The sequence below is a fragment of the Haliotis rufescens genome, unplaced genomic scaffold, assembly GCF_023055435.1.
Source record: "Haliotis rufescens isolate VD_foot unplaced genomic scaffold, xgHalRufe1.0.p SCAF_1, whole genome shotgun sequence".
NCBI classification, from domain to species: Eukaryota; Metazoa; Mollusca; class Gastropoda; order Lepetellida; family Haliotidae; genus Haliotis; species Haliotis rufescens.
The window spans coordinates 76,624,976-76,690,216 of record NW_025963779.1 but is presented as its reverse complement, the minus strand read 5'-3'; the positions used below and the strand labels follow the sequence as shown (position 1 = coordinate 76,690,216).

The 65,241-nt window shown below is 41.5% G+C and overlaps 3 protein-coding genes across 5 annotated transcripts; 2 read left to right on the top strand and 1 right to left on the bottom strand.

Moving 5' to 3' along the window:
* Nucleotides 1-5,373: 5,373 nt before the first annotated feature.
* Nucleotides 5,374-33,420, top strand: LOC124118453 (pseudouridine-metabolizing bifunctional protein C1861.05-like). Of its 2 annotated transcripts, XM_048401134.1 has the most exons (19): nt 5,374-5,433; nt 6,052-6,209; nt 8,072-8,183; nt 10,188-10,273; nt 10,974-11,065; nt 12,523-12,634; nt 13,034-13,140; nt 13,704-13,830; nt 14,361-14,481; nt 17,034-17,119; nt 17,850-17,998; nt 18,774-18,833; nt 20,799-20,960; nt 22,389-22,517; nt 22,971-23,085; nt 24,696-24,839; nt 25,752-25,924; nt 29,152-29,246; nt 30,670-33,420. In XM_048401134.1, exons 2-19 carry the CDS (start codon nt 6,074-6,076, stop codon nt 30,884-30,886), a joined length of 2,223 nt encoding a protein of 740 aa, XP_048257091.1. In that variant the 5' UTR covers nt 5,374-5,433; nt 6,052-6,073; the 3' UTR covers nt 30,887-33,420. The 2 variants fall into 2 exon arrangements, with proteins under 2 accessions (XP_048257091.1, XP_048257096.1); XM_048401139.1 differs by lacking the exons at nt 25,752-25,924; nt 29,152-29,246; nt 30,670-33,420 and adding an exon at nt 25,592-25,727.
* A 1,628-nt stretch (nt 33,421-35,048) lies between these two features.
* Nucleotides 35,049-47,901, bottom strand: LOC124118445. Its single transcript, XM_048401121.1, has 6 exons — nt 47,604-47,901; nt 45,852-46,016; nt 43,937-44,184; nt 38,069-38,342; nt 36,793-36,965; nt 35,049-36,575 (listed from the first exon to the last, which is right to left on the bottom strand). Exons 1-5 carry the CDS (start codon nt 47,857-47,859, stop codon nt 36,820-36,822), a joined length of 1,089 nt encoding a protein of 362 aa, XP_048257078.1. The 5' UTR covers nt 47,860-47,901; the 3' UTR covers nt 35,049-36,575; nt 36,793-36,819.
* A 2,200-nt stretch (nt 47,902-50,101) lies between these two features.
* On the top strand, nt 50,102-61,847 carry LOC124118486. 2 transcript variants are annotated; one of them, XM_046480604.2, is made up of 3 exons: nt 50,102-50,442; nt 58,809-58,961; nt 59,800-61,847. In XM_046480604.2, exons 1-3 carry the CDS (start codon nt 50,145-50,147, stop codon nt 60,042-60,044), a joined length of 696 nt encoding a protein of 231 aa, XP_046336560.1. In that variant the 5' UTR covers nt 50,102-50,144; the 3' UTR covers nt 60,045-61,847. The 2 variants fall into 2 exon arrangements, with proteins under 2 accessions (XP_046336560.1, XP_046336561.1); XM_046480605.2 differs by lacking the exon at nt 50,102-50,442 and adding an exon at nt 55,866-56,167.
* The last annotated feature ends 3,394 nt before the right edge of the window (nt 61,848-65,241 follow it).

Genomic DNA, 65,241 nt, shown 5'->3' with positions numbered 1-65,241 from the left:
TATAATTACTGTACACTTCCAAGCGTCTGCTTAGGAAATATTTCTCTTACTTGTGCTTATACCAAAACCGCTGTTCGCTGGAGCGTTATTTTTGTCTCGGTGTAATTGCGTTGTTTGTAAGTAAACTAGTGAAAGTTATGTGATTTCACGATAATTCATATCATATCTCATTGGTCTGGTACATCAGCTTAATGTGGAAGGAAATTTCACATAGGTCTTTATAGGTGTTTACAACTTGGTTAAACCCACGACCATGCGCATGGTGCCTACAAACCAAGAATTTGGGGATTCGAACCAACGATCAGAGTATCCTGGTATACCTAAGGGACGTTAAAGTGCCCAGCGAATTGCGACGCATTAAAAGACTGTGTCATCCCGTGCCCCAAGAATGCATGTCTGCTTAGCTACTCACCTGCACCTACTTTATGTGACGATTTATTGAATTCCACTTTGAACATAACATTAAGAAATAACTCACGTAGTAACTTGAAACATCAAGGGACATGCTGGGATAAACAAATAAGCTTCAGTCAAATAGACCTCACGCTGTGTAAACTTTGAAGGATTAATGTATGCCATGAATGTTTTTTTCAATGGATCAAAGACTAGGTACACAACTACTCGAATTTCATTCAACCGGCGTAGCAAACTCAATTAATCCCTGAAAAATTCGGCATCTTAAAAGCTTGGGTGCATGGGTTAAGTTAAAGTGGGTATATAGTTAGACATGATTAGTGCCACTTTCGGCAATATTCCAGCAACATTACGGTGGGGAACAGCAGAAATCGGCTTCACACAAAGGACCCATTTGTGGAATTGAGCCTGACGAGCCATCGATGTAACCACCAGGCTGCCCAACCTGTACTTTCAATGCAAAATATTTTACAACACACGAAAACAAAACCAAACTTTAATCACTCTTTTCTTTTGTAGACAGACTTTACAGTCCTTGAACAGGTTCAAATGCGATGTATTTATTGCGGTTTGATATTACATAGCAGTAAATGTATTATCCACGATCTTTCCTCAGTTCATTGTTTCCAGTCTGAACCTTACGGACGTATTTTTTTCATCAGTGTAATACTGCACACATCCCAACGAAAAAACAAAACAAACAAAAAATCTTATGAGTTTTTTCCTTTTAAAACAATGGCGCCAAATTAAAAAATAAATCAGATTGTATACTTTCCAGGATCTACTGAAGACTTCGTGACAAGACACTGGCACTATGGGGACATTTAGGTCTCTCTCCTTTTAGTCACTTTGTTTTGGGATGTATTAATTCTAAACCGGCAGGTCGGTGTAGAAATCGGAAATTGTATTTCAATAAATGTTTTTTAAATGATGTGTGAAATGAATGGTCGATCAGGTGAGATGAATAAAAAGGATTCCTTGGACTGACAAGACAAATGGTTAGTGGTTGCGTATATACGATTAGTTTATTTCGGTTAAAAGGTCCTCATGGATAATGTATAACAAATATTATTTGAACTTTGGGTACTACAATGTATCAAAGTAGTTAGAGCTAGGCATGGAGATCGGAGGTTGTGGTCTTGGATGTATTTAACGTGAGAAGATTGGAACATCCTCGCCAGTCTATCTCTGTGATCAGCACTGTCGTCTAAATATGGGAAGTATTTTAAACGTATGCCAGTACAGATAGGCACGATCTCTCTCTAGTGTTTCCTTGTTTGTTTGTTGTTTAACGCCGCACTCAGCAATATTCCAGCTATATGACGGCGGTCTGTAAATAATCGAGTCTGGACCAGACAATCAAGTGATTGATATCACGAGCATCGATCCACGCAATAGGGATCGATGACATGCATCAACAACGTCAGCGAGCCTGACCATCGGATCCCGTTAGTCGCCTCTTACCACAAGCATAGTCGCCTTTTACGGAAAGCATGGGTTGCTGAAGATCTTCACGGGTCCTCTGGTCTAGTGGATAAAGCGTCTGCCGGGAGAGCGGCAATGTGAACGAGTTATTGACAAAACATCCCACAAATGTATGATGTAATAGGACTATGCGAAACAGGGACAAACAGCTGTGACATATATCAACAGTGTTTCCTGGATATGTGTATTTCAGTGTTGGTGCATGTGGAACTGCTTCCTGGGGAAGACTGTCGGGTGGAATATCCTTGTTGGAAACCAGGACAGTGCCTTATGTTTGTATCATCGATACTACATTTAAGAAATCACCGTTATGTACTGCTAGAGATGTACTAGTAGGCGGTGTGTACATCAACCCAGAAAATTCTCCCTGGTATAATAATAAGTACAGTAACTTACGGTTATAACGAAGTCAAAGGGACCACTAATTTTAAATCGTTATAACCGCAGTTCGTTATAAGCATATATACAGCACATATACAGCAAATAGCCGGGACCAAAAAATAAGTTATATCCGTCAGTTCGTTATAAGCGTGTTCGTTATAAACGTAGTGTACTGTATAGCCATTGGGGTATGTCATTATTCCGAGACGACTTAAATGCACGAACAGGAACCGAGATAGATTTTGTAGATGATATACCATGAAAAATTTAGAACTTGAAGATTGTGACTTTCAAAATGCTACTTAAATATATGCAGTGCTTTTAAATTAACTATTCTTAATGGCCGCTGTGGCTCTGATGCGTCCGTGCCAGACCACACATTCATTTCACCAACAGGAGCCAGTGTTACTGATTATGTAATCACTTCGAGTGATTTGTTTCCATCTTGTTCCGTACCCGTGAAGATCCGGGGTAGAATAGGTCTTCAACAACCCATGCTTGCCGTAAAAGGCGACTATGCTTGTCGTAAGAAGCGACTAACAGGATATGGTGGTCAGACTCGCTTGATCAACGTTTGATAAAATCTGTGTTAACTTTACACTATTAGAGTATTTATTAAAATTAGTAACTTTAAGACTACAGCGATTCAGAAGATCAGCCCTCACGTCGTCGTATAAAGGGCAGATAAGTAAAACATGGATCTCGTCTTCCACCTTGTCTGTACAATTAAAGCAATATCTCTCTTCTGGTGGTATGTTTGTGTAACGTCCAGTCTCTATCTTTAAAGGCGCCACTCCGCATCTGAATTTAGCTGGAGAGCTCCTATGAGCACGGTTGAGACGATATTCCACGTATTTTTCTGTGCTATTGACTTTTTTTAACAACCTGTAGCTTCTTTGTTTGTTTCTTCCACGGTGTCCTTTCTCCAACAATAAGTTGTCCCTCCATTTAGACTTATATTCAAACATAAGGCGTTCTTGCACCGTTGCAACAAATAACTTTGTTTCAATTTGGGTTTTTATGCTTGTCAAATGTCCCAGGTCGATTCTCTTTAGACATGCCGTCACTTTTCCATTCCAGCTCCTCTTGCAGTTGCTTGACCACACAAATATCTTCTTAGTTATTCTTCTGTTTGGAGTGTTGACAAGTCTGACCCAGTGTCTTGAGACTGTTGTCCATGATCTGATATATGGCGGGGTCCAACCTACTTCTCCATTTATTGCAATGTTTGGTGCAAGGAAAATCGAATAGCTCGATGATGGATAGCATTGACAGCAGAATGCTCTGTCGTTCCCCATATTGCCGACCCATAGTTTAAAACCGACCATACCATAGTGTCGTATAGTTTGGTAAAAACGTTAAAAGGCATAACACCAAGTCCTTAAAATTTAGAAATTTAAAGTCCCAGGAATCTATTTGCGGATTTCGCCGCACATTTAGCCATTGCGTTATAGTCCATGTGTTCGTTTAATAGCACACCGAGGTAATGATACGAATTTTCAATCTCTAAAACGATATCACCACAATAGAATGCTGTTCTTGGAATGCTAGGACCTCTAAAGTGGACAATCTTGGATTTTTCTGATTAGTATTATCTTATTACCTTCACACTTAGTGTTCAGGGCTGATAAGAGACTTTGCAAGTCTGCTGCATTTTCTGCCAATAGAACGATATCGTCTGCTTAAGCTAAAGCAGCAATATTTTCCTCTCCGATTTGAATTCCCTTTCCAAGCTCGTTGATGGTCTTTAGAAAGTCATTAATATACACATTAAACAACAAAGGTGATAGAAGACATCCCTGTTTCAGTCCTCTGCTCACAGGAAACCATGAAGTATAAACGTGATTAATGCGCACAGAGCATTTCACATTGTCATGTAACGACTTGATGGCTTGAAACATTTCCCCTCCTATTCCCGCTTCATTTAACTTTCTCCACTACCGATACCGACCTTTCCTATCCTCCTCCAGAACTCGTCTCTGTTCTCGTTACATATATTTTCCAGTTCTTTATGTACCCGACTTCTATATTGTCTTTTCTCTCGTTGAACACTCTTGTCAAACGCTTTCCTCAAACAGATATATCGGTGTTTTCGTTGTTTAGACATACCACTTGCTTCACACCATTGATTACCTTTCTGCTGAACACATGTCATTCCCTTTCACCGTCAGTCTCTCATTTCACCACGTCTGTCGGTGTCGGTGTCTTCTATTTCTCTTTCCCTCGGTTGACTGGAAGCTTATCTGACATTTCCTGGATGATGATATCAACCACAGGGCCACGGATAGCCATACTATATTGACTGTACTGATCTTTTTTTAATGTAATCAGTACAGTCAGTTTGGTATGGCCCTGTGATATCAACACAGCAGTTATAAGCGTTATCAATACACGCTTGGTCCTTAACTGAATTTTCAAGTCTGTTTACTACACCTATCAACATTTCTTTTACATCCTCTGACTGTAGGAAATCACCTGGTATTTCATCTGTTATTAGTTTATCATGAAATTCCGACGAATCCGTTTCACTTCAATTGCCATAAGCAGAAAAAAATAATGAACAGATTTTAGAAAATGACACTTGTTCAACCTGATTTGTGTCTCTGGTTGTAAAATCACCTAGATATACGTCAGTGACCCTCACGTTATATCAGAGACCATATAATATCTATTATATGGTCTCTGGTTATATTTATTATTTAATAAGTACGGCTCCAGTGACAACGACAACTTTAACACATTGTATGAATTCCAGTTTGAATAACTTAAATTGACACTTCAAAATACCATGTCTGTGTACAACAATATATCTGACTCTTTTTGAGAAAAAAAGGTTTTCGCTGAAGCGATAGAAATAATGTTTCCCTATTTTCTATGACGAGTGTGTACAAGCGCATCACAACAGTAACAATTTCAACAAAGGAAAATCTCAATTTTATTAAATCACTGGGTAAAATGTTTTTAGGACACATGTATATCGTATCTCTCAACCACAAAAATCTAACTTACAATTGTTTCCGGAAGGAAGGGCAAGAATGAACCCTTTTAAAATCTTGCGGGGAGGAACGTGACAGCCAATCAGAGTCAGTTTCCCTTTAACCCTCGGTCTCATTGCCCCGGAAGTTGATTCATCGAACCCTGGAGCCGGTTACTGTACGTATTCTGGACATCATGACACTAGTGTGGCTGTTGAGCCTGAAATACTTATGACAGTTCAATGTACAAAACAATAATGCTATTTTCGTGATGTTGTTATTATAAATCGATTCTCTAGTTCATTTGCAAATAAAATATTTCGCCACGTTGAATGTTCGGTAAATCGCAATAAGCAGGGGCACGTAACTCTTATCTTCTTAGCACTTCTACTTGAGTTACGAATTTGTTGAAATTCAACTAAAGGATTCAAGTTCCAATGCATCTTCAACATTTTTCTTTTTCAAATAGCGATTTTTTTTATCAAATTGACACTTTATTGACCCTATATTGACACTATACTATTGTTACGAAAATTAATATTTGGCATGTTTTAAACACATTTTAGCCTTACTTATAGCTATATCTATAGAGATATGACCGATAATTCAGTTTTTTTATTGGCCCATATTGAAAATGCAAGTGTAGAAAAACGGAAAATATTCTTCATAACGTGCATTCAGAACGTTTAACTAAGCATGTTGTCCGATTTTTACTTGGATCATTGATAGAACTCTATAAAGTAATGATATGTCTTTTATATTACATCTAAACTGTAACATGGCCGTTTTTCCATAGACCCGATGGGAAGATATAAGTGATGTCCCTCATCACCTGCACCCGAGGGCAGTACTTGTCACAACTGATTGCCAGGAAAATATCAGGTTGCCATAGAAACAAATTTCTGACACAACATAAACACACACTACGTCATGGATCAGCTGATAGTGAAAATGGTATGTATAATGTGACTTTACATCTTAACATGGTCATAGTTAGGAAATAAATAAGCAGTTAAACAGATAGATTCCATGCTACACACACTGTTATCATACTGGCTGTTATCGTTTTATAATTTCCATCGGGGGCTAGGGTGACCCAATCAGCTAAGGAGCTGCAATTTGCTGTTGAGTTGTGTCCCTTGGACACGCAAGAAACCTATGATTGTGGGTTCGAATCCGATTATGTTTCTAGGTTTGTCAGCACCATACCCATGCTCGTGGGTTTCACCAAAGTGGTAAACATCTGAGACCTGCATCACTTCGGGATTTCCTCCCACTCTAAGCTGACACACCGTTCTATAACTGAAATACTGTTAAATACTGCATTAGACCTAACTCACTCACTCACTCACTATAACCTTCATACTGCTCGGGGGATGAGTGGTCTTGGTCTGAGGCAAGGCATTGTTTAAAAGGGGAATCCTTGGGTCCTTGAAGTTTGAACCTATCATATTTGAATGTAGGGAACCGAGTATCTTGCCATTAGAGTTACGACAAGGACCCTATGGCTTTCAAACACTGAAGTGCAATTGTCTGTGCAGAGTTGCATCCCTTGGCCATGCCAAGATCTGCTGGTTGAGAGTATTAATCCCTGATTGTTTCTTGGTTTGTGTAATATCTGTAATTGAAACACAGTAGTTTTAAACTAGCTAGTGTATAATATTATGATAGGCCAGCACATGTCCGCTCCTGTAATGTGATTAGTTGCAGGTAAGCGCAGTCATGTGCTGTTATGTAACATGCGACAGTCTTGAATAAACGGCCAGTCAAGTGGCAGGCTAGTCTCCCGACTCCCGCGTTTATCATTCCTCCCTGAGAGCCCAACAGTTTGTCAGCTTTATATCCATGTTAGTGGTTCTATTTCTAACGGGGGCACGGGTGGCCCAGTCGTCTAAGGCGCCGCGATTCGCTGTGCAGAGTTGCGTTCCTTGGGCACACCAGAAACCTATGATTGTGGGTTCGAATCCCAGTTTGCCCCGATTATGTTTCTAGGTTTGTCAGCACCATACCCGTGCTCGTGGGTTTCAACGAAGTGGTAAACGTCTGGGACCTGCATCACTTCGGCTTTCCTCCCACATTAAGCTGACACGTCGTGATATAACTGGAATACTGTTAAAAGCGGCGTTAAACCCAACTCACTCACTCTATTTCGAACACTAAAGCGGTGTCACTCCCTCATGTTTAGAGGGTTCCACCAAAGTGGGCAACATCTACGACCTGATTCACTTCTGGATTTCCTACCGCAATAAACAGCCATGCTGTGAAGAATCCGAAATACTGTGGAGGGGGATGTGAAGGTGGCTTCACACGACAAACTAAAGTTTGCCGATTTATGTTTATAAACATAAATTTGTGTATATGGACATTGTGAAAACAGTGTGTGAAGTGTCTATTCTCTGCAATATTTTAGACAACATTCTTGTGATATCAAACTTGAACTTGATGTTTGCATGGTTGTCAAACATGTTGGTGGCTTACAACCATTCAGATAGTGCATAGATATCAAATGATTTTTAATTACTGGCAGCAGTATTTGAGGGAAATGAAGAGATATTAGGTAACAAGAACATATAATTATTGTGTGAAAACACAAGTTGGTAAACTTTGTGGTGTTTGCCATCTTATGTTGCCCTTATGAAGTTGCCTTTGAAATAAACCCTGCTTTCTCGATTGCTTCAAGAGAGGGACAGTCATGACAATGGCCAGCGTAGTCTGAATGCTGCATTAGGCGACCATGTCTAATATTTGGATAGATATTCTAAATAGTGGATAGTACAGCTGAATCTGAGTTGAAGACCTCACCATGTTCCTTTCAGGTCTGCTGCAGGTGTCGAAAGAAGTTGATGATGCAATGCATTCTGGGAAACCTGTGGTTGCCCTGGAGAGCACTATCATAACCCATGGCATGCCTTACCCAGACAATGTGTCGTAAGTAGCAGACTATTTGGTAGAGGTGAAACGATACAGCAAGGTCACTATACGATACACATTACGATACAAAGGTCCCGATACGATACATATCGTGTTATGCGTATTTATGTCAAATCACAGGGAAATGTCTTGACTATAAATATTTCTGAGCAGGATGAAAAGGGAAAGCTAGCTGTAGACATATGTTCATAGCAGCTGTTTTTAGTAGTGAACTTAATTACAACACAGTTTGCAATTTTTGACTGACAAAAACGCTGGGGTCCTTAAACGAGCTGTAATGTGTTTTAGCAGGTGTATCCTCTTGTATCGATACAGAAAGAAATGTATCGTGTATCACATATGTATTGTAGGGGGTGTCATTATGACCGCTGTCTGTTCTAAAGGGGTCAGGGGCAGTGGGGTAGCCTGGTGGTTAAAGTGTTTGCTCTGCCAACGCTGAAGACCCAGGTTCGTGTCCTGACATGGGTACAATGTGTGAAGCCCATTTCTGGTGTACCCCGCTGTGATATTGCTGGAATATTGCTAAAAGCGGCGTAAAACAATACTCATTCACTCACTCTAATGGGTTCACATATGTATTGTAGGGGGGAGGGGGAATTATGACCACTGCCTGTTCTAAAGGGGGTCACATATGTAATGAAGGGGGTCATCATTGTCGGAGAATCAATTTTTTTTACCCATGATACTGATTTTTACATTCTGCACACATTTGAGATTTTAGGTTACAATGAACTGCATACAACACGTATGTGTTGCATATATACCACTCAACATTTGCTAAGGACCACACATTTGACAAAGGATGATTTTCTTTGTCCTTAGCAAATGGTACGTAGTATAGTTAAACAATAATGTATCAAGGTTTGGACAAGCATTTTCACATTTGTAGCATTTAGCCGAAGTGTTATTAATTGCAATACAATTTATTGTTACCTTATACCTATCAAACCTCAATATATTTTCTTGCCACTGTCCAGTTGCACAGGCTACATCATAATTCACTTGTCGCCTCAGTTCAGTTTCTGTCTGGATTTCCAGAAACATGCTAGTCATCATTTTCAGGTGATAAGTAGTAATTCTGAAGTACTTGTCAGTGATATTCAAGTTGTTTAAGAAATTAGTAAACACAGATCTGACACAGATTGACAGATGAACGATGTATGATCAACCTGGGATTGTTCAATCTCATTAAAATCAGATATTAGTTCTCGATGCCGCTAAACAAAGATCTGAGGACATCCCATAACGGGTCACGTCAGGCCGACCTTTCGCGAATTCTGACCGACCAATGGAATTACTGACAAGAAGTCGACATTAGCCAATCAGAAGGCAGCTTTCTCGTGCTTTATGGCACTAATTTCAAATTGGCGACTACGCTTCGAAACATATTTTGGCAAATTCTCGCTTATAAAATTGAAACCTGAACAAAAGAACATTCTCGAATAGCTAATATATGGTCTAGATTATATAGGTTCAGTCGTTAAACCCGTAATTATCTTTCAGTATACCCCGTTTAAAAGTTTTCGAGGTTGTATGATGAGAAATCACATTCCAACTGTCACTTTCATGATCTGGTAAGCGACGATCTGATTGGTCTGATGAAAGGTCGTTCTGACGTGACCCCTAATTGGATGTCCTCAGATCTTTGTTTAGCGGTACTAGAACTAAGATCTGATTTTAATGAGATTGGGGATTGATGAAGTTGAAATGAGGATCATCTTAATACAACTGTTTGTTGTCCAATTCAAGGGGAAATGTCATTCACCAATTTGTAAGATGGAACAAAAGTATTGTTGTGAAACTTAAATTCCAAAGTGCACCCAAATATATTTAGGAATATTCTGGCACACTTGTAAAAACATTTTTAATTTTATCCCTACACTAAAATACATGGTTGTATCGTAACTGTGCACAGCTCATGCTGAAACATTGTTACTATTTTGTACATGATGGTGAATGATGTTCCCTTTTCCAGGAACATTTGCATGTGTTTAATTACAGAACAGCACAGGCAGTGGAAGATATCATACGTCAAAATGGCAGCGTTCCTGCAACAATAGCTGTTATTAAAGGACGGGTTCATGTGGGTGAGTGGCGTTACTCTCCAGATAGTGTTCAGTTTCCATAGGAGTGATCAGGGTAAGAACTGAGTCTGGGCCAGGGAACCACTTTTCATAGCACGAGCATCAGTCTATACTGTCGGGGCATGATGACAATAATAGTGGTTTGTTTGGTTGGTTGGGTGGTTGTTTGGTTGGATGGTTGGGTTGTTTGTTTGTTTGTTTGTTTGTTTGTTTGGTGGGTTGTTTGTTTGGTTGTTTGGTTGTTTGAGTGGTTGTTTGGTTGGGTGCTTGTTTGTTTGAGTGGTTGTTTGTTTGTTTGGTTGGTTGGTTGGTTGGTTGGTTGGTTGGTTGGTTGGTTAACTCTTCAATCAGCAATGTTCCAGATGGTTGACTATTAAAAATCGAGTCAGGACCAGACAATCCATGATTGACAACATAAGCATTAGTCCACGCAGTTGGGTTACAGTGACATACATTCAACCAAGTCACCGACACAGATTACCCAATCTGTTTAATAACATCTTATGGCAAGCAAAGAACGCTGGGGACCAATTTCCTTATGTGGATTCCCCACGGGGTGCTGGGGGCCTGTGCTGACATGGTTTGTTTATTTCATGTTTTATGCCACACTGCTCAATCAAGAAGAACTATATATTAATCGAAATGAAAAAAAACACATTGAGTTGAAAAAGGATTATTTGAAAAGGGTTCATTTTACCTGCAGGGCTGACCAGCAGTGAACTTGAATGGCTGGGATCACAACAACATGGACTTGTGAAAACATCTCGCAGAGACTTTCCAGTCGTTCTCTCTCAGGTAGGCGTCTTTGTTCAGGACATTATTATGGACCAGAGCCTTAAGTTAAGCTCTAGCTATTGATAGTTTAATTTGTCGTTGATGCATTGCTATAGGCCAAGGACAAATTTTGATGAGTTGATAGTTTGATCAATCATTACTAGGGCTGGGACAAACCAAATTTACTACATGGATACCCAGCCCCTTTTACTCAATCCTACCTGGGTACCCATTGTAGGTCTCAAGAGATGGGTACAAAATGTCTGAATGGGAATAGTTCGACCGTAGCCCTGGCAAAATGTATTTAGATACATGTAGGAAATGATCTGGTCATGCATACACTGAAGTTGACTGCAGTTTTATCTTTACTCAAACTTATTAAGTCAGGAGGAACACCTGCATAGTCAGAAAGAAATGCGAACATTAGTCACTTATAGTGTAACCATAGAGTTCTAGATCATTTTTGTCATTAAAAAATATATCCCGTGACTAACCATGGGTCCAAGTAGTCCGGTGGTCCTAGTCAGTACCCACCCGACCCCAGTACCTGACCCCAGTACCCAACCTGAGTACAAGACCCCAGTACCCAACCCGAGTACAAGGCCCCAGTACCCAACCCGAGTACAAGATCCCAGTACCAAACCCGAGTACAAGACCCCAGTACCCAACCCGAGTACAAGACCCCAGTACCCACCCGACCCCAGTACCCAACCTGAGTACAAGACCCCAGTACCCAACCTGAGTACAAGACCCCAGTACCCAACCCGAGTACAAGGCCCCAGTACCCAACCCGAGTACAAGACCCCAGTACCCGACCTCAGTACCCAACCAGAGTACAAGACCCCAGTACCCAACCTCAGTACCCAACCCGAGTACAAGACCCCAGTACCTGACCCCAGTACAAGACCCCAGTACCCAACCCGAGTACAAGACCCCAGTACCCGACCTCAGTACCCAACCAGAGTACAAGACCCCAGTACCCGACCCCAGTACCCAACCCGAGTACAAGACCCCAGTACCCGACCCCAGTACCCATCCCCAGTACAAGACCCCAGTACCCGACCCCAGTACCCAACCCCAGTACCCAACCCGAGTACCTGACCCAAGTACCCAACCCCAGTACCCGACCCCAGTACCCATCCCCAGTACAAGACCCCAGTACCCGACCCCAGTACCCAACCCCAGTACCCAACCCGAGTACCTGACCCAAGTACCCAACCCCAGTACCTGACCCCAGTACCGGAGCTACCCGTCCCAGCCCTAATCATTACACCCCTACCACCTGGTATTCTCAAAAAGTATATGTTGTCAGATTTCAATGGAAGCCGTTTTCTGAAATTATTGCTAGACTTGGTAGATTTACTTTCTAATGTCCTTATGATCGCACCCTTTTGTTATAAATTCTTATTACCTTACATCACTTTGGTGTAATGGAATGAACTCTTGATAATTTACAATAAGTCCTTGTTATTTTCCAGCGACTGAGTGGCGGTACAACAGTGTCAGGGACCATGCTGGTTGCTCATAAAATGGGCATTCCTATTTTTGTTACAGGGGGGATAGGTGGGGTTCACAGAGGAGCTGAAACATGTAAGTAGTTGTCACATTATCCTTATCTCAGTACTTGCTTATTGCAAAGCAGGGGGCGGTTGGGTAGCCTAGTGGTTAAAGCATTCCCTCGTCACGCCGAAGGCCCGGGTTCGATTCCCGACATGGGTACAGTGTGTGAAGCCCATTTCTGGTGTCCCCTGCATTGATATTGCTGTAATATTGCTAAAAGCGGCGTAAAACCATACTCACTCACTCACTCAGATCCCAGATCCTTCCTGATTGTACTTCTATGGTTGTCAGCACCATACCTGAATTGGAAAACCTCTAATACCTGCATCCATTAGGGTATCCGCCCACATCACGCTAACATGCCACAATATAACTGATGTACTGTTTGAGGAGATGTTAAACCAAACTCACTCACATCCTCTGTTGCAGCCATGGACGTCAGTGCTGACCTGACCGAGCTGGGCCGCACGCCGGTGACTGTTGTGTCTGCAGGAGTCAAGTCAATACTTGACATCGGCCGCACACTCGAGTACCTGGTCAGACACCCTTCATACCTCCATCACCTCAAATCTTTGTATTACCGCCTCCATGATCTCGTGGATAGAGTGTCTGCCTGGAGAGGGGAAGGTCGGTGGTCTGATCCCCTGGCCCCGTCATACCAAAAGACGTTAAAAGATGGTACTTGTTGTTAACCTGCCTGGCACTTGGCATTAAGGGGATAAAACAAGGACTGGTCGGCTCAGAGGCAGTATACTGTGCCTGAGTGGGGTATCAATACTTTAGCATGGTATTTCATTGGGTTCGGACCAGTTAGTTGGCATTAGTCTGGACTAGTACGAGCAGCAACACACATGTGCATGCATATTGCTATATAAGTGCTATAATCTTGACCACAAACCTTAACCCCATTTCAGCTCACCTCATTAAAGACAGAATTTCCATTTCGGGAGTAAATGTCCTGATCTTGACTCTGTTGTTGGGATTTTATCAGTTCTGTTTCAGGAGATAATGTTTTCCAATAGAGTATTCCAGGCCTCGGTATCTAAATCCTTTCTATTCTTAAGAAGAAAAAAGAAACTTACAGTTATCTCTCTTTTAGGAAACTCAAGGAGTTTGCGTAGCTACATTTGGAAGTTCGCGAGATTTCCCAGCATTCTTCACATCAAAGAGTGGCTTCCAGTCTCCCTATAATGTGGAAACAGCCACGTCTGCAGCTGGTCTTATAGGTAGGGTAGCAAGGACGACCAGAGGTCTTGGAAGATATGTGAGATTTCCTAGCTGTAAGCTAAATATAGATTCATCAGGACAGTCTGCATTCTGAGACTACTGTCCATCTGCTGTCCTTGGTATTGTTTTGATAGCTCAATATCTAGTCTTGTATATGGACAGACGTGTTAGATAGAAATACTCTCACTAAGTTGGACAGGTCACCCTTGAAAGACTTAGATTTGTTCTGCGAGGACTTGTCATCTTCTGATGATTCTTGTTAGTTTTCCTCATGATAACAATGGATTCTAACCAAATTAATTTTTCCAGTTTGGAATAAAATTCCTGTACACCTTGCTTGTAAAAGCTCACTAAAAGGAAAAATCATTTATCCAAGCTTGAATCAGCATGAGACAAAAACTTTGACATGTATTATTGGAGCAATTCAAATCGTATATCGGTCTCATTTTAAACGCATCTTTAGTTCTGTAGAATTGGGAGCCCTCTATAATTGCTGTTTCAAGTAACAAGGTGTTACTTTTTCTATTAGAATCAAATCTACAGCTGGATACAGGGAGTGGCATCCTGATAGCTGTACCTATCCCAGAATCCTTTGCTGCATCAGGGGAGATAATTGAGGCGGCCATTCAGCAAGCTATTAGTGAGGCAAGGTAAAGTACAGAACAGGTTTCTCAGTATGGTATGCTTATGAGTGAGTGAGTGAGTATGGTTTAACGCCGCTTTTAGCAATATTCCAGCAATATCAAGGCGGGGGACACCAGAAATAGGCTTCACATATTATACCCATGTGGGGAATTAAACCTGGGCCTTCGGCATGATGAGCAAATGCTTGAACCACTAGGCTACCCCACCGCCCCGGTATACTTACGAGATATTTTAAGTAGCAACCCCCAATTACTCATTCGAAATAATCCCCATGTGTGGTATTTCTTTATCTGAGGAGGTCCCAGAGCCTCATAATGTTGTAAAGGTTGACTACAATGGGGTCGGATGGTCAGATTCTGTGATTGGTTTGATCGCGTCGCTGTGCTCTGACTACATGGGATGTTGATCACAGTATCAATCACTGGTTTGCCCGGCTCAGCCTCAGTTCTGGAGAGGCCACCATAATATAACTGGAATATTGCTGACTGCAGCTTAAACCAATTACAGTGTGTGACCCATTTAAATGGGTGGTGACCATGGTGATACAGGGATGAGTTCGGACGAAATGTTTTTAGAAGCTTGAAACTTTGTTCATGCATGTTTCTACATAAGCATCTAAAGAAGGAAGAATTACATAGTGTGAGATAGGATAAGTATATAATATGTCAAGTGATGTTTTATCTTAAATTTCAAATTTGTATTGACCCAGTTTAATTGTTATCGTCTGTTCGTTTCCCTGAATTCTCTGAAGGGATACGATGTAATTTTCTTCTGCGGAAGACAAACATGTTTTTATTGCAAATGTAGGGATTATGTATGGCTGGTGATGTGCTTCATTCCGATTCGCTTCATAGACTTTTTTGTAGGCTTGAACAGGGGGGGTCGCGTTATAGGTGGGGTCACTTTATAGACGGTGATATACGGTAAACAATTTAATGTAAAATTTACAATAAAAATTAGCTGCTGGACTATCTTTTAAATCTTAGGTGTCGGTGGCGGAATCCTACACTGTTACATCGACGTAACAAAATACATTATTAGGTTGCAGTTTTGCTACAGTAACCACAACACATGCAGAGCTATTGTATTCCGACCACCATGTAGACTCTGACACTCACCAGGGCCCTGTTTCCCAAAGTGATCTTAGCGCTAAGATTATCTTAACTCTCATACTTTAACATAGGCTTACAATAGTTGTAGTGCTAATATCGCTTTGTGCAAGTGCGCTCAGGTCCCCGTTTCCCAAAGTGATCTTAGCGCTATGACTGTTGTAAGTATGGGCATGACGATCATCTTAGTGCTAAGATCACTTTGTGAAACTTTGCCCAGCTCCTTAGATGAACCCCCCTGTGGGAATCCCTGGTAAGAATAGGCCCACAACCTATGCCATCAGAGGTGACTTACTGGATTGGGTCTGACTCTCTGACTTGGTTGATTGTGTGTCATTATAGCCAGACGGTGCAGATTGTACAGACAGGGCTCCATGTAAGGAACTTGATTAAACTTGCATCTGGTGCATGTTGACATGGAAACCAAATTGCACCAAACAACCACCTTGCGCCTTGGTCCCATAACTTTATCAAAGTTGAAACATAGGGCGGGCTGCTTCCAGTGTCCCTTAAATTAATGATACATTGCACATAAGAACATTTGCACATAATCTTGAAGTACCATCAGTTTGATGACATCACCATGAAAGTATGACAAATTACACAGGATTAGCGATGTAGTATGGTACAGAAACTTTAGAGGTATTGAGATTATACAAAGATGGAGTTTGTGTGGACAAGTAAGGGTTAGTCAGATTCAAAGTTTGATTTTTTTTTGCCTTTTTTTTTAATAGGTTGCACTTGTGCATGTTTTATAAGCTAAATAGATCCCTGACAGTCCACCATACAGCCGGAATGTTACTAACTGCCAATCTCATTAAAATCAGATCTTAGTTCTCGCTATCGCTAAACAAAGATCTGAGGACATCCCATTACGGGTCACGTCAGAACGACCTTTCATCCGACCAGTTAAATTGTCGCTTAGCAGATCATGAAAGTGACAGCCAGAATGTATTTTCTTTTATTATGCAACCTCGAAAACTCTAACACGGGGTATTCCGAACTACAGTTTCGGCCCGTATGACTGATTCTGTCAAAATTATCGTCTGTTTCTCGCTTCTGTGGGATAAACATTTGAACGGAGGAGGTGTTGCACAGTACGTGGGAAGCAATGCCATACAATCGCACCCATATATTAGACATTCTGGAATGTTTGTTTGTTCAGTTTTCCAAATTGTAATCGAGAACTGTGTCAACATATTTTTCAAACATAGTCTGAAATGGAAGTCGCCATAAAGCTCGAACAAGCTGCTTTCTAATTTGCTAATGTTGACTTCTTGTTAGTTGTTTCAGTGGTCGGTCAAAGTTTGTGAAAGGTCGTTCTCTTGTGACATGTAATGGGATGTCCTCAGATCTTTGTTTAGCGGCAGAGAGAACTTAGATCCGATTTATATGAGATTGACTGACTGACAAACAAACAACTTACCTTAGCCGTGTATTTGTTTCAGAGAACAAGGTATCTGTGGGAAAGATGTCACCCCTTTCATCCTGAGTCGTGTCAACGTCCTCACTGAGGGCATCTCCCTACAAGCCAGTATCTTTCTGTAAGAGGAGTAGTGGGAGGAGGGTTTGCCGGCAGTGGGCATCAGGATCAGATGACCAACAGTTGCTTCCAATGTATCAAGCAGTTAGTGATGAAATACTATCTTGACCTGAAAATATTAAAGGAATACTTCACACGTGAAATAACCCAGAGGATCTTCTTCCAGCCTGCCTCACTTGTATGTTGCTCTGGTTTTCAACCTGGGATCAGTAAGAAACTCTATGTATAGATTGTGGCACAACATCTCATGACATGAAAATTTGACAAGTCTACTCTCAGCTGTGCCACTCAGCTGTGAAAATATCAATTTCCTATGTCCCTTGATGAAACAGACTGTTGTTTTAACAAGAAGAGCCAATTATCCCATATTATTTCTTATCTTGATGCAACATATTGCAATTTCCTTCTTCACTTCAATCATATAACACATAACCTCAAATGTGCCTCTTCATCTGGGGCGCTTGTTCTCTTGGTTGAGTGTCAGTGTTATCTGTCCATCACTTTCCTTATAAATATTATTACTTAGACTTCTTAACCAATGAAGTACATGCTCCGAAACAGCATAATAGGTCAGGGCTCCAGATAATTTTTTAAACCATTGTGTATTTACTCATTAATGATCGTTCATTTGGGGTATTGATTGTTTTCTTTGAGTATTCAGTATGTTTTTAGTTAAAATTAGTTTTGTACTGTAATAGATAATTTTCCTGATGAAATCCAGACATTGCTTTGATAAAGAACAATGCTGAGGTTGGCAGCAGAATAGCCTCAGCACTGAAGGATATACAGTTAAGGGGAGATCACTCTGAATCAGCAACTTTAAAAAGGCCTGAATTTGAAGAAAGAGGCAGAGAAGAGCAATCAAAACCTGTGGGTAGAAAAAGTGATAAATTGTAATTTGAAGGAATATTTTGATAATTATTTATGTTTAAATTAGCTTTGAGCCACTGAGATATATGCTCAAAGGCAAAAGTAACTATCACGTTCTTATTCATAATATGTGATTTCTTTTGCAAGTAACTCAAAACTCATGTATTTTTCATTGATCATGTTGTTGATTTAAGTGGTGTCTAATTGGGCTGAAGTTAGGCCCCCATAGGCTTTCTAAAAAGAATTTAATTATATTTTATCAAATTCAAATTATTCTTTAGAATTTGTTCATTTTAAGTATAATCGCAAGGGAAGTGTTTATTGTCTCTCCCCTGTAGAGATGTTGAGCAATCTGAAAGGGTTGGCTTTCTTTTTACCTCCGATACTCATCAAAACAGAGTCAAGCTAGCCCTGTTTGTGTTTTTTTGTACTCTGTCAAAAGATTAATAAATCTGTAATATCCATAACATAATAATTAAGCAGCATTTAGATCCGTGACCCTATGGTTGGTTTAAGTTTTGTGTTCTAAATTAAGGTCTGGTCTCACATTTTAGAGTTATTTTCCATCATGAAGTTGCACTTTTTGACTGAACTCGTGATGACCAGGAATGACGTATTTTGCAAATCGGGATCTTCTATTCAGTACGATTGTGGAGTTAGGTTGGTTTGGGTGGTTGGGAAATCAAAATGTCATTTTTGGTGCAGGTAAATGTTTAATTATGTGGCCTGCCATTCACCTTTGTAGGTGACAGTTAACCTGACATGATGTTGACAGGTGGTGGTAGGCGGCGTGGTGGTGGACTTCTATGCTCAGCTGGGACAAAACCATGTACAGGTATGTTTGTTATTGTGTGGAGTGTATGTTACATAGAAGATAATCAGGTCTTTGAAAGGCATTTAGAAGTGATACACATAAGGAAGAGAATATATGGATGTCAACTTCTTTATTATGAGGAACACAACGTTTCGGAGTATATGCTTACTCCTTCATCAGGTGAATGAATGCCATGAAGCTGAGAGCATATATATGTACATGTAAGGACAACAAAATTAATAAGATAACAAAGGATGGAAAATAACAAAGGGTACAAGCTAACAAAGGAAGCCAACAGATGATTGGCACTGATAGGTGATTAGCAATAGACAATGGAAGCCATTTGGTTGCAATTTCGTGAGTTGGGACAACATGCAAACCAAGAAATGTAATAAGTCTATGGGAAAAGTCAAGTCAAATAAACAAAGATGGCAGATGCAGTAAAATTTCAAAGTTAAATCAGTACTTTTAAAGAATCAACCATAGCTTCCCACACCCGCCGAGTCTGGGAGCAATACTGCCATAAACTTCACCCCCCATCCCCCAGACACAAGGACAACTGTCACAAGCCTGCAGTGTCTGACCCTTACCCCGTGTTGAAGTATAGTTGAAAAAAAACTTGAAAATAACCAAACCAACAAACATAAGACATTGATACATAATATATCCCCGTGTTATGGGTTTTCGAAAACGCTGAAGAAACATTCATAGTTTTATCGCTAATCACATGAACAACAGTAAAACATCTCATTCACTTATAGGCTAAAAGACAACTTTATCTTAAAAAAACAAGCCATCTTCTGAGTATTTACAATTTCTGTGTGACGCCACATCGCTCGTTATAGTGCATGTATTCATGATAGAAAACGCATGTGTCATAAATAATAGTAAAGGCATATATGATGCTGAAAGCTCTGATCGTAAACAGGACAATCCGCAACGGTTTGTGGGAAAAACAATAATATTTTTTGGAGTAGTTTTTCAAAATCTTTGATTATATTTTGACGAGGAAGATAATTTTTTCCAAGGACTACTGTTTTAAAAAAACGAGATTTTCCGCGTTTCCGTGGAGATTTCACATCCCTGATTATGTTATCCTAGTGTTTATTATGGTATCCTACAGTGATTATTATGTTATCCTAGTGTTAATTATAGTATCCTGTAGTGATTATTATGGTATCCTAGTGTTTATTCTGGTATCTTATGGTATCCTAGTGTATATTATGGTATCCTAGTGTTTATTATCATATCCTAGTGTATATTATGGTATCCTAGTGTTTATTATCGTATCCTGGTGTTTATTATGTTATCCTGGTGTTTATTATGTTATCCTGGTATTTATTATGTTATCCTTGTGTTTATTATCGTATCCTGGTGTTTATTATCGTATCCTAGTGTTTATTATGTTATCCTAGTGTTTATTATGGTATCCTTGTGTTTATTATGTTATCCTGGTGTTTATTATGGTATCCTGGTGTTTATTATGGTATCCTGGTGTTTATTATGTTATCCTTGTGTTTATTATGATATCCTAGTGTATATTATGATATCCTGTTGTTTATTATGTTATCCTGGTGTTTATTATGTTATCCTTGTGTTTATTATGATATCCTGGTGTTTATTATGTTATCCTTGTGTTTATTATGGTATCCTAGTGTATATTATGTTATCCTTGTGTTTATTATGTTATCCTTGTGTATATTATGGTATCCTAGTGTATATTATGTTATAGTATCCTTGTGTTTATTATGGTATCCTGGTGTTCAGTGGTGTTTATTATGTTATCCTATTGTTTATTATGGTATCCTGTTGGTTAACAGGTCACCTCATCCTTCAGATCCCCACATAGGTACAATGTGTGAAGTGGTGGCTGTGACTATGATGTTGCTGCAGTACTGCTGAATTTCTTATGAGATTGTGTCCTGTTCATCTTTCGTTATCAAAATGTTCTATGTATAGATGTTCTTATTCTGTGAATCATTTCAGTCTAATGGCGCTACATATCCTGGTAGTCTGAGGCAGTCATTTGGTGGTGTGGGGCGCAACATCGCAGACTGTCTTTCTCTTCTTGGATCACAACCGCTGCTTGTGTCAGCTGTAGGGAGGGGCTCCCACACAGGGGCCCTGCAGGCTTCCTGTCAACACATGGTGAGTGTCTGGGTAGAGAGGGTTAACATGGTGGAGGAAGAGAGAGGCTCCCACACAGGGGCCCTGCAGGCTTCCTGTCAGCACATGGTGAGTGTCAGGGGAGAGAGGGTTAATGTTGTGAGTGTCTGGGTAGAGAGGGTTAACATGGTGGAGGATGAGAGAGGCTCCCACACAGGGGCCCTGCAGGCTTCCTGTCAGCACATGGTGAGTGTCAGGGGAGAGAGGGTTAATGTGGTGAGTGTCTGGGTAGAGAGGGTTAACATGGTGGAGGAAGAGAGAGGCTCCCACACAGGGGCCCTGCAGGCTTCCTGTCAGCACATGGTGAGTGTCAGGGGAGAGAGGGTTAATGTGGTGAGTGTCTGGGTAGAGAGGGTTAACATGGTGGAGGAAGAGAGAGGCTCCCACACAGGGGCCCTGCAGGCTTCCTGTTAGCACATGGTGAGTGTCAGGGGAGAGAGGGTTAATGTGGAGAGTGTCTGGGTAGAGAGGGTTAACATGGTTGAGGAAGAGAGAGGCTCCCTCACAGGGGCCCTGCAGGCTTACTGTCAGCACATGGTGAGTGTCAGGGGAGAGAGGGTTAATGTGGTGAGTGTCTGGGTAGAGAGGGTTAACATGGTGGAGGATGAGAGAGGCTCCCACACAGGGGCCCTGCAGGCTTCCTGTCAACACATGGTGAGTGTCTTGGGAAGGAGGGTTAATGTGGTGGAGGAAGAGAGAGGCTCCCACACAGGGGCCCTGCAGGCTTCCTGTCAGCACATGGTGAGTGTCTAGGTAGAGAGGGTTAATGTGGTTTTAGGAAGAGAGAGGCTCCCACACAGGAGCCCTGCAGGCTTCCTGTCAACACATGATGAGTGTCAGGGGAAGGAGGGTTAATGTGGTTGAGGAAGAGAGAGGCTCCCACACAGGGGCCCTGCAGGCTTTCTGTCAACACATGGTGAGAGTCAGGGTAGATGGGGTTAATATGGTGAGTGTCAGGATAAAGAGGGTTAATATGGGGAGTGTCAGGGTAGAGAGCGTTAATGTGGTGTGTGGCAGGATAGAGTGAGTTAACATGTGAGTGTCAGGATAGAGAGGGTTAACATGGTGAGTGTCAGGATAGAGAAGGTTAACATGGTGGGCATCAAGAGGGGGTTAACATGATGAGTGTCTGGGTAGAGAGGGTTAACATGGTGAGTGTCTGGGTAGAGAGGGTTAACATGGTGATTGTCAGGATAGAGAGGGTTAACATGGTGGCGAAAGGGTGAGATTGACACATAGGTGGTCTGCTGGCTTATTGTCAACACAGCGTTATTTCACAAAACGTTTTGTTTGGTCGTCAGTTGATAGTGAATGAAGAGATGTAATTAGGAGAGTAATGGTAGTTTACTGTTGTATGTGTGATGTATAGGCTGCCTGCACGCATCTAACTGAGCTAGTCTTGTGTTGCAGGACCTGTCCGGGGTGAAGGAGCTGGAGGGGCGGTGTACGGCGGCGTACTGTGGGGTGCTGCAGCAGTGTGGGGAGATGATGTTCGGGGTTGGGGACATGGAGATCATGTCGCACATCACACCACACCTGGTCAGTATCTCCAGCCTCTGTTGTGGGGAGGACATGTTTAGTGTCCATCAAACAAGAAAACAACAGTGTCATTGATAACCCATCAGATTCCCTGTGCAGTGAAGTGTGTTGCAATCCACATCCTAACAACCCCGTAGGGATTCCCGTTTAGAATGTGTCTCCAGCAGCCTGTGCTGGTTGTAAGAAGCGACCACATGGATCAGATGGTTATGTGTGGTGACTTAGTTGAATGGCTGTCATTGTACCCTGATGGTGTGGATCGATTGTCACAATATCGATCACTGGATTGTCTGGTCCAGAGTCGATTATTAACAAGCCGCTATCAAATAGCTGGAATATTGCTGAGTGCTGTGTTAAACAACAAACAAACAAACAAACAAACAAACAAACAAACAAGGAAATGCCTGACGCTTATTCAGAGATTGACTGTAGTTACTGATTGCTGTTTCACAGGTGTCCCAGTTCTCTGAAAGTCTCTCAAAAGCCCCGTTAGTGTGTGTCGATGGCAACATCCCAGCTGAGACAATAGAGTACATCTGTGATATGTGTAGTCAAAACAAGGTGCCGGGTAAGTTTCATATATGTGACAGAGGCAAAGTAACACAGGCGTCTGTGATATCTGTTGTTTCAACAAGGTGCCGGGTAAGTAGCATATATGTGACAGAGGCAAAGTAACACAGGCGTCTGTGATATCTGTTCTCAACAGGGTGCCGGGTAAGTAGCATGTATGTGACAGAGGCAAAGTAACACAGGCCTCTGTGATATCTGTTCTCAACAGGGTGCCGGGTAAGTAGCATATATGTGACAGAGGAAAAGTAACACAGACGTCTGTGATATCTGTTGTCTCGACAAGGTGCCGGGTAAGTAGCATATATGTGACAGCGGCAAAGTAACACAGACGTCTGTGATATCTGTTGTCTCGACAAGGTGCCGGGTAAGTAGCATATATGTGACAGCGGCAATGTAACACAGGCGTCTGTGATATCTGTTCTCAACAGGGTGCCAGGTAAGTAGCATATATGTGACAGCGGCAAAGTAACACAGACGTCTGTGATATCTGTTGTCTCGACAAGGTGCCAGGTAAGTAGCATATATGTGACAGCGGCAATGTAACACAGGCGTCTGTGATATCTGTTCTCAACAGGGTGCCAGGTAAGTAGCATATATGTGACAGAGGCAAAGTAACACAGGTCAATAGAGTCAAGAGTCATATTAATGAGGAGTCCTTTAAGTCACTGAAACTTCATGGAGATTTATATTGTTTTCAACAGTGTCAATTTTAGACCATATTTTGTTAAGGATTCAAGACAATTGTCCCGGTAGGGATTCTGAGTTTGAATAAATTCCGAGCAGCCTATGCTGGTCGTAAGAGGCGACTAGATGGATCTAAGTGGAGTCGGTGAGTTAGTTGATTGCGTGCCATCGTCCACCAGTGGCGTGGTACATTGCTCTCGACATCAACCACTGGTTGTCTGGTCCAGATTCGTGTACTTCCAAGTTGCTGTAATACACCCCTTTGTTTGTTTTTAACGCTGCAGCAATATACCAGGGCCCATTTCACAAAGTGACCATAGTACTATGACTATCGTAAGTCTATGTTAAGATATGTGAGTTATCTTAGTCGTAGCGTTACTACTGTCGTAAGTCTATGTTAAGATATGGGAGTTACCTTAGTCGTAACGTTACTACTGTCGTAAGTCTATGTTAAGATATGGGAGTTACTTTAGTCATAGCGTTACTACTGTCTTAAGTCTATGATAAAATATCGGAGTTACTATAGTCGTAACGTTACTACTGTCGTAAGTCTATGTTAAAATATGGGAGCTACTAAAGTCCTAACGTTACTACTGTCTTAAGTCTATGTTAAAATATAGGAGTTCTAAAGTCGTAACGTTACCACTGTCATAAGTCTATGTTAAAATATTTGAGTTACTTTAGTCATAGCATTACTACTGCTGTAAATCTATGTTAAAATATGGGAGTCTCTATTGTCTAGGCACTACTACTGTCGTGTCGTATGTTAAAATATAGGACTTGTAGTGCTACAATCGCTTTGTGAAATGGAGCCTGATATATTGCTGCAGCATTAAGTAAACACACAAGATAAAGGAATTTGAGTTAATGCTCTGTATAGTGATGTTATCCCTATTGTTACTATATCCTGTGTTTCCCCTCAAGTATGGTTTGAGCCGGCAGACAGCCACAAGGCGCCAAAGCCTTTCTCTACTACGGCGCGAGATCACATCACCTACACGTCACCCAATGTAGCGGAGCTGATGCAGATGTGGGCAGCCTTCAGGGGAAAGCCCTCAACTGATGTTGGTAAGCTCTGAAACAGCGACCTCAGTGGTAATGAAGACGAGGATGTCAGTTGTAGCTGGAAATGCCTGAGGGGATTATTACTTGTTGGTGTTTCAAGAAGGCGTTAACGTTATCTTTTGGGATTTTTCTTCAAATTTAGGATTTGACTTTTTATCAATCTAATTTACAAAGTTGGCTATTGATGGCAGTAATTTGGATTGTTTTAACCGTTGCCATGTTGTTATGTTGGGTTTTCTAAGTTTAGAGAGTTTTCATTTCGACCAATGTTTCATGACTATGGCGACTGACTTTAAGGTGCGCAGTCAATATTATCTGTTTTCCGTAGTGTATTTTCTTTAAGTCTTTGAAAGGCATTTAGAAGTGATACACATAAGGAAGAGAATCTATGGATGTCAACTTGTTTATTATGATAAAGGAGTAAACATAAACTGCGAAAAGTTGTGTTCCTCATAATAAAGAAGTCGACATCCATAAATTCTCTTCCTTATTTTCTTCAACTCATTAATTGGATTGTGTTGGTGCCATGCTCCAGTGGTTTCAAATAATGTTTTTACTTCAGAAATGTTTTGGCTGTCAGATACAATACGGTTTTCTGTTATTTTATCCCAGGACATTTATCTCAATAGATAAAATCAGAAATATTTAGTGTTTATTGTCCCTTTGTTATTTCAGAGACAATCTCTCTTGACACTCCCAGGCCAGAGGATGTTATAGATGCATGTTTAGTGTTTATTGTCCCTTCTTTATTTCAGAGACAATCTCTCTTGACACTCCCAGTGCAGAGGATGTTTTAGATGCATGTTTAGTGTTTATTGTCCCTTCGTTATTTCAGAGACAATCTCTCTTGACACTCCCAGTGCAGAGGATGTTTTAGATGCATGTTTAGTGTTTATTGTCCCTTCGTTATTTCAGAGACAATCTCTCTTGACACTCCCAGTGCAGAGGATGTTATAGATGCATGTCTTCCATACTGCTGTGATCTTGTTGACAGCATACCTGTTGTCATGGTAACGCTTGGTTGTCATGGAGTTCTGCTGTGCCACAGGCTGGGAGACAAGCCTGTGTTCCCAACCAAACACAACCAGGTGGGTATTTATGTTGCTGTACCAATACATACTTCTAATTACAGGGAGTAATCTCAACTTGATGTACGGAAGCCAAACCCTTGCCCCCACTGCTTGCAGAGGGAAAGCATCAAAGCCTAAAATGTTAACCTGAATAACCTTCTCATTGTACTGTCATGTGGATGAATGTGACCTGCGCACAGGGACCCCCACATGAACCCCCATGTGAACCACCATGTGAAACTCCTCATGAACCCCCATGTGAACCACCACAACCACATGAAACCCCCCATGTGAACCACCGCAACCACATGAACCCCCCCCATGTGAACCACCTCAACCACATGAACCCCCCCATGTGAACCACCACCACATGAACCCCCATGGGAACCACCACCACCACCACCACATGAACCCCCCATGCGAACCACCGCAACCACATAAACCCCCCATGTGAACCACCACAACCACATGAACCCCCCATGTGAACCACCGCAACCACATAAACCCCCCATGTGAACCACCACAACCACATGAACCCCCCATGTGAACCACCGCAACCACATGAACCCCCCATGTGAACCACCACAACCACATGAACCCCCCATGTGAACCACCACAACCACATGAACCCCCCATGTGAACCACCCCAACCACATGAACCCCCCATGTGAACCACCACCACCACCACATGAACCCCCCATGTGAACCACCGCAACCACATGAACCCCCCATGTGAACCACCACAACCACATGAACCCCCCATGGGAACCACCACCACATGAACCCCCATGGGAACCACCACCACATGAACCCCCCATGTGAACCACTGCAACCACATGAACCCCCCATGTGAACCACCACAACCACATGAACTCCCCATGGGAACCACCACCACATGAACCCCCATGGGAACCACCACCACATGAACCCCCCATGTGAACCACTGCAACCACATGAACCCCCATGTGAACCACTGCAACCACATGAACCCCCATGGGAACCACCACCACATGAACCCCCATGGGAACCACCACCACATGATCCCCCATGGGAACCACCACCACATGATCCCCCATGGGAACCACCACCACATGAACCCCCATGGGAACCACCACCACATGAACCCCCATGGGAACCACCACCACATGATCCCCCAGGGGTCCATTTCACAAAGAGATCGTAGCACCAAGGCAGTCGTAAGCCGTAGTCGTAGTTCTACGGTCGCTTTGTGAAACGAGCACCAGGTTTCTACTCTTCTCAATGTTGGCTTGAGTATTAGGGATGGGCATTATAGAGCTTGTGTTCTGACCAATATTGCCCACAAACTCTATACAGCCCACATACTTCCAGCATGCTAAAGCCGTTGACTTTGGATGTTTGTTTTCGGATTGTTTGGCGATGTCATACTGCCCAGGGGTAAACATTGCATTAGTAGCTGTGAGACCCAAGAAGATTCCAGGGTAGAATAGGTCTTCAGCAACCCATGCTTGCCGTAAAAGGTGACTCTGCTTGTCGTAAAAGGCGACTAACGGGATCGGGTGGTCAGGCTCGCTGCCTTGGTTGATGCATGTCATCGGTCCCAATTGCGTGGATCGATGCTCATGATATCAGTCATTGGATTGTCTGGTCCAGACTCGATTATTTACAGACTGCCGTCATATAGCTGGAATATTGCTGAGTGCGGCATTAAACAACAAACCACCACCACCACTAGTAGCTGTGCCCCCTGTGAAGATCCGGGTTAGAATTGGTCTTCAGGAACCCATGCTTGTTGTATGAGGCGACTAACGGGATTGAGTGGTCAGCCTCGGTGACTTGCTTGATGCATGTCATTATATCATGTTTGTGAAGTTTGATGCTCATGAATTACTGTCTGGTCCAGACTATGGTATTTTCCACCCACAGTCATATAGCTGGAATATTGCTGAGGGCAGCATTAAACAACAAACAAAACAAACAAACAAACAAGTTGTCATGCCTGTTTGCGAGCTGTCCTCCTCTCTCGGTGCCAGCTGAGATCAGTCGGCAAGGGATGAGTTTCAAAGTTGGACATATGAACACACAATGCCATTTATGAAGTGGTCAAATGTAACAAATGTTATATTTGGGATAACACTTTCTTCGTAAGTACTAAAATCTGTACTTTACTAGAGGGCCTGTCACACACTACCGATGTACCTCGCCGGGACTAAACTGGAGCAAAAAATTAACGGCGAGACAATCAGCAGAGCTCCGGCGAGAAGGCACTTGAAAAATCGAAATTGACCGTAGCAATATTGATGTTGTACTGACGTTCCAGTTGTGATACTGTTGTCCTACCAATATAAGACCTGATGTGCTACCAAAACCACTTTTCTGTCACCTTAGTGTTACCGATGTGCCGCCGATGTGACATGGAGCTCCGGTATCACATCGGCAGAGCATCGGTACTACTTCGGTGGTTTTCGGTAGTACTACGGTATCACATCGGTACCAGTGCGGTACACATTGAGGCCACCGGAGATCCATTACGGGGCGCTACCGGTGCTCTACCGACATTAACAAAGCCATACCGGAGTACTGCCGTTGTACTGCCGTTGTCCCGTTGCTTGCTCCGGCAGCACTACGGAAGACATTTTTGAGCACGTTAAAAAATTTCTACCATCGGCTGCTGTTGCTAAATTTTTCGCCGATGTTCTGACGATGTCCTGTTGATGTACTTCTGTTCTTAGCGATGTGATACTAGCTCCCGCGACCCAAATCGCTAAGGCATCACAATTTGCAGTGTAGGATTTCGTCTCCTCATCAAATCTGATAATCTTGTGGTTCATGGTCCATGGTCTAGTGCATAGAGCGTCTGCCTGGAGAGTGGAAGGTTTGTGGATCAATAGCCTCTCCGCGTCATACCAAAAGATGTCAAACGATGGTACTTATTGTTACCCTGTCTTGCGTTCAGCCTTGAGGGGCTAAAACAAGGACTGGTCGTCTAGAATCAGCATACTGTGTCTGAGTGGGGTATCCATGTTAAACTGCTGTATGGTATCTTAATGAGCTAGCACTATTAAACCGGGCTAGTTCAATCAGTCTCACACATGACATGACATGCATGCACGTTGCTATATAAGTACATAAATGTGGAATCTAGAACACAATGTTTAACCCCATTTTACCTCACCTTGTGGGCAGTTAGCATTAAAAAACAGCTCCTGTCTCTGTACCTGCCCACTCTCGCCCCTCAAACCCCCCCAATGTTTCCATTGTTGTAGACGTACAGCGATGATGTGAGCGTTGTTCACTACCCCGCCTGCAGCCTCGCCCAGATGCCCAGCGCCACTGTCAGTGTGTCAGGAGGTGGGGATTGGTATGTACATTACTCTACCATGCATATAAGGAGTTCACGCAGGCACATAAGGCCTTGAACTTTTACCTCACCTGACTGAAAGTCAAGTGAGCTCAATTCATGGCCTGTTTGTCTGGTGTACGTTTGTCATCCAAGTGTGTAAGCATCTTCTCCTCTAAAACCACAACCGCCTCCGTGGTCTAATGGTAGAGCGTCCGCCCGGAGAGCGGAAGGTCCGGGAATCGATCCCCAGCCGCGTCATACCAAAAGACGTTAAAAGATGGTACTTATTGTTACCCTGTCTGACGCTCGGCTTTAAGGAGCTAATCAAGGACTGGTCGGCTTGGAGTCAGTACACTGTGTCTGAGTGGGGTATTCATGTTAAACTGCGGCATGGTATCTCAGTGTGCTAGCACTATAAATCGGTATCAATCTGGACTAGTACAAGCAGACGCACACGCACACACGTGAATGCACGTCGCTATATAAGTGCAATAATCTTGGATGCAACGTTAAACCCCATTTTACCTCACCTCAACTAGTACTTTGGGGCTTCTTTAGGAGGCATTTCGAGGTTGGAGACCTAAGTAAGGATAAGATTTATGGATGAACAACTTCTTTATTACAATTAGGAGCGACGTTTCAGTGTAGGTTCAAACACCGTTATCAAGCCAGCATCACTTGCTTAATAACGGTGTTAGAACCTACACCGAAATGTTGATCGTAATTGTATTAAAGAAGTTGTTCATCCATAAATGTTATCCTTACTAACTTTTGGGCTGTTATTGTTTTTTTGACTAACTGCAAACACATTAACAGTAACAACTTGAATCAATGTATCCTAAAAAGGAAGAGGGGACAAATCTGTATTTATGAGTAAAAACACTAGTTTTAACAGCTACTTGAATTTGACTGAGTGAGTGAGTGAGTGAGTGAGTGAGTTGGGTTTAACGCTGCTTTTAACAGTATTCCAGTTATCCAACGTGTGAGATTAATGTGAGAAGAAAGCTCGAAGTAATGCAGGTGTCAGATGTTTACCACTTCCGTGAATCCCACGAGCACGGTATGGTGCTGACAAACCTAGGTACATAATCAGGGCGAACCAGGATTCAAACACACAATCATAGGTTTCTGGCATGCCCAAGGGACGTAACTCTGCACAGCGAATTGCGGCGCCTTAAATGACTGGGCCATTTGGGCCACTTGGGCCACCACTTGAATTTGAACTCTGCTTGAAAAGGACTTGAAAATGATGTTTCTTGATTTTTCTAACCCAAGCCACATCTCACAAACATACACTTCTGAACGTGTCTGCAACATGCTTCTCAGTAACAGCTTTGTGTGGTGTTGGAACGTGGTGGTGGTGTTGTAATCATCTTGTTGTCAAAAAATGGAATCTCTACAATGATATCATTTGTTGCTTAAATCCAATTTTTGTTTCCAGCTTTGCAGCCGGGGTGATCGATGCAATCGTTAAAGGTCATGACCTTGACCTTTGTATAAAGGCTGGTTTAATGGCAGCCCAGTTATCTCTTCAGTCCCATCATGCAGTGCCAAACACGATACGACCCGAAGCATTCACCACTGACAGAGTCAAACAGTGGGCTCCGTGGAAACCAAGACTTATTAAAATAGGAAGTAAGAAGAAAATACGGTTTTGATTTAGAGGGCTTTATTACATTGGGCACAAATCACAGAAGCAATTTACACTTCTGCGGGCACAGAGACACTCTTCCATGAAAGGGGGCTCATCATTGGCGTCAGGACATGATGTTTTTGTTCTTACGGCCAGACCATGTTCTTTGTAGTATTGATTGTCTTGACCAAAGTGCCAAACGTCCATCAACAACAATAAAAAATGTATATTTTAAAATCTCTGTTGGTTTTTAAGGACATGAAAGATACTTTTGTTATATTTTCTTGAAAAATGTTAAAGAAGATAAAACCAAAGATACCAAAAATAGGGTTTTAACTATGACATATTTCTGACATGTTGCTAATATTTGTGCTAGTTTTCTAAAATCAGGGTTGACTTATCTTGTAAGACAATAAAGAATTGGTGTTGCCTTTGATATTCATTATCATAGCAATATAATTATGGTAGGCTGTAGATTTTATCGTTTAATGCAAGTGATTTATTTCTTATCTAAGATCAGATGTACTCCCAACAATTGCTGGGCATCAAATTGTATTATTTGTGAACTATATTTTTTAATTGATATGTACATGAATAGTTTTAATGAATCCTACTCATGTGTGAAACTACAAACATGTTTCCTGCTGACTGAAAGGGTTTTTCCAATGATATGTATTATGAACTCAGTGATGTGTTTTGATAACATGAGCATTATTGAAATACTTCCAGCATTTATCATGTTATAAACATTTTGTAGTATTATTAAACAAAATATGTTGTTATGTGTACTGTAACGCTATCCCGATATTGTGCAATCTCATTCAAATCAGATCGTAAAGCTTTGTGTAGCCGTAGGGAGCATGAAGGTCAGATTTGAATGAGATTGGGTATTCTAGTGTGACTTGTGTGTTTCAGCCCTGGCTGTGTACATTGAAGGTTACTTTGTTTGACTTGAAATCCAAAGTTTTGGAAACTATCATTATTTTTACAATTTTTATCCCAATATAATCCTACAAGTACTCAAGTCATGTTTCAAATATGATTGATCAACCTGACTTGTTGATAAGAGTGAGTGAGTGAGTGAGTTTGGTTTTACGACGCTTTTAGCAATATTCCAGCAATATCACGGCGGGGGACACCAGAAATGGGCTTCACACATTGTACCCATGTCGGGAATCGAACCCGGGTCTTCGGCGTGACGAGCGAACGCTTTAACCACTAGGCTACCCGACCGCCCCCTTGTTGATAAGATGCTATACTGACAGCCTAAAGGCTTCACCATATTTACAAGCTTTCAACTTTATGGGAAAAGGGCACACATTTAAAATCCCTCAAGTTCAATGACACATCACATAAATAGCATGTATGACCACCCCCTGCTTCAAGACACACAAAAACTCTCCGATGCACAGAAAATGTCCGCAGTCTGATGACGTCATGTGGGATATGATGCCATTCTTCTTGGAGGGCCTGGATCTGTTCTTGTCTGCTGGCTAGAGTATGTGGTCGCTGTCGAACACTGATCCATGACATCCCAGAGGTGTTCTGTAGGGGACAAGTCTTGGGAGTGTACAGTGAGTCCTGTATGATTCAAGCTGTCAAATGTCTGTTAACGATGACCAGCAGTGTTCTCTCCTGCCCCCAATTTCCTTCCCACAGCATAACACCCTTCCACCATGACCTCGGCACGACCTCCTGAACGCAACATGCCGCCGTTTGTTCTCGCCTTCGGCAGTAAACTGCGGTCTTCACTCAGCTCTGAACAGTCAGCACCAGCTTTTATCAGTGATGATGACCCTCTGCCAGTTACATTGTGCCAACAACGTACATTCTGGCCCCTTCTCATTCCTGACAACGATGTTGCGCTGTCAATAACTGTCCTCTGTTTGGCCTGTAAGACCTAATCCTTGAGCCCTGAGTCGCCTGGCCACTGTCTATCGACTAACCATATGCCCTAAGGCATTTGTTACTGGTGATGTCACTGTCAGAAATGATTCTGGAGATGCAAAGTATGCAAGTACTGGTCTTCATTGGGCATAGTTACCCTGGGTCTGCCTGTTCTGGGCCTGTCTAATATCTGCCCTGTCTGTCTGTAACAGTGCATCGAGTTAGTTACAGCAACACAGGAGCAAGTTTTTTACTTTTTTGCATTTTCTACAAAAACGTGCGGTGAACGTGTATCACTTTCTCTATTGAGCATTGTTGTGATTGGGCGATGTGTTTTTCATTGATTTAGTTTGAACTTGTGTCTTATATTTTTTTGCGATTTCATTTTTAAAGTGTGTTTTTGTTGTATAATGTGGCAGACAGCAATATACACATGGGCGGGAGGGGATTCTAATCCTGACAATCATGGCAAATCTTAAGTCAACTATTGACTCACACATGGCACTGTGAACGCAATTAGATGTATTTTACAGTTGTGATGAGTTTACATATTCAAGGGACCAGAATGTATTATTTTTGTTATTCAATGTATCATTTTGTACCAGAAATCACATGATCTGCACATACATTTCTTTGAATTCAAATGGAATTTTAATAAACCATTATTTTCAAGATATGTTGTCATTCTTTTTCTTTAAGCGATTATGTCACACTTTTTATTGCTGCAGTTGATTCTGAGCCGGCAATTCACTGGCCATTGTGAAGTAAAATTGACACAACTTTTGGTCACTGGCACAATTATAGAGAAGTTATACATCAACCATAACACGGAAATCACTCCAGGCATGTTAAATCTACTTTTTGATGTTTTTTAAAAAATTCTCTTATGAGACCTAGGTGAGCTCATCAGTGGATAGAACTAGGGCTGAGACGGGTATCTTAGGTACTTGTGTCGGGTGGGTACTTGTGTCGGGTGGGTACTGGGGTGATTTAACTACCTGCATGAGAGCTTGAAGGTTCTGCACGTCTGTTGGCAAAATACTGATTTGATACTGATGTTTTTTGCTGCCTTTACTGGAAATATTTCAGCAATATCCCAGCAGGTGAATCAGCTTCACACGTAGAACACAGATCTTCTGTATATTGAGGTTAGGTGAAAGTGTTTAGTATCACGGTTAATATTATTTCACATGTATAGCGATGTGCATGCGAGCCCGGACTAATGCCTGTTTTATAGGGTTAGCTTACTCGGATGCTATGCCGCAGTTTAACATTGACACCCCACTGCACAGTGTTCTGACTCTGAAGGGAGCGCAGGTGGTCCAGTCGTCTAAGGCGCCGCGATTCGCTGTGCAGAGTTGCGTCCCTTGGGCACCCAAGAAACTTATGATCGTGGGTCCGAATCCCGGTTCACCCCGATTATATTTCTAGCTTTGTCAGCACCATACCCGTGCTCGTTGGTTTCACTGAAGTGTTAAACGTCTGAGACCTGCATCACTTCGGGCTTTGCTCCCACATTAAGCGATATAACTGAAATACTGATAAGCCCAACTCACTCTGACTCTGAACCAACCAGTAGGATGAGATGGTTGTTAACTTTCTAACGCCTAACAGCCAGCTTGGGTTGTATACACCCCAGTGAGCTGAGAATGATTCTTGAGAGCACATTGATCCATTGACCAGGAAAATAATATCGCTTTCAGCATGCCCCTGAGTAGTGTAGAAATATGCGCAATATAAATAGGCCATTATTATAAGTCCTTGTTTAATGCTCTTAATGCCAAGCACCAGGCAGGGTAACATCAAGTACCATCTGGTAAAATCGTTTGATATGACCACCACACTTCCATTCTCCGGGAAGATGCTCTTCTTACAAGGTCATGGAAGCGGTCTTCTGTATGATGAGCAATCCCACCAAGCTACCCAGCCATTCCCTTATGGTGAGTGACAGCTTTTGGCTCAGAAATGAGAATACTAATTCCCTAATTGTCCCAGACATCATTTAGTAGTACCGGTACATAGGCAGCTGCTATATCAGACTACAGGTAACCTATTTATGCCCGTGTCAGCCAACAACTATTCAAGTCCTCAGTCTGAGTAAATGAGTATGGTTTAACGCCGTGTTTAGCAATATTCCAGCAATATCGCGGCAGGGACACCAGAAATGGACTTGACACATTTTACCCATGTGGAATATCAAACCCAGGTCATTAGCATGATGAGCAAATGCTTTACCTTCTAGGCTACCATACCCCCTTTTCAGTCTGAAAACAGTATCATTAAAACATAAACAATGTGACTTATCTTTGCAAATTTTATTATGCAAAAATATACATAGTTATATAAAAAAATTACATGGTACAAATCATACTATTGCTAGAGTCTTAAAAAGAAATGTAGTTATTGTACAGAATGATTAAAAAATGACAATGGTATTTACAATGCATGTTATCATGAATGTATCACTTTTATTTTGTTGTCATCTTTTCATCTTAGCAATTTTACAGCATCAAGTTTCTTCAAGAAATCAAGAACGTGTTCAGGTTATTAATCATATTTCTGGTTCCAATACACTAACTACACTCAGTCGGCATCACTGTCAAATACTGAGCATTGAATACCTTGACGTGTTTACATTTTCACATCCTTAATCAAACCTAGTAGAAAGAGCAACAAGGTTCTATCAACCAAGGGAGATAATGTGAACAAGGGAGGTAACTTCCACTAAACAAATAAACAGGAAAGAGGAAACGGATCTCAAGCAAATGAGTTCTAATGAAATAAGGCAAAACAAACCTTTGAATCAATGTATTGATTTCAGAGCTCCAGATAAGCTACTAATTACCATTACCCAATTAATGTACAAATATGCATTAAGAAATTTGCTAACCCAATAGCATAAGAACAGTGTTCGCAATTACCCAATGTAGCTTTTCAGATATATCTACACAGATCTTCTGTTACTGACTGAATGCAGCATCATGTATATACATGAACTCTACTGCAGTGAATAATGCACAGATGCACAAAATCTCGCTTATTGTAACTTAGACATGTATATCACTTTTAAGGTTATGCGACATGTGACTGACTTGAAGCAGCCCACGAAGACATGATATTTACAAGTTACGTGCACAGCACAGAAGTAGATTATTGTTCAAAAAGTTACAAAACCCAATAGACTGGACCGAGGAGAGTAAAAAATATATTGAATACTCAAAGAAACTATTAATACTAATGTGAATGATAACATACCAAATATTCAACAGATCAAATACGTCTCTGGAGCCCTGTTGGTTTGTTTGTCTTCTTGTGATGGTCAAATGTAGTTGGATCAATATCTTAAGCATTATAGGCACATTGGGATTATAGGGGATTCTTGGCAGAAACAAGCAAAATTTGTATTGTTTTAACATTAAATGGAGAGATTCACAGCAGGTTTGAAAGAGCAAAGAAGACCTGAAATGATATTTATACCTATAACATGAAACACATAAAGATTATCCTGCATGTACAGCACAAAGATCATGGTGAAGATGAACCGGACTATGCATTTATCAATAAAATCTGCAACAACACATAATATTTGATCTTTATATTTTGAACTTTTTTCCTAAAAGCAGTAAGTAATTACAACTGAAACGTATTAATGAGAAATAATTGTACCATCAGTTGGCAAGGAGATATTGGACTTTCTAAAATTCTGATGGAGTGTTGTATTGATCATGTCTATTTATCATGTTGGTTTCAGTATGTTCAAAAATGAGCTATTTACAATGGCAACCTGTCCTCTCACTTGCATCCTCTTGCGGACATTTTTCAGGACACTGAAAGCATAAAAAACATGATAAATATGTTTTAACCATAATGAAAAAATATTTGTGTGTTCTCATGTCTAACATACATTTATTCGTATCAGTGCCTGTTTCAATGAAGTTTGTCAAAGAGAAGATTGAACATTGTATCCATAAATTGATTTCCAAAAGATCACTGATTTGCAACTCTATCTAAAAGTGTCTACAAGGAACATGACTTCTTGCTTACCAGTTCTAGCACCTGAGGCTTGGTCCTCTATACGACCGATTCGTCCACTTTCCCCCGGCTACCAGCATTACTGCTATCACTTCCTGTCCGGACTTTGTAACCTTGGTCTATCTTGGGTGGTCCATGGCGGTAGTGGGCCCCTCTTGGCTGGCCATAGGCCATCCTCTGGTGTGCTAAAGACATAGTGGTCATCGTTAAAGTTGATGTATACAAGAATGTGCAGCATCTATTACTCACTTACATTTCTTGCATTTCTGTCTGTGCAGTCAACAACAAGACTATTGGGTTGTGCCATGATGTCAGATGGTATCATGACTTGTGGGATAGATTGAGTATGTTTGATTTAATCATGTTAAGCATATTATAATGTGTTTCAATTTGTGTAATGTTCCAGCGAAAAGTACAATGCTTCAGCCAATAGTACAATGTTTCTGCAAGTTGTTCAGTGTTTCAACCAATAATATAGTGTTTCAGTCAATACTACAATGTTTCAGCTCATAGTAAAATGTTTCACCTATAAATAGTACAATGTCATTAATACAGTTTCAGCCAATAGTACAATGTTTCAGTCAATAGTACAATGTTTCAGCTAATAGTACAATGTTTCTGCAAGTTGTTCAGTGTTTCAACCAATAATATAGTGTTTCAGTCAATACTAATATGTTTCAGGACAAAATTTCAGCAAGTAGTATAGTGTTTCAGCAAGTCGTACAATGTTTCAGCAAGCAGTACTGTGTTTCTGCCAACAGTACAATGTCTCAGTCACTAATACAATGTCTCAGTCACTAATACAATGTCTCAGTCAATAGTACAACACAACACAACACAACACACCTGGTCAGTAAATATCTAATAACGTGGGGATGTTGGGTAACAATATAACCACACTCAGCAATATTCCAGCTATAAAACAGCGTTTGGTAAATAACTGAGTCTGGGCAGGACAATCTAGTGATAAACATCATGAGCCTCGATCTACGCAAATGGCATGCGTCAACCATGTCAGAGAGTCTGACCACGTTAGTCGCCTCTACGACAAGCATGGGTAGCTGAAGGCCAATTCTAACAAGGCAGTGGAAACAAGAAAATAAAGATAATGAAAGCAATGATCCAAGACTTTGGGGTATGATGACACACTATCAATTAGGTCACCCAGCCTGACCACATGATCCATTTGGTCACCTCTGACAACCATCATGGATTGCTGGGGACCTATTCTAACCTGGAATCCCCCCTGGGGTCTTCAACATGATTATTTGGTGTCTTATTGTCTCACCTTCAGGGTACGGCCTTGGTTTCTCATCACGATAACTACTGGCCATGGAACCGCTGTCATATTCTTTCTGTTGTCTATAGTCTTCACGGTAACCTCCAACGCTGGGTGGACCCCCGACACTGTGGTCGCGGTAACCCCCTGGTGGCGCAGACGGATATCCTGTTGATGGGTAACCACTTGATGGGTAGCCCATGCTGGGGTCGCGGTAACCTGGACCCACAGGTTCGGAGCCACCATACGATGGTGGTGGACCATTAGCCATTCGATTTCGAGCCTGAACAAAGAGAGTGAATTGATTTTGTTTTTTTGCAGAAACTGCATAAAGGTCAACAGAGAACATAGGTAGACTTGTTGTACAGTAAACAATCAAATACATTGTTCAGATCAATTTTGAAAAAATAGTAACAAGAAATAAGAATATTGTTTGGACAATGTGACTTAATAATAAGGGTACAATGTTTATCTTGCTCAACAAAGGTCTCAATTTACTTTGACACAATGCTACTAATACATGTACGTACATGTAAAAGGCATGAAAAGTAGAGGTTTGACACAGTCTGTTCAATCAAAGTTAGAATCTTTATTTCTTTTGAGTCATTGTATATAGCATATCTCTAAACAGTACTTTACTTAGTGATATGTAAAATTTACATTAAATTGTATATTTATATACTTAACCTATCTCATACTATGCATTTCTTCCTTCTTCTTTCAATCATTATGTGGAAACATGCTTGAACAAAGTTTCCAGCTTCTAAAAACAATTCACCTGAACACATCCCAGCATCACCATGATCCCCACCCAAACAAATGGGTCACGCACTGTAAACCCTGTGCCTTGTGAACTTACACGACATAATCACCTGACTACCCCTGTCATATCATTCTCTATCTTAGAACTGACAGGCTAGAGGAGCTATGATGAGGCGATGGTCGGGTGGGCATATAGCATGTGAGATTGGATAGGTATATAAATATACAATTAAATTTAAAATTTACAAATCTTTAAACTTATCCTATCTCACACCATGCATTTATCCCACTGTTGGACCGTGGGGTGCAGATACCCTAGCCTGTATAGACTATAACCATGAGACATATACTACTCAAAAGAAGTTAAGGATCAACTGATTCTTTCATATTACAATAGTTATTCTCTCATGCCATGACAGATTAACTTTACCAATATGAAAGAATCGGGTGATCCTTAACTTCTTTTGAGTAGTATACATGACGAAGCTGGTGCTAAACAGTGATACAAATATAAGAATCTATACCGCCGCTTAGTGTTGCAAAGACAAGAAGTCGTGAGTGGGTAAAACACCACAACAGGCAATGCGACCCCTTTATGCTAGTCGGACATAACATGAAAATGGGCATAATAGATGGCACATGTTTTCCCTTAGAACATCGTTATGCAAAAGACTGATGCTTTGAAAAGTGTTCTATTCAGCGTACGACTAATAACCGTTCCGGAGGGGGTCTCCAGGCTATGAGTTCTACAAGACAAGCCTCATCACTATCTCTGACAGACAATAGGTTGAGCCAGCTTGGCATCTCATTTCATGCTTCGTCAAAGCTATCAATCACACAAAGGATTAAAGCATGCTAAGACAAGAAGAGGAACATTTGACAACATCCACGAGAGGCTCATCAAACCAACAGTGAGACATCACATGCCTGAAGCAAGGGGAGCAGGTATGGTTTTGGCAGCGCCTTGTGGCGACTTTGATTTTGAAGACCGGAGTCTCAACAGACAAGGTTGCTCAACCTCCATTGGGTACTCAGTCTAGGAACCCGAATGATGAAGACAATAAACACAGGGGCAATAATTACTCTGTATATACAGGATACAGAGTACTGGGCAGCAGAAGTGAGTAAAAGTATCGTCTATTTGCGCTGATGTGCGGCCATCAATTGTTGTGCCAGGACCAAAGGACCAATCTGGGGGAGGCCGTGAATGTCAGTGAAGGGGATGTTGCTTGTTTGTTTGTTGTTTAACACAGCAACTCAGCAACATTCCAGCTATATGACGGCGGTCTGTAAATAATCGAGTCTGGACCAGACAATCCAGCGACTGACATCATGCGCATTGATCTACGCAATTGGGATGCGAGGACATGCATCATCCAAGTCAGCGAGCCTGACCACCCGATCCGGTTAGTCGCCTCTTACAACAAGCATATTCCCCTTTTACATGTCACATAGATAGTGGAAAGTGAAATTGCTGGCGGCCATGGTAGAGGCGATGGATCTAGTCTCATGTGGATTGGACGTCACAATCCAGCAAAGGCGTAGGCCTGCAGGATAGTTGAGTGAAGTCAAAAGGAGACTGAAGTAAGGGAAACTTTTGTGATGGCAACCGTGAAAAGTGGGATGAAGTCTATTGCGGGCATGCTAAAGTGGGCGCACAGACTCGAGGTAGATCCTGAGCGCTCTAACTGGGCATAAGGAGATGTCTTTATGGTCATTTGGGCTCAGGATGGATGCCAGCGATGGGATGGTAAACAAATGGTCTGGCTGTCCCATATGCAGAATCTTAACGATGAAGTCCCAGTCAAGGCCCAGAAAGACCTTCCCATTCTGTTTTCTCTCACATTGGACCCTGTTAACATCATACTCTGCAGGAGTCAAATGGTGTAGGATCACGTTAAGATCCCAAGTGGGTGGGGGGAGTCGAGAGAGACCAGTCAGCCAGCTTGTAGGACTGAATGAGGGACTGAAGCTCAGCGAACATGGAAATCTTCGATCTGGTTTCAGTAGCAATGAGAGATTTGATGCCGCAAGAGAGATATCCAAAGTGCACCCTTTGAGCTTCCAAGTGGATCTCAGATGTTGCAGATACTCTGCAACTTGTTGAGGAGAAGCTTGACAGTAGGCTCAGAATGCTTTCCATTTATAGTTGTATAAGGCCTTAGTGGAGGAACGGTGAGCCTCAGTGGTGGTAATGGCTACTCTCTTCGAATTTTGGGGCCAAAACTGTTCTTGACACAGTGCAACAGAACCTCTAACAAGGGAGGCTTTCGCATATGACACAGAAGCAGCGATGGCTTTCGTTGCTGACAGGATTTTAGAAATAAGCGGGAGCGGGAGCTGGATGGTAGTATCCAAGTGGATGAGATCACGAAGTAGTAGCAGAGCGCTTGGGGCAGAGAATAGCAATGTCACCATCCAAGGCATATGATGATAGAAGTCGGCACGAGAGTGATAGTCACGATAAGGCGATGCATATGGGTAGACACACATATGATGATACGGATCCAGATGTGGGGGGTATCGATCCCTGTAGTCGTTATGCTGAAGGTGATCCCTGGATGAAGTCTTGATGAGGAGGGTTCGTGGAGTAGGAGCGGGGACTATCCCACCAATGCCGATGATCTGAATAAATTGTAGAAGTCAACAACCGATCAGCAAAATCTGAATAGGAATTATCCTTTGAATGACAGCAATTGTCATGTCGAGCAGGAGCTTGTGTTCGATCAGTAGAGCGACACTCCTAATCTGGTGAGTGTTGAGTCTAGAGAGGGGCGACTCGTAGATCTGGAACATCAATCCTTGGAATGTTGATCATTTGATGAACGATCCGGACAGCTTGGATCCATGGAATGGTGAGGTGTGAGGTGTGAGAGCAATTCCATCACCATCAGTCCTTAGTATGTTCAACGTCCTAGGACTTTGACAAGCGGTCAACGTCACGCTTGTGGCATTTGCGTAGGAACATACTGAAAGCTTCCTTGGTGAGGTGGGAACACTGTCTTCATAACAATGGCCGCAACACTCACAACAATGATCATGAGGATCAGTAGTTTACGTCTGCAGGCCTCTTCAAGTTATTGTTGTAAAAGTTGACAGAATTGAAGACATAGCTTACAAAAAAAAATGTATTCTCTAAAACTCAATACCCATCTCCACAGGGTGGTGATGAGATAGAGAATGATGTGGCAGAAGTACAAGGGCTGGCTGAAAAGTTCTAAGCCTAAGTGGGATATCTCAGTCGGATTGAAACAACTTTTGCCACCAACAAGTACAATCATTTAATGAATCATAGACGTAAGAAGTGCAACTGTAGTGTTATTATTGTCTTTCTACCAGACCATCTTGTGAACCTACCCATTGAAATCACCAGAAATGGGCAGTAATCAAGTACCTGCAACTGAAAGGGCTAACTCCACCACAGATACATACTGACATGGTCTCCACTTTAGGGGATGATGCCCCTTCCTTTTCCACTGTAAAGAAGTGGGCTGCAGAATTCAAGCATGGCAGAGAGAGCCTTGACGATGACCCGCGTCCAGGAAGGCCTTCAACAGCAACCATTCCGGAAAACATTACTCGGGTGCATGACATGGTGATGGCCGATCGACGATTGACCACTCCACATATTGCCAGTGTTGTGGGCATCTCTCAGGAGAGGGTTGAGCACATTATCACCAACGAGTTGGGAATGACAAAAGTTTCTGCAAGATGGGTGCCAATCAGAAAGCAGATCAGAAACGTGTCAGATTCCTGACGTCCCGTGACAATTTATGCCATTTGAAGCAGATCCCGATGATTTTTTGGACCGATTTGTAACCATGGATGAGACCTGGATTCATCACTTTCAACCAGAAACCAAAATTCAGTCTAAACAATGGAAGCATCCGGAATCACCAGCCCCCTAAATAGCCAAGTTGGTTCCTTCTGCTGGAAAGGTGATGGCTTCAGTCTTTTGGGATTCCAAGGGTATTCTGCTGATTGACTATCTTGAAAAAGGCCAGAATATCAATGGAAGATATTATGCTGACCTACTGAGACAGTTGCGTGAAGCTATCAAAGCTAAGCGACGGTTAATGCTCACTAAAGGAGACCTGTTCACAAATCGGTGGTTGCCATGTCAGGGATCCATGATTGTGGCTTCGAACTCATTGGCCATCCCCCTTATTCACCCGATTTGGCCCCGTCAGACTTCCACCTGTTTCCCAAAATGAAAAAGGAACTAGCCGGTTGCCATTTTCCTAGTAATGATGACATCATTTCCGCTGTGAATGACTTTTTTAGGGTTGCTGAAGAAAATGTCTTCTTGACTGGAATCCAGGCCTTGTAGCATCGCTGGCAAAAGTGTGTAAACCTGGAAGGGGACTATGTGGAGAAATAAATGAAAACCATCGACTTGGTACGGGTCTTTCACAGTTAGGCTTAGAACTTTTCAGCCAGCCCTCGTATTACATTGTGTGAGCCATTTGTTTGGGTGGTGACCATGGTGATGCTGGGATGTGTTCAGGTGAATTGTTTTTAGAAGCTGGAAACTTTGTTCAAGCACATTTCCACTTAAGGATTGAAAGAAGAAGGAGATATGCATAGTGTGAGATAGGATAAGTTCTGTCATATCAATGTTGCAGGAAAACCCAAAATGACAGATTACAATTGTTTACAACTTTAACAAAAAAAACCAAGCACAAATGTCAGGATCATAATCAGATTGAATCTAGGATTCAAGTAAGTTAAATAAAGTCACATCAGCAATATTTCAGCAGGATTCACCCCCAGCCAATGGATTTTAGCATGACTAAGGGATAAACGCTGCACATGAAGCACCTCATTTAGGTGGCCTTAGTCACCAGTTTGTTAATTTGATCTAAAACACTGCAGTCAGCAATATTCCAGCCAGGCCAAGGCAGTCTGTAAATAAGCAAGTGATAAACCAGTGGTTGACAATAATAGAAATGTCCCGTCCCCAGAGTTGGGAAAGCAATCAAGTAATTGAGCCTGATAACCCTAATCAATTAAGTCGCCTTTTACGACAAGCATAGGATACAAGGAATATTCCATCCTAGAATCCCGGGAGACAGCAGTACTTAATAAGGAGGCTGTAAAGTATCCAGGCCATACCTCGATCTCCTTCTGCTTCATCTTCTCCAGTCGAGTGTCCAGTGTGTCGCTGCCGATGATGCCACGCTCCTTGTCCCTGAAGATGAGGCCCATGATGAAGGTGAACATGCCAGCGAAGGCGGAGAAGAAGCCGGACAGGACACACAGACCGTAGCTCCAGGACAGGTAGTTCATCCACGGTCTCGGCATCCAGGTCGGGTCATTGGACATCTCCGCAAACACCAGGGCGATGAGGAACACCAGAAATGCTGCAATGGGAGATTGTTAGATCAGACTTATGGGTGTCTATTGGAGGCGATGAGGAACACCAGAAATGCTGCAATGGGAGATTGTTAGATCAGACTTATGGGTGTCTATTGGAGGCGATGAGGAACACCAGAAATGCTGCAATGGGAGATTTTAGATCAGACCTATGAGTGTCTATTGGGGGCGATGAGGAACACCAGAAATGCTGCAATGGGAGATCATTAGATAAGACCTATGGGTGTCTATTGGGGGCGATGAGGAACACCAGAATAGCTGCAATGGGAGATTGTTAGATCAGACCTATGGGCTTCTATTGGGGGCGATGAGGAACACCAGAAATGCTGCAATGGGAGATCATTAGATCAGACCTATGGGTGTCTATTGGGGGCGATGAGGAACACCAGAAATGCTGCAATGGGAGATTGTTAGATGAGACCTATGGGTGTCTATTGGGGGCATCTTGACTATGCAAAAGTATTGCAATAACGTAAAGTGTACCATTCCCACAATGTAGAGTTTCTGGCATTGTAAAACATGTCATGCCCTAGAATGTTCACCTTCTCCTTGGTTCAGAGATTGCAAAGACACAAGGGGGAATAGGCCTGATTCCTCTTTCAGTACAATATAATTATGACAATGCAGTAGCGTGGTAAAAACTGGTGTAAATTACTGGCAATGGTTTCAAAATTCATAATATATATTACATACTTGATCATAACGGTTCCACCCAAATCAACGGTTGGCACCTCTGAGAGTTGTTGAGTTAACTTTGCAATTGGATTGCGACACAGCAAAGGGAGGAAACCTTTCATAGTGAGTGAGTTGTTTAACACTGCTGTGAACAGTATTTCAGTTACCAGTGTATCATGGACATCTTTTGGTTTATTTTGTTTGCTGTTTAACACTGCACTCACCAATATTCCAGCTATATGACGACAGTCTGTAAATAATAGAGCCTGGACCAGACAATCCAGTGATTGACATAATGAGCATCAACCCACACAATTCGGATACAATGACATGCATCAAACAAGTCAGCGAACCTGACCACCCAATCCTTGCCTCTTACGACAAGCATAGTCGCTTTATATTGCAAGCATAGGTTGCTGAAGACCTATTCTACCCCGGATCTTCACAGGTCTCAAGGACATCTGCAAGGCTTACATCACTTTGAGCTTTCTCTCCTCATCATGGACATCTGCTTGATGGGGAACGAAAGCTCAAAGTGATGTAAGCCTTGGAAGTTTAGGTTGATATAGTACTGAAAACCAAGAATCATTACAAAGGTAAATCTGGGATTTGAACCCATAATCTTAGGTTACTTGAATCCTAAGGGACACAACTCAGCACAGCGAATTGTAGCAACCTAGATGATTGGGCCACCAGTGCCACCCATAGCAAATGAAATGCTTTATAGACTATTGAGCCTTATTTAGACAAAACACAGTTAGGGAAGAGAATATATGGATGTCAACTTCTTTATTATGAAAGTTCTTGATAGTGTAACGGGGGCTTTATGATAAAGGAGTAAGCATATACTCCGAAAAGTTGTGTTCCTCATAATAAAGAAGTTGACATCCATATATTCTCTTCCTTAAGTGAATCACTTCTAAATGCCTTTCAAAGACCATATACGAAAACACAGTTAGTTAGTAAGAGTGGTGTATACCTGCAATTAACTCCATGATGCTTCCAGCAAAGAGGATGCTCACTCTGCGTCCGGCGTACAACTTCTTGTACATGATGTCCGGCAGGTAAAACAACAGCAGGAGGCCTCCCACCAGGTCTGCTACCAGTGTGAAGATGGACAGAGCTTGGATTCCACGAAACCATGCTGCAATGTAAGAGAAGAAAGCCATCATAAGACATTTTTGTTAAAAGTACAACAAATTCCTGTATGCAGTACCAGTTGTGTTCAGCGTTCCAACTTTGTAAACTACACATGTGTGAATATGCTACAGGAACAAATCCATTTTAATAAAACAAAACTTTTCTTTTACTTAGGGACTGCTCATGGAGGGTGAGTGAGTGAGTGAGTGAGTGAGTGAGTGAGTGAGTGAGTGAGTGAGAGTGAGTGAGTGAGTGAGTATAGGTCAAAAGGTTAACGTCTCGTTTAGCAATATTACAGCAATATCATGGTGGGGAACACCAGAATTGGGATTCTACCCATGTTGGGAATCAAACCCGAGTCTTCGGTGTGACCAGCTAACGCTTTGACTACAGGGCTACCCCACCACCCCCAACCCCTGTATGTAAGTTAAATTACCAGTCCGTTATGAAGAGTAAGGTTATATTTGTATGTTTGTTGTTTAACGCCGCACTATATAGCAATATTCCAGCTATATGACGGCGGTCTGTAAATAATTGAGTCTGGACCAGACAATCCAGTGATTGACATAGGTGAGGTAAAATGGGGTTTAATGTTGCGTTGCATATTGAACTTATAGAGTGATGTACATACATATGTGTTTGTGTGACTGCTTGTGTTAGTTTGGACTAATGCCAATTTTTTAGTCCTAGCCCACTGAAATACCTTGCCACAGTTTAACATGAATACCCCACTCAGTATACTGACTCAAAGCTGACCAGTCCTTTTTTTTTCCCCTTAAGGCTGAGCGCCAGGCAGGGTAACAACGTATTTTAACGTCTTTTGCATGATCAAATCCAGGACATTCTGCTCTCTGGGTGGACACTCTACCACTGGACCATGGAGGCGGTCAAACCCGTGAAGATCTGGGATAGAATAAGTCTTCAGCAACTCATGCTTGCTGTAAAAGGCGATAATGCTTGCCGAAAGAGGCAACTAACGGGATCGGGTGAGTGTCATCGTATCCCAATTGCGTGGATCAACGCTCATGATGTCAATCACAGGTTTGTTTTGCCCTAGTTCGATTTGTATACAGACCGCCATCATATAGCTGGAATATTGGTGAGTGCGGCGTTAAACAACAAACTAAACAGAAACTGTCGATTGAGGTTATAGTTATTGAGTGAGTGTGTGTTGGTTTATGCCAGTAATCAAGATTGAAGCTATCACCATGATCACCAGTAGGCTATAAAAAATCATGTTCTGTCTAGACAAACCAAGCAGTGGTTGATAACATGAGCCTACAGCATGATCGCCTAAAAGTGTCCCCTTTGACTGGCAGGCTTTTGATGCTAATTATATTAATTGCTGCATGCCATACAAGTACTACCCCAATATATCTTAGATGTTTAATTATCAACTTTGGGTGCGCTGTATTTCACGGACATACTATAATCATGATAATCAGTGTCACAAACTTCAAAACCGGAAGTTACCTGCACAGGTAAACATTGTGAAAATGCCTTTACCTGTTGATTACAGGTGTAATCATGACGGTCGCCGATTAGTGTTACACGAATAAACATATGTCGTTATAACTGTAAGAATACTTACATGGTTGAATTTGATTAGCGACTTGGCTGAACTCGGAGGAGTGGATCCACCAACAGCCGACATAGGACTTCATGTTGGGGTCCTTGGGCTGGATGTACCCCGCAAGACAAACGTGCCATAACCCGATGTTGGAGAACGGACTGTGAACACGGGTCCATGATTTGTACCAATATGGTGTGGCAAAGGCCAGAAACATCAACAGGAAGGCTGTAATAGCACAGAAGAAGCCAACTTTGAAAAGCGTTTGAGTCGCCATCTTGGCGAGTGTGTCTCACCTGGACGAGTCTACTGCGACAGGTGCGCGGGGGTGTCACATTCTAATCTGTATGACAGGTCTTATCCTCATGAACTGGTAAAATAGATACAAACTTGATTGTCGCAGTGGAGTGTATTCAACTGTGAATTATGTTTTCGTGTAGTATTTCATATGGTGGTAAAAATGTTGTAATGATTGCCGTTTTTAATAGTTGTCTTTAGGACACATTCCATTTGCATTGCTAATCGCGGATGACCTCATTCAGTCAATATAGCACTAACAATCTTTACAACCGCGCGTTGCGTTGTCGCATGTAGGCCATAAACAGGCTTTGTCCGATCCACATCTGCAAGAATATTATTATTTGGTTCCATATATACTACAGAAGACGCCTTGATTATGTCATCGTCTCTCAATGTAATTATTCACAGGTCCATGCAGCAGGATACAGGTATTACTGGCACACTGGATCCATATACACAGAGATATCACTGACACACTGGACCCATAGAGATATTACTGACACACTGGACCCATATACACAGAGATATTACTGACACACTGGACCCACAGAGATATCACTGACACACTGGACCAATAGAGATATAACTGAAACATTGGACCAATAGAGATATAACTGAAACATTGGACCCATAGAGATATCACTGACAAACTGAACCCATATACGCAGAGAAATTACTGACACACTGGACCCATAGAGATATCACTGACACACTGGACCCATATACATTGAGATATTACTGACACACTCGACCCATAGAGATATTACTGACACACTGGACCCATATACATTGAGATATTACTGAAACACTAGATCCATATACGATGAGATATTACTGAAACACTGGACCTATATACATAGAGATATTACTGAAACACTGGATCCATAGATATTATTGACACATTGGATCCATATACATAGAGATATTACTGACATACTGGACCAACAGAGATATTACTGACACATTGGACCAATAGAGATATCACTGAAACATTGGACCCATAGAGATATCACTGACACACTGGACCCATAGAGACCTCACTGACACACTGGACCCATAGAGATATCACTGAAACATTGGACCCATATACATTGAGATATTACTGACACACTGGACCCACAGAGATATCACTGAAACATTGGACCCATAGAGATATCACTGACACACTGGACCCATATACAATGAGATATTACTGACACACTGAACCCATAGAGATATTACTAACACACTGGACCCATATACAATGAGATATTACTGACACACTGGACCCATAGAGATATCACTGAAATATTGGATCCATATACATAGAGATATTACTGACATACTGGATCCATAGATATTATTGACACATTGCATCCATATACATAGAGATATTACTGACATACTGGACCAACAGAGATATTACTGACACATTGGACCAATAGAGATATCACTGAAACATTGGACCCATAGAGATATCACTGACACACTGGACCCATAGAGACCTCACTGACACACTGGACCCATAGAGATATCACTGAAACATTGGACCCATAGAGATATCACTGACACACTGGACCCATATACAATGAGATATTACTGACACACTTGACCCATAGAGATATCACTAACACACTGGACCCATATACAATGAGATATTACTGACACACTGAACCCATAGAGATATCACTAACACACTGGACCCATATACAATGAGATATTACTGACACACTTGACCCATAGAGATATCACTGAAACATTGGATCCATATACATAGAGATAGTACTGACACACTGGACCCACATACATAGAGATATTACTGATACACTGGACCCATAGAGATATTACTGAAACACTGGACCCATATACACAGATATTACTGAAACACTGGACCTATATACATTGAGATATTACTGAAACACTGGATCCATAGAGATATTACTGAAACACTGGACCTATATACATTGAGATATTACTGAAACACTGGACCCATATATACAGAGATATTACTGAAACATTGGACCCATATACATTTGGGATACTTAAAAAGTACACTTTTATTATTAAGTAATCAATAAACCCATGGAATTTCAAATAGTCTCATTTTCATATTCAACAGGTGATAACCCGCTTGCCTACCACACATGAACTGTCCCGTCGCCGTTGATCTGAACAGTAAAATTGAAACACCTTTACCCTGACACCCCTATTGCGGGTAATCGACTCTTCCCCTCACCTTGATTAGTGTCACCGCTTTGAAATTCCTACCAAGCGTCAACCAAAATGGCGGACGAAGACAAGGCGAAGAAATCAGCGACACACAGGGTTAAATCCCTGGTGTCGTTGTTCGGGCTGATATTCACAGTCATCACGTTTGTCTGTTTCATGATCGGCTTCTCCAGCCCAAACTGGATCGAGCATTTTAACAAGTACACCGAACGCCAGTTTGTCAAGATGGGACTGTGGGAAGTATGTTTCAAGCAGTGGAGCTATTACAAGGACTATCTCGGCAAGAAGTACAACGGTTGCTGGTGGATATTCTCGTTTGAATATCGCCCAGTGTGGTCCTGGTTGAACCCACGTAAGTATACCTATCTACCTGACGCTGGGGGTAATTACAGGTGTTTGTTATTGTCAGGTGAGAGGCACAGGTGAAAATAACATGGCGAACCGGAAGTAGGGAATTTAGCACCCGTGTATATTAGTTTACTTGTGTTTTGAAACTATTTAAAAAATGTCATGAGATATTTTCACGTTGATGAAACCATTTGATAGATCGATGAGTATCATGAAGTGAATACCATATCGCTCCCTTTACTTTCGGACATTGTCTTGTTACTATTTGACAACACATTCATCTAACAGTAGGCTAAATATGTTACAGTGGGATAGCATTGTGGTTACGCAGGGTCGTTCCCCACATAGGTACAACGTGTGAAGCCATTTCTTGTGTCCCCGCTGTGATATTGCTGGAATATTGCTAAAAGCGGCATAAAACTATACTCAATCACCACAAAAGGGAGTTGGGTGGGCCGTAGGATTGGTCTTAGGACTGTCATTGAGTGTCATACCTAAAGAAGATTTCCACATTTCAAGTCATTTGCAACCAAGTTTTAATGCTTTTGGCATGTGTGATATTATGACCCCCAAGCATGCCAATTAAGCATGCGTGGAGTCCCATGCTGAATGATTTGAGTCTGATTGTTTGATAATATGATGATAAGTATATGTGGACGCTTCTTTCACATACATAAAAACCTTAAATTGCTTATGGCTTCATGAGAGAGTGTACCCTTTACTAATTGATGAGAAGCTTGTACAACATGACAATTGTTTAAATCAAAAGGCATCACAAGTCAAGGCAGATTGCTACAAATATGCATGCTAGTTGTTTTGTCTTCAGTTTCCATAACTAACTGAATGATGATCGAGAGTGAGTGAGTGAATGAGACACTAGCATGGCCTGTCAGGCACACTAAAGGTTGATAGCATGAACAACAACCCCCGTGGTCTTGGTAAGTTCGAACAGAATGAGCCAAGTGACACATTCACCTCCAGTTCTCATCTAGTCAGCTCTGGAGCAAGATGTACTGGGCACTTAACATCCCCCAGAATCCCCACAGGGAGACCAGCAAGATGTACTGGGCACTTAACATCCCTCAGAATCCCCACAGGGAGACCAGCAAGATGTACTGGGCACTTAACATCCCTCAGAATCCCCACAGGGACACCAGCAAGATGTACTGGGCACTTAACATCCCTCAGAATCCCCACAGGGAGACCAGCAAGATGTACTGGGCACTTAACATCCCTCAGAATCCCAACAGGGAGACCAGCAAGATGTACTGGGCACTTAACATCCCTCAGAATCCCAACAGGGAGACCAGCAAGATGTGCTGGGCACTTAATATCCCTCAAAATCCCCACAGGGTGACCAGCAAGATGTGCTGGGGACTTAGACCCCTGAAGATCCTTGGTAGAATAGGTCTTCAGCAACCCATGCTTGCTGTAAAAGGCGACTATGCTTGTTGTAAGAGGCGACTAATGGGATCGGGTGGTCAGACTCGCAGACTTGGTTGATGCATGTCATCAATCCCACTTGCGAGGGACTTATGATCACCCAGACTCTCCATACAAGAGGTACTTTGGGCAAGTCTTCCAAAATTCCCGTGGGGGAAACTGTGAACCTTTTCGGACAAGAAATGTCCAGGGGGATGATGGACCTCAAAATGGATTTCAAAATTATAATCAGTTCTTAACAGAAACAGAATAAATGGGGATTCCTGTGGTTTATTAGCAAGCTTACACTGCAGACGTTCACAAAAGCCTGGTTCGACCAGAACATCAGAAGTTGCAACTGAGTTCAATGCAAATACAGTTCTTTGTATAGTTTCCAGGCTGCCTGAACATGCTGAGAGGATCCACAACTCAGTTCTATATACAATGTATACTAACACTGTTCTTCATATTACCATAGTTCATCTGTCATGGCATGACCTATTAACTATTGTAATATGAAAGAATTGGGGTTCTTTAACTTCTTAGAGTAGTATATTAATAAACAATTGTAACACCACAAGGAGGCTGTTCCCAGTTATGCATATCCTGAACTCTAATGTCTAAGGGACATAGATATTAATGTAGACTATTCTCCATGATATAAACCATACTCTTTTATTGCAAGAAAGTCCCTTAATGTCTGAACCAATTTTGAGTGGTTGAGAAAGTGTGTCCTCAAGCCAATTAAGGGGTCAAACCCTTTGATTTCAAGCCACTGGTGAACACGCACATCACTACTTCCATAAATGTGGAATTAAACATGACAAACCCTTTTGAATTTGGTTGAGAGAAATGACTATAACAATTAAAATATGTGTATGATGTTCACAATAGGCATGGAGGTAGATCTAAGTTTTGTTTGTTTGTTCAACGCGGCACTCAGCAATATTCCAGCTATATGGTTGTGGTCTAAATAATCGTGTCTGGACCAGACAATCCAGTGATTGATATCAGGAGCATCGATCCAAGCACATGCACAACCAAGTCAGCGAGCCTGACCACCCGATGGGTTAGTTGATTCTTATGGCAAGCATAGTCGCCTCATACCACAAGCATAATTGCATTTTAAGGCAAACATGGGTTACTGAAGACCACTTTTAACCCCTCACAGGCCTCATCTAAGTTGTGAGTGTGCCTGGGTATCTTGCATTGCTTTAGAACCTGTTGTAAAACGCATGTTACTTCTATAATCGTTTTGCTGACGTTGATAACAATGTAACTGTTTGTTGGTTATTTATAAGTAAAAAACATTGACAACCTGGTCATATCAGATGTTCTATACTAAGATAATATAAAGTCATGTTGGTATGTTTCCTGAGTCCGTATCAGATTCACCCTGATTGTGTTTCAAGGTTTGCCAGCATCATACTCCTGTTCGGGGGTGTCACCAAAGTGGTTAATGTCATAGTGAGTGAGTGAGTGAGTGAGTTGGGTTTAACCAAACTTTGAACAGGGTTAATGTCAAACACCTGCATCACCTAGGCTTTCACCCCATATTAACCTGATACGTGATGTAACTGAAATACTGTTCAAAGTTGTGTTAAACCAAGCTCACTCACTGTACACTGATCGTGGACATGTGGACATGTTCAACGCGACAGGCTTCTAATGCTCCTAGGCCGCCTATATGGTGATAGAATCTCATTTTTCCAACCTAACATAGACATCTTTATGTTCACAATTATAACGTTGCCATAGTCAGACATGGTTATGATTCACGATCTGGAAACTGGCGACAAGTTACACATAGTGAAATCTGAGGGCAATCGGCATCAGTAACACTCCACCATTATAGAGTGCAAAGAATAACTAACACTATCCGTCGTTCCTGAGCAGTTTGTGAAGCATGGTATAATTGTCTGTGACATCTTCGCCTTTTGCCATTCACATGTTTGCATGTAAACTTTCCACTGTAAACACCGGGAGTATTCCGAGGTGACATCCAGGTGTTCCCGCTGACTGAAGAAACACACCTGACGTGATGGCGCGCTCGGGCAGCAGCTTCTACCTGACGCGAAACGCTATTTACAATGAAGAACCTTTGCATCAGTGTATACAGAAATACACATCTGTATTTATGGCATTACGTGAGCATCAACAGAGAGCTGCTCTTCATAAAGTGTTACAAACCACCTTACCGCAACAGTTAAGGAAGCCGGGCTGTTTGTGACTCGTGATACTCTCTTTGTTTTAGTCTTGGATAAATAGAAGATCACAATCATAATTTTCTTTTAGTATTGATTGTATAATTCTCTACCTTGCTTGTATCTAATGCATGCAGTGGTTGCTCCCTTGATGTACAGATAGTTTTTGAGTCGACGTCATGATAGGACCCGTGAAGATCCGGGATAGAATAGCTCTTCAGCAACCCATGCGAAATACTGTGCGGTTAAAAGGCGACTAACCGGATCGGGTGGTCAGACTCGCTGACTTTGTTGAAGCATGCCATCAATCCCAGTTGCGTGGATCGATGCTCATGATCTCAATAACTGGAGTGTCTGGTTCAGCTGAAATATTGCTCATTATGGCGTTAAACAACAAACGTACATCACTGACAAAGGTAACCAGGTAAAAAATGTACTCATTTAAAAAAAAAACCCAATACAATTCCTGGACCCTTTAATTGGAGCACGTGTTTCGGTAAATACTGATACAAACGATTATCACGAGACAAGCTCACAGCAGTCGCAGAACGTGTAACTTTGACTGACCTGTTGGGGATCCCGTCTGAGTCGAATGAGTGTTCAAAATCCACTTGTGCATACTCTACCCCATCTGATAACGGTGGCAATACTGTACACCAAGCCTCTTCCAAGTAAGCAGTTATCCCTTCGTCGTATGTTAACAAAATGAGTGTAAACGTGTTTGGATTATATATGGATTAGTAACTTGAAGTAAATTTCGGAACTTGTGGTTCGAATGCAGATGTATACAGACTTATATTTTACAATGCTTTCCAGGATTAATGATTTTGTATGCATAATGCTGAGACCCAGGCCATATATCTAGGACATGCTCTGTAGAGCTGGTAGCTAACAAGGAAGGTAGGGTAGCCTAGTGGTTAAATCGTTCCCTTGTCACGAAAGGCCCGGGTTCGATTTCCAATATGGCTACAATGTGTGAAGCCCGTGATATTGCTAAAAGCGGCGTAAAACTCTACTCATTCATTGGGGACTAACAAGTCGATAATAAAAATGGGCCAATTTGTTCGTAAGGCGTTAAATTAATTGAGCAGGAGTAGACAGTCTTTAACGTTGTAAATTATGTAGGATGTCCTACAATAATGTGTTGTAACAGCAATTAAAGTGTTCGCCAACTCCTTTTAGAGAAAATATAACTCTCCTAAGGAAAATCACCGATTTTCAATTTGCCCTGTTCGAAAGATTATATCGTTTTGTGAACACGCCTGATGAGAGGGAGTACGCGTGTTCGCGTGTCATTTAAGTTCGTTTGTTTGTTTGTTGTTTAACGCCGCACCCAGCAATATTACAGCTATATGACGGCGGTCTTTAAATAATCGAGTCTGGACCAGACAATCCAGTGATTGACAACATGAGCATCGATCCACGCAATTGGGGTAATTTAAGTGGAAATACTGTTAATATGCACCGTTCCAATGTTCCACCGCAGGCAATGTATGTTAATTACAAAGAATACAAGTAAATGTGAAGAAAAAAATTCCCGTGTCGATTTCGCTCTACTGGCAGCTGTGGAAGTGCATATCATGGAATAGCACGTGTTTGTATGTTTAGCTGATGGTTGTTTAGGGGCGAATAACGAACAAACGTTTACCAGGATCATTTCTAGTATAAGCACAGGTCGATATGTGTAAGTATAATAGAACATTCACCAAGTCTGATTTACTACCGCACAGTCGCAATGAGCAATATCTCGACATAGCTGCTGAGTCACACCTGAGCACCCCTAAAAAGCAGTGGATTCGCCCAGGTAGGTTGTCGCCATCAGGTTTGAACTAATCAAGATGGCGTCGCGGGGTCGGACGAAAATAGCGATATGTGGATTAGTACTAACAAGTCTAGCACTTCTGTTTTTGATCGTGTCAATGTGTACACCAAACTGGTTAGAAGCCTTACAGGAAAGAAGGACAGGTTTCGGAAAGTTGGGAATATGGGAGGCGTGTTTTAACAACTATGTCAACGAGAAAGACAGTCTCGGGAAGCGATACAATGGTTGCCACAGCCTGATGTCGTTCGAATACAGGAGTATATTCGAATGGCTAAATCCGAGTAAGCGTTACATTCTGACAACAGTATATGTGTGTGCACAGTACACTTATAGTTTGTTTTTTCTCCACCCTTTTGATCACACCTGATGTGTCTTTCTTTGATGCATTACGGCACAGGTAAGATAAGTGACGTCACAGGTACAACAATATAAACAAAATGGCGATGCTAACAGTTGGTGTCAAGAAGAACCTGTGAATACATTTTTGAGAGTTTCCAGCTGATATGTTTTAGAATTGTTAGATTTAGACACACATATGTATATAGATGTATCACGTGTGTTTGTTCCAAAATACTCCACACCTGATTCATGTTGAGAATATCGATTACATAGTGAAGGGCATTTCCGGTTTTAGATTTCAGGAATTCCATGTTTAGTTCAAAGGCATATCCACGAAAAGGAACGATAATTCATATTTCTGGTTATAACAGGAGCGCGTTATACTCTTGATTATTAATATATGATTTTTTGTTCAAAAAAAGTATTTTGTTTTAAAATAGGTATTGAAACTTTTCAATTGTTTATTTTATCGATGTCGTTCTGTATATATTCAATCTACAATATCACCTGAAATGTAGCACGCTGGCTCGGGTATTATATGGCAATAACGGCACCTTGTATTAATTAGCCTCGCTCTGGTTACAAGGAACCGCTAAACAATTGTTTTCCTCCGAGGTGTTTATTTTACAAGTGGGTGTTAAATGTCAAATGGGAAGGGATGCCTGCGTCTGTTGATATATTTGTGTTGTAGATTACATTGGACACTTTCGTGTCACGTTTTTATACTCAAAATAAACAAAAAAGGTTCAAAGTTAAAACTTAAGAGCTTCGTGATGGATTGTGATAAAGCCCCATGTGGAGCCTGTTAAGACACCAGAGATTTTACTTACACAGATCCGTAGTTTAATTTTTTTCGATGCGCCAGGAACACAATTTAGTTAGAATCTACATCTGAATATTCTTGGTAGATACTAAAGAACCAGACTGCAACTATGGTGTATATCACATAAACATTGAATAAATACACATTCGCTCACGGTAAGACTTTTTTAAAACTTTGTTTACGAATCCCCGACTCAAATATTTGAAATGTGAATAAATAAATTGGAAAGCAGTTTTTTTTTTATTCCTCCAACCTCAAGTAAGTAGTAAGTAAACCGTTTAAAAAGTCTAACTTACTGCCTCTATCCATGTAAATAAATAATTTAAAATACTATTATTATAACCTGTTTAAAATTTATCTTAACTTCAAAACGCAACTAATTATGATGTATCTATTTGAAATTGGAATGGGTTTTTTCCACCTACCCACCTGAATGTTGGGGATGAAAATCCATAAACCGACCGAAACAATGGCTGGCTCTTCCAGTCATCAGTTACAAACTGGATCCAGTTAAAAAAATTCAGTGTAGAATTAGAATATAATTAAGGTTAGAGACATAACCCCTCCCCCCATCGCTTGGGCACGCCAGAAACCTATGATTGTGGGTTCGAATACCGGTTCGCCCTGGTTATGTGTCATGGGTTTTACCGAAATGGTAAACATTTGAGACCTGCTTCACTTCAAGCCTTCTCCATACATTAAGCTGACACGTCGGGATACAATTAGAATACTGAGATTATTATATATTTATATTGAGATTTGGAGCATGTCAAGATGACCTCTGTTTCCATAATTGTCTCTATGCGAACTGGACCGCCTCCGTGGTCTAGCGGTAGGGCGTCAGCCCGGATAGCGGGGGTTCGGTCGCGTCATACCAAAAGACGTTATTAGATGGTACTTCTTGTTACCCTGCCTGGCACTCGGCACTAAGGAGTTAAAACAAGGAGCGGTCGTCTCGAAGTTAGTATACTGTCTGAGTGGGGTATTCATGTTAAACTGCAAGATAGTATGTCAGTGGGCGAGCACTATATAATCGGCATTAGTTCCGAACTAGCACAAGCAGCCACATACGTGCATGCACGTCGATGTATTATCAGTGCAATAATCTTGAAAACCCCATTTTGCTAGAATGGAATTAAAATGAGGATTTGGTATTGTGTATATGGGAAGCTGACACAACATACTAATTTAAAGCGTCTATTCCTCAGAGAGCACACCGTTTGCATAACATTCAGTCCTTGACGCTTGGTCTCCTTAAAGTTTGATACGCAAGACAGGGTCTTCAGCAACCCATGCTTGCTGTAAAAGGCGACTAACGGGATAGTGTGGTCAGGCTCGCTGACTTGGTTGATGCATGTCATCGATCTCAATTGCGTTCGATGCTCATGATGTCAATCACTGGATTGTCTGGTCCAGACTCAATCATTTACAGACCGCCTTCATATAGCTGTAATATTGTTGAGTGCGGCGTTAAACAACAACAAACAAAGCTATCTTAGCGCTACGACTGTCTGTCGTAAGTCTATGCTTAAATATTTGAGTAAGGGCATCTTCGCCCTACGTTCTCTTTGGGAATCGAACCCAGATATTGGAAGACCATTATGCATTTCCTTTGTTCGAGACACGAGTATGTAGAAATTCCTAACTAATATTCTGCTGCAATCATATAATTTGTATTTACGTGTAAATATGTTTGTTTTCATGTCAAGCAAGGTTCCCTCGTATGTGGACGCGAGTATTCACCGGCTCTTCTGTTTCAGCATGGCTCCTTGTCATCCAAGTGCTGATGGTACTCACGCTGATAATAATGATGGTGTGTCTTGTCTTCGTCATCATGTACTTCGTCAAGTGCTGCCCGGCAAACAAGGAGAAACGATACGTCATGTTCAGCTACATCCTCAACTTCACAGCAGGTGGGTATTTCACGTCACTGTAGAGCGAGGTTCGAATTCACACATGGTGATAATTTGAGAAGCCTACCCATAAATTCCGTCGGGATGTTGGTGCAAGGAAACCAAACCCATCCTATGGCCATCGATACACGGGGGATGGTGGGAATGAAAGAGAATATTCTACACATTTAACTCTGCTGATTGTTAAAAGATGGTACTTGTTGTTACCCTGTCTGGCGCTCGGTATTAAGGGGCTAAAACAAGGACTGGTCGGCTCGGAGTCAGTATACTGTGTCTGAGTGGGGTATTCATGTTAAACTGCGGCATGGTGTCTCAGTGAGCTAGCACTACAAATCGGCATCAGTCCGGACTAGTACAAGCAGCCACACACACGTGCATGCACATCGCTTTATAAGTGTAATAATCTTTGACGCGACGTTAAACCCCATTTCACCTCACCACCTCATGCTTAGTAGCCGACCAAGAACGTCCCCTCCTTAACACCTGCAGAGTCACTGTGCCCTGTCTGTCATAAACATTCAAGAAAGCAGCAATGACTCTGGTGTTGGTTTCAGGGTCATGGTATCCAAATAGGTATTTGATGAAAATACTCAAAGCAAATTTCCGTTATTTATGTTAAAATTCATACTGACCTGTATACTCACGATACTTATAATATAAAATATGTAGATTGACAGAAAGAGGTATGTATGACAGCCACGAAATATAGTATTCAACCTCTTTGATGTCAATAACATATCACAAAGGCAAAGCATGGCCGTAAAACATGTACACGAATAGAAGTTATTATCTGTCTAAATCTTCAGGAATATGCAATAATAATCTTGATCTTTTTCAGGTGCGTTTATCGGCGTCAGTGTCATTACGTTCGGTATCAAGGCTGATACTGACCGCCAATGGCTGCCTCACCCCGATTCAAACTTCCTCTCCTGGTCGTTTGGTTTTGCCGTCCTATCTGCGTTTTTCGCCCTCTTTGGTGGAATGTGTCTGCTGGTCGAGTGGATGAGACTGAACCAGGAAGACAACAACAGGGCCCGAAGACAGAACATGTCTCTCACGTCCAAGCCTGCTACAAGATACTAAAGAAGCAGACGACACAACTGCAGGAGCAGACGACATGAACTGAAGGAGCAGACGTTGACAATAAGAACTGTGGAAGCAGATATATGTGACAATACCTTCCCGCCACCTCATTGTGGTCTGTCGTTTAGAGTGTAACAAATAAGCTAATCAACACTCGGGCACCAGATTACAGATTTCTGTCACCTTGAGAAATCAGTGAAATCATCCAGGACTTAAATGCTCATGGAAATGAAATAATTAATCGTTTTCTATATTTTGATGGTTATTCGTGATCTAATCATGATCTTATATCAGGGCCTTTGAAATCATATCACCTATAGAGGCAGCTCTTTCAACAAAACACAGGTTGGTAAATATGTAGGTTCGAATATATATTTTTGGGTTTTGCAGATTTTACATTATTGTGCTTGATGTAGTCCTTGATGGGCACTTACTGAACTGGCTATTTTATGCAATGTCATTTGCTAATCATGTATTACAGTGTCTGCTTCTATAGAAACAACTGAAGCTCAGGATATATAATTACGCGCTGATGCGCGAGATACATTTCGCTTTGGTTAGTCAAAGTATTTTCAGTTCCAATAGTATTGTATGAACAAAGGGAAGCAACTCTTGCCAGGGACCTTTCCGCTGTAGTTATGTACGTTAAGCTCCAAAACACCTGCCAAGGTAGCAGTCATTGACAAACTGTGTGAATGCTGCAGGCTATGTTTATAAGAAAAATAATAAGTACAGTAATATCAATGACAATTATAAGGCTCTGAGAACATTACTTAGGAGGAAATCTCAATGATTTTTCATTAACATAGTATGGCTATAACGCTTTTCCATATATATGTGGATCGTTTTGTACATTTGTATAATATCTCATCATTCGCTGCAGAATAGAAGAATATGCATCATTGTACATACCATATGTTTTGTATATTCGAAAAGATTGTGTCCTTGTTTTAGTTTAGTTTTAGTTACAAATAGCTTAACTGCAATAATTTGACACTGATTATAGCATTGTTTCTAGTTATCATTTTTTGGCATTCTAAAACACTTTTAATCTTTACATATTTATTTAATCTGAGAAAACTGACTAATATAGTAGTGTCATCGTTACTACCTGTGTAGTTGATGACGTATTGATTGGTTACATACTGAGTTATAGTGATGATCACGTTGATACTCGTTTGATTCCGTGAAACTTGGTAATGGAGGAAGCCTGGCCGGAATCAGCCGAGGATTTTCCTATTGTCCATCAGCATAATCGATCTGCCCCTTACCTCAATGCTTCAATTTTCTAATTCAAATTTACAGCAGTTGCAATATTCATCTTTCATAAATAAGAACAATGTTTCCACTGAAATAGGTTTTCAATGTACTGAATAATGGTTTTACTTTTCCTTTTCCACACAACTTCGAATAAAAATATATCCACTTCGTACGATAAGGGGAAGTGACTCCTTCCAAATTAACCATTGTATCTCTGAAATCGGTTTTCTAGAAAATACCAACTCCTGTAAATATCACTTAATGACCATTGTGATTGAGGTATTAGCGTTAAGTCTTTGTCCTTTGTATGTTATATTTCTTTTGAAAATGGTGATTATGCCCTATTTGATAATGCCACTTTGAATTTTAAGAGGAGCATTTCTAGCCTGAAATTTCAAGGAGCATTTCAATATACCTGTCTGCATGTTTATCCTATCGTGCTTCTCCCCATACCCAGTCGATGTATATATCATTTCTTTATTTCCCTAATCATACCTATTTTTGTAAGATGACAAAATCGTTTACAATAAAATATCAAATGGATCACAATCCTTTTATCATTTTCTTCCCGCTGGAAAACAAGCATGCATTGAGGCAAGTCTTCCTGAAAAGCTGAAAAAAGCTGACAAGGCCTGAAACGACGCTTTCCTCTCCACAACAAACGTGGATTTGAATCTCGGATTCCCCATGACTCTTGTTTGGTGGATCCGCGCTGATGCTCAAGTGACGAGTGTTCAACATCAATAGACCGTCTCCGTGGTCTTGTGGAAGAGCGGAAGGTCTGGGTTTCCATCCCCGGCTGCGTCATACCAAAAGACGTTAAAAGATGGTACTTGTTGTTACCCTGCCTGGCGCTCGACATTAAGTGGCTCAAACAAGGACTGGTCGGTTTACTGTGTCTGAGTGGGGTATTCATGTTAAACTGCGGTATGGTATCTCAGTGGGATAGCACTATAAATCTGCATCAATCCGGACTAGTACCAACAGCCACACACACGTACATGCACGTCTCCATATAAGTGCAAAAATCTTGGACGCGTATACCCCATTTCATCTCTGCTCAACATCAACAACCTGCACCAACGTAGGCTTTCGTCCCACAGTCAGCTTCCGCGCTGCGAAATACAGCGTAAAACCCACTTCACTCACTCATTTTTTAGACTGGTGTCAATTCAGTGTCCTATATACTTGTGTGCTGTCAACCTCAGCGTGAATCCATACTCACTTTATCTACCACTGTTTCCTTGTTCCACATCGTGTGATTGCAGACATGTAAACCTTTATTGGAACATCCCAGTGCTCTTGACTGAACAGGTAAACATCTACGACCTTCGTCACTTGGGATATTCCTTCGCGACACGCCGTGATATAACTGGAATACTGGACACCAGCTCCCTCACCAGGTACGACTGGTCAAGAGCGGACTTCGGTTGACATGGCAATAACGTTTATCAGGCATCTTAAACATAGCTTGGTATATTCTACAGCTATCAAGGCTGACGAGGTAATAGTACAAGACGATAATTTTAGACAAATATATTTATTCACAGATGATAGTGTTATATTCACAAATGAGAGTTGATCACAATGGTAAACAATCAACAAGTACGTGTTAGCAGATCGTCTTTAAAATGGCGTGTTGTATCTTACTTCCAATAACTTCTCATAAGTGGTCCTCAAAGTTTCACAAGTGATACAACACGCACTCTCCAATCCGGTCTGGAGATAGTTTCAACCCTTTTTTAAACAGAAATAAATTAAAAAAACCAATGTTCTAAATACAACAATAAGATATATAGTCATTGTTAGCAAGGCAAGGCAAATACATCAATCAACTTTCACAGAACAACACCAGATTTGAAAACCCGAAGAGAGGTCATTTTGTAACTCAATCTATACAGTAGCACTCCAGTCTCTCCCGGACTAAACTAAACAGTGGTTTTGATTTTGAACACGGATTAACTGTAACAGCTACGACACAACATACATCTAAAAGCGTAAAACCTGTGAACACAAGTAATATAGAAGGATAAACTGAAACTGACATCGTATAAAGAAATATTGAAATTAGTTTTTTTTTATCGACTTTCCAATTGATGTTAACGATCGTGTATATACCTTCACTAGTGGATCATTATGTCCGAGTTTCTCCCTTGTTCGTCTTCATGTTATCCTCACACTCTTTTGTTCATCTATTTTAGAAATCAAACTTAAAATCAAAGAACATTTTGATATTGCCAAATCTTAATTTTCGCGACGCTACCCGCCTGTGTGCAGACAAGTGAGTGAGTGAGTATGGTTTTACGCCGCTTTTAGCAATATTCCAGCAATATCACGGCGGGGGATACCAGAAATGGGCTTCACACATTGTACCAATGTCGGGAATCAAACCCGGGTTTTCGGCGTGACGAGCGAACGCTTTAACCACTAGGCTATCCGACCGCCCCTTGTGTGCAGACAAGTTGACATATGTGCACAGACAACTCAAACACGGTGACCCATGTCGTGGAACTCTACAAAGTCAGATGGTTATAGATTGTCTCTTCATACGACTAAACAACAAATTGGTTGCGTTGCACGTATACCGATAAAGCAGGTACAGTAAAATACGTTTATAACGAACACGCTTATAACGAACTGACGGATATAACGAACTTTATTTTTGGTCCCGGCCATTTGTTGTATAGATGTTGTATATATGCTTATAACGAACTACGGTTATAACAAACCAAAATTAGTGGTCCATTTGAGTTCGTTATAACCGTTGTTTACTGTATATACATATTTTTCTCAGTTCTCCGTGTCTTCCCGGCCCTAGAAGTGAATCATGTTTTTTAAACGCTGTGTTACGTTTTGCTTCCAGAATCGTATTATGTTATTAAAATGTATTCATTGGTGATAACATACACAAAGCTTCAAACTGGTGTTCAGGGATAGTTTCAATCCTCTTTATAACATAAAGTAATAAAAAACAAGAATCAATGTTGTTAGTGTAACATGTCAACATGTCATTCGTAGCAAGAAACAAAACAAATAACAAATGTGACCCACCATGAGAAAAGGAACCTTATGGGTGCGGGGAAACAATTGTGCTATGGCATCATAAAGACGTGTGATGTCATGTATCTATTTAATACATATGAATTGAAGCTTGCGAATTGTATTTTTGTGTTTCGAAGATGCTGTTGTTTTTAAAATATAATGAAAAGTCACAATGTGATTTTTCACCCATGAGGTCCCTTATCTCATGGTTGGTCACAAATAATCAACTCTAAAAACGGGGCACAATACATGATCGAAGCACATGACGAGCAACATCTGGACTAGACACTGGCTAGACTAATCGACCCCTACCCACCCCCGCCCTTACCCTTGATGAACAGAGAATGGCCACACAGATCACGTTATTAAGAAACTGCTGCATTTATACAGTTCTCGATGCTCTCATTAATACAATGAATGAAATGGAAATACATAATAAAAATGTTTGTATCCCTGAATTCCTTGGATAAACAAGTGTTACGGTATTGGTACCAATGCAACTAGCGGCCCCTGAGGTATTCCTTGTATTATCAGTGGCACTGGTATCAATTTAACCATGGACTCTTTACATATTACTTAGATTAACAAGGGTATTGGTATCAATTCAGCCATGGACCCCTTACATATTACTTAGATTAACACGGGTATTGGTATCAATTCAGCCATGGACCCCCTACATATTACTTAGATTAACAAGGGTATTGGTATCAATTCAGCCATGGACCCCTTACATATTACTTAGATTAACACGGGTATTGGTATCAATTCAGCCATGGACCCCCTACATATTACTTAGATTAACAAGGGTATTGGCATCAATTCAGCCATGGACCCCCTACATATTACTTAGATTAACAAGGGTATTGGCATCAATTCAGCCATGGACCCCCTACAT

Coding starts and splice junctions, on each gene's coding strand:
- LOC124118445 (XM_048401121.1), bottom strand. CDS start 47,859: ATGGCGACTCAAACGCTTTTCAAAGTTGGCTTCTTCTGTGCTATTACA. Junction 44,185..45,851: donor CATCATGGAGTTAATTGCAG/GTATACACCACT, acceptor CTCCCATTGCAG/CATTTCTGGTGTTCCTCATC. Junction 36,966..38,068: donor ACCAAGGCCGTACCCTGAAG/GTGAGACAATAA, acceptor CTATGTCTTTAG/CACACCAGAGGATGGCCTAT.
- LOC124118453 (XM_048401134.1), top strand. CDS start 6,074: ATGTCCCTCATCACCTGCACCCGAGGGCAGTACTTGTCACAACTGATT. Junction 10,274..10,973: donor TAAAGGACGGGTTCATGTGG/GTGAGTGGCGTT, acceptor TTTTACCTGCAG/GGCTGACCAGCAGTGAACTT. Junction 13,831..14,360: donor GTCTGCAGCTGGTCTTATAG/GTAGGGTAGCAA, acceptor TTTTTCTATTAG/AATCAAATCTACAGCTGGAT.
- LOC124118486 (XM_046480604.2), top strand. CDS start 50,145: ATGGCGGACGAAGACAAGGCGAAGAAATCAGCGACACACAGGGTTAAA. Junction 50,443..58,808: donor GTGGTCCTGGTTGAACCCAC/GTAAGTATACCT, acceptor CTTCTGTTTCAG/CATGGCTCCTTGTCATCCAA. Junction 58,962..59,799: donor CATCCTCAACTTCACAGCAG/GTGGGTATTTCA, acceptor GATCTTTTTCAG/GTGCGTTTATCGGCGTCAGT.